Source organism: Acanthochromis polyacanthus, chromosome 5 (assembly GCF_021347895.1).
Source record: "Acanthochromis polyacanthus isolate Apoly-LR-REF ecotype Palm Island chromosome 5, KAUST_Apoly_ChrSc, whole genome shotgun sequence".
Classification (NCBI taxonomy): domain Eukaryota; kingdom Metazoa; phylum Chordata; class Actinopteri; family Pomacentridae; genus Acanthochromis; species Acanthochromis polyacanthus.
The window spans coordinates 35,153,100-35,224,784 of NC_067117.1; the positions used below are offsets into that span (position 1 = coordinate 35,153,100).

Below are 71,685 nucleotides of genomic sequence, written 5' to 3' on the forward strand. Positions count from 1 at the left end.
GCAAGTGGTGCTTCTCAGGCGGTGCAGTCTGCTAAATGTGAAGGTTACCTAACTAGACAGACACTACTGTTCAGAAATTTGGGGTCACTTAGAAATGTCCTTATTTTTGAAAGAAAATCAGTTTATTTTCAATGAAGATAACATTAAATGAATCAGAAGTACAGTCTAGACATTGTTCATGTGGTAAATGACTATTCTAGCTGAAAACGGCTGATTTTAATGGAATATCTCCATAGGGGTACAGAGGAACATTTCCAGCAACCATCACTCCTGTGTTCTAATGCTACATTGTGTTAGCTAATGGTGTTGAAAGGTTAACTGATGATTAGAAAACCCTTGTGCAATTATGTTAGCACAAGAATAAAAGTGTGAGTTTTCATGGAAAAACATGTATGTATCTAGAGACTGTAGATAAAATATTAGGCTACATTTGTTCTTCTTTTACGTGTGCTAAAAAAATAAAATGCAGTTACAGAAGAAGACACACTGAATTAGCTGTAATGTTTTAGTGTGTTCACATTAGTGTCAAAATTACATAAATTCTTATGTATTTGTTTATTAAAGGCAAAAAATACATTGCACCGTTGGACCAAATTGTAGTGCACACCTGCTTGAAAAAATAATAAAAATTTCAATGCATTGACACAGCACCAACAATCTTAACATATTAATAGGAAACCGTAGAAGTGATTGTAAAAGTTTAGTGTCATTTAGGAATGCAGCTATCAATGAGCCTATGTTTTGATCCAGTAAGTACTAGAAATGTGTTGTTTACAGCACCATTATGGTAAAATAGTTCTATTGTCCACTACACTGGACATGCTGTAAAATTTAAAATAAAAATATTTTCATCAAATTTTGAATTGTAAGTTGTTGTTTTTGCTCCAAAAGGCAGGAAATCCTCAAAAAATAAAAATATTAACTAAATTGAAAGATACTTTTTTCCTCGGATCTCAGGATAGAGCATTGAAACTGACACCCCTGCATGCAATGCAAGTTTTGTTTTGGTTACTTGTCACATCTTTTCTTTTTTTAAGCAATAACATAATAAAATATAAGCCATGAAAATGATCTATTAGGAAGAAAACACACAAAAACAACTGTGGTGATGCACATGGAAGGTCCGTAAAAGTTGTTTAAAAATAGTTTTCAATCTTGCCAAAACATTTTCCTTCATCAAATATTAAAACTATCATCCATGTATTCATCATCTATACACCACTTAATCCTCATTAGGGTCACAGGGGGCTGGAGTCTATCCCAGCTGACTCAGGGTGAAGGCAGGAGACACCTGGACAGGTCACCAGTCTATCACAGGACTACACATAGAGACAAACAGTCACATTCACATTAACCCCTACAGACAATTTAGAGTTACCAATTAACCTCAGCATGTTTTTGGACTGTGGGAAGAAGCTGGAGTACCCGGTGTGAATCCACACGCTAACCTAACCCTAAGACAGAGAGATTCTAGGTCCAGGGATGCAAACCGGGGATCTTCTAGCTGTGAGGGGACAGTGCTAACAACTGAACCACTATTCAGTCCTAAAAATATTATATAAGGGTCATTCCATGTCAAATCAACCAATATCCAAAAAAGTTCCAGCACCACCACCTTTGATTTCCACCATATTCAGTCTGTGTGTGCCATTAGGTCCCAAAGGAAGGTAGGAAACAGGTTCTCTGTAATATGTGTATGCATTTTGCTTTTACACCCCATTATATAGGGGTAGGTTTAGGCCTACAATTGATAGCCATCATTCTGGTAGGTACTTCACATTGCCATAATTCTTGAAATATATCAGCTAAAGGCCTGAAATTCACAGGATCATCTCATTTTTCACTACTGATTACAAAACAATCAGACTTTTAGCCCTAGCCTGAGTGTGAAAATTTTTTGGAGAGTTGATTTCTTGAAAAAAACTGAAAATCTTAATTTCGCCCATGTCTTTATAGCTCTCTGTATGCCATTTAAATCAATAAATTATGACTCATAGTATTTAATCATTGAGTATGGGTCTTGACTGACATTTTAGAACCACTGTTGAAGTACTCAGCTGTTTAGTTTGTCTGCAGGACCTATTTTAATTAGGGACGAATCTGGAATTTTGTGAAATTCAACCATATTTTTCACCATGTGTGATAAATAGCACCACTCTGAAACTTTTAGCAGTGAATCTTCATATTCCAGGAATAAAAATTTCAAAATATTGAATTGGTGTTCTGGCTCCTTCATATAGAAAATCTATGTCAAATAGGGGCCTGAAAGTGCCCTCAAGCAGCATTTTTGCCATATAACATATATTATTTTGAAGTATCAAATGTGTCATATTGCACCTCAGGTATATCAGCAGATGTTATTAAACCACACTTATTACCTGTTGAGGCCAACACACCCAGTCTAGGGACACCACAACTATTTATACTGATGATGTACTTTAAGGGGAGGGTTTGGTACAAGTTCTGAAAATCTCTACCTCAGTCTAATAACTCTCTGCTCTTCTGTGGGCAATTGGAACTTAAATTACTTTGGTACCTTGAACTGTACTTCAAACCAGTATTTGTGAATTATACCTTTCTGATCTAAAGAAAAGGCAGCAAGATGGCTACAGCCATGCAACCCTGCTCGGTGGGGCAGCACATGAAATCCAGTGATTGCCATAAAAAAAAAAAAAAAAACCCAAAAAAAACCCTGGAACAACTAGCCGGCCTTGTCGTGGCTCCAGGGCTTCATGGGAATGTTTCCAAAACTAACAGGCTAGAGTCAGTGAGTGCAGTATTTCAAACTATCTCCATATAGGCTTAGATGGAGTGTTGCAACCACCTTATCACATATAAACAACAAAGAAACCTGTATCCTCTAAGGGCCTATGACACTTTCTTTGCCCTAAATCTGGCAAAAATGATGGCCGAGGGCATTTTAGGCCTCCTTTTGGCCTAGATTTTCAATATGAAGGTGACAGAACACCAATTCAATATTTTGAAGTTTTGACAACTAGTACACAAAGATTCTTTGCAAAAAGTTTCAGAGTGGTGCTATTTATCACACATGGTGAAAAATGTGGTTGTATTTCATGAAATTTCAGATTCGCCTATAATTAAAGTAGGTCCTGCAGCCACACTAAACAGCTGAGTACTTCAACAGTGGTTTTAGCATGTCAGTAAAGACCTATACTAAAGAAAGAAATGCTGTTTTGATATTTTTTAGATTAAAATGGCATACAGAGGCCTTTCAAACATGGGCAAAATTAAGATTTTCGTTTTTTTTTTTTTCAGGAATTCCACCCTCTATAAAATTTTTCACACTCAGACTAGGGCTAAAAACATGATTGTTTTGCAACTAGCAGTGAAAAATGAAATGTTCCTGTGAATTTCATGCTTCTAGCTTGCACATTCCAAGAATTATGGACCTCTGAAGTATGTACCTGAATGACGGCTATCAGATTTAGGCCGAAACCTACCCCCTTATAATTGGGTGTAAAAGCAAAATGTGTACACATATGACCAAAAACCTGTTTGCTATCTTCTTTTGGGACCTAATGGCACACTGAAACTGAATATAATGCAAATCAGAAATGGTGCTGCTGGAGCCATTTGTTGACTTGAGATGGAATGACCCATAATTACAACATAGTTTATACCCAAAAGAAAACTGTAAGTATTACATGTAAGTGAGACTCTTATCATGGCTTCTGCATTGCAGAGTAACCTGCTTCAGTTGGCCCAACAGTGGGTGGACAAATCTCAAATCCTATTAGGAACGGGTAAATGTTCCTTAAAATAACAAAGATAGTGTAATCCCACAATCTTGGCCGAGGATCAGGGTTGTTTGCCAAGTGGGGTTTATTTACAGTGGCAAAGTATCGTCAGTAAAGGTTGCAGAAATGTGTGATGTGGACACAATTAGTATCACGATCGAAAGAGTTATCAAAGGACTATGAGTTTATATGTTACTTTCTATTAGTATCTACACTGTAAAAGCAAACTTTGTTGTCAGAATAATACGACAAACAAGATTCAAATGTACTGTAATGTTCAAACAGTGCAAAAATGGTAAAATTATAGGCACACATCTGTAAAATAACAGTTAACTGATTTAAATACATTAAACTGTGTAATTTTATGGTCAACAACTGTAACAGAACAAAGTACCATTAGACATTATGTACACTTTTGGTGTTTTTTCCTTAGAGTCAACATGTACATTTTTACTTCTCTCTGGGACTTTTCTGGATATTATATGCAAGTAACAAAACAGGCAAAATCTGTAAAACAAGTCAATTAAGAAAAAAAATCATTTTTTTTTTTTACAGTGCGTTGGAACAAAAATATGTAAAACTACCTAAACATTCACATTAATGACTGTTCCCATGCCTCACATTTCGTCTGTTTTCTGAGATGATACTAATAGAGCAGAGTGATTAATCAGAAGCTCCAGCTGCGTCCCATCCTGGATACTGGGAGGAAATGCATTCCAGCAGGAAAGACTCAGCAAGCATGCGAAGATCAGTCTTGGCCTTGGGGGCAGCAGAACGGCCTGAAATAAGGCCCCTCTGTCTTAGAGATGCAGGCTTGTGGTGCAGTAGACACAATGGCAGAAGGAGGCAGAAACATCAACAAAGGCTTTTGCTCCATCAAGAAAGACATCCTGTAAAGAGCTGTGAATGACGGAGCCTTTCAGTGGAAGCTTTGCCATTAGGGTTGTCTATGATGTCCTGATGTCTCCCAAGAATCTCAGCCAGTGGTACAGAGAAGACCTCGCATGCTCCCTCTGCCTGATTTCAGCACTATTAAAACACGACTAGGGGCTACAATGATGTGCAGTAGTGTTGGATGCTCATCCCTTAGCTTACTTTTGGCCAGCAACAGCACTTGTCCAGTAAGATGAGGGCCAATTCAGACTAGACAGTGGGCAGCTAGAAAATGGTGAATTCAGAGGCTCCGTTTCCTCACTGAAATGATGCCAGCATACCTTGTGTCCTGGGAGGATGCAGCGGAGGAGGCCTGCAAAATCAAGAAGCTGAGGTACGCTGAGATCGCAGTCGATGCACAACTTAAACAACAACATGGCTGGAAGGAGAAGGTCTGACAAATTGAGGCAGGCTGCTGAGTGTTTGTAGCCAATATCAAGACTGCTGCAGGACATGGGAGAATGAGGGAAGACCCCTCCAACAAACATTCAAAAACCTGAAGAACAACAACAACCTGGGGTCTGTCAGCGAAAAACTGAGCAAAGAAGATGCCAGCACTCATGTTCATCCTGCAGAATGTCTGAGGAGTGTAACTGAGATCACCTAACAACTAGTCTAACAATACAGACCAACTGCAAACCTTGAGCAATCCAATTCTCTTGCAGGACTGAAAAGTAGGAGTACAAAATGACTCATACACATCACTGTTGGCTATAACTTTTATTTGTGACAACACTGAAAAAAATCAAGTAAATCCAGTTTTTCTGTAGTGCTTTGTGTGCAACATTCATTGTTATTGTTAGTCATGAGAACTTAGTAATTACAAAATACAACAAAGCCATTTCATAGTTTCACCTTTATGCAAGCGGATTAATCCATGAGCACTGTTAAAATCATATAAACTACCTACGGTAACAGATGAAGAAAAAAAATCATAGCAATTCACATTCCAAAAATTAAAAAAAAAGAAAAGAAAAGAAAATTCGACATTTTTGCTTTGCCTGTCATTTAGTCCCACCACTTATCTGAATCTGAAACGGAGAAATTCTGAAAGAAGCTCCAATCAATCTTTCCAATGTCAAGCGTATTGTTTTTGGCAACAACTCAGGACAAATATTGCCAATAAAAATGTAAAAGAATTCCTGCTCCTGCACAATGCAAGGCAACAATAAAAAGAGCTTTGATTTAAAAACCTACAACCGCTCCAAGTAAGCATTATTTGACCTGATATTTAACATAGATAAGTGCATGCTTCATCCTTGTAGGCGGTGTGCATCAAAGGAATTAGCGCAGAGATGATGCCTGAATTTACCTTAAAATATGAGAACATGCTCCAGTTGTGCAAAACATACAGTGGAACAGAGTGACAGCGTTCGGACAACATGCACTACATACTAACCCAAAATGTGTCTACTTAAAGTTCAAACACCCAACTTAGAGCGACAAATCTGAAATGATGCGGAAAATGGTTAACACTGATTAGCTAAGGACATGATCTGTATCTAGACCGTACCTGAACAGTAAATGCATTAAGTGGGCAGACCGGATCCCTCTCTGTGCGCCTCACATTCATTGCAGAGTTCTAGTCAATACACCAGTCACCTCGATTCATTACACTCAGACAAACAGTATCACACTTGAAAGGATTTTCAAAATATGCAGCAATTTAAATGGAAAAAGGATTTTAAAAAGACGAGTTCTTACAGCATGGAACATTTGAAAGTTGTGAGCGAGACTTAAAAATTACACACCTGAAAACCTGTCGTACCCATGACAAAAAAAGAATGCAGCTACAGAGTTTAATGTGTCGTTTGCAGCACCATTACTCCAATTTTTTTTGTCAAAGTTCAAACAAACTCACTATAAATGATGTTGCAACATCAAAAAATAAAAAATAGTAAGGTCCACTTACACCATTAGGCTAATTTTGGACCACAATTTTCTATATGACATTGTACTTCCAGATGCATAACGTCAATCTTAACGGCCACAGCTAAATGAATTGAGAGGGATGTCTAGGGGTGGGCGATCTGATGACCTTATATCGTGGATGATTTTAATTAGGCAATGTTCAGTTTTTCACAGGAATCGTACAAATCACGACATTAATGGTGCTACATTGAAGTATTCTATTTTTAAAGTCTGTCACTGCTAACCAGCTAGCCTCAGCCTGTCCCACCTCATGCTACTTCATGTTGGTCAGGTCACTGTAGTGGTGGTACTTGAAATCATTCAGTCGCCTCTCCAATAAGTTTGTTATTCTGCAGATGTGCTGCTCCTGCACCATCTTGGACTGACAGTACTCATTGTTCTCCTGCAAACTGGAGGGCCACTCCAACCAGAATCTGCAGCAGGTGGAGAACTGGTTCACATGCCACTACGCCAAGCTCACCGAGGCTGCAGAGCAAAACAAGGACGCCACAAAATTTACCCATGATCAAACAGCTGACAACGGTCCGTGACAAAGGAGGTCGAGTCTGTCTGCAGCTGAACACGACAGCGATCCAGCAGCCTACAGGTAGGGGAACACAAGGCAGCATGGACTGGGCTCGGTGGTTAGCAGAGACTTCACTTTCTGAATAAAATACTTACACATGGCAGCCTGAATGACGTGACCTGTATAACACCTGTGAAAAGCAGATCTTATGCAAAAATAAGACCATTTGCAAAGCTGATGATGTTATCGCATGACTTCTACTAATTCAGCGGAGAGAATTGTGACTCAGATCGTGAATTGAGAGTCTACCTGAAAACATCATCATATTATCTTCTGGCCCAACCTGGAGAGGTCATAACTAGCAGAAATCTATATCGATTAACCAAATTATCGAAATATTGGAAGAATCTCCGAAATCTGTTCACAAGAGAAATAGAAAAAACGTGCTACATAACCAACAGGATGAATAACAGTCAGACTTGGTGTGTTGCATTTAAGACAACAGTGAACAGGATCACATCACAGCACAAATAATTCTTAGTGGTTGTTTTAAACTCCATTTAGAGCCATATAGTAGCATTTTATCACACATAACTTCAATCAAACACAGGTTCAATCATGGAAAAATGGTGCCCTTTCTAACAGACCACACATCAGTCACCATTTGGTTGATGTCAGTGCAACCCAGCTGATGAGAAATCAAAACAAATCCTAAGAATTGCTTGCATATTTTACTTGATCCAGTAAAACAGATTTGAAACCATCCCTAAATAGACCTACATGATGGTTTAATGACATCAGAGCACTGCAGTAGTGTTTCGGACTTTAAGAACTGACAGCAGTTCAAAAGTAATACTGAACAGGTTAGAGGCTGAACACCGTGTCTGCAGATTCTCCAAAGATGTCGCTGGATAATAATGTGAGGTAGAGGATCACACAAGCAGACAGACCAACAGAGTTGCCAGACGAGGGGCACGGGGTTGGTGGTGGTTGTATTTGTGAGAGAGAGAAAACACAAGACAACTTTCACACTTCACCAAAATTGGTGTGGCCTGTCTCCTTGGCATGCTCACGAGCTTCCTTTTGTCCCACCAGGCCCGTCTGGCACACCATGCAGCGCAACGCAAAGCGGTTAACGTCTGTGAACTGCCGCTTGCGGCGAGCCTCGTCTGCCAGCTCGAGGGCCTGGGCCAGGATTACGTCGTCTGTGGTAGAGAAGATAGTCTGGGGTGGGGCGTCAGAGCCGGGGATCTCTCTCTGCAGCGGGTCATAGTGGATGCCGTCATAGATGAGCAGCACACGTTTGTGGTAGCCGGCATCCTCCCCAAATCTATCTACTCTGACTGTCTGAGTGTCCACCACACAGATCTCGCATTGGTAAAACTTGGACAGGATGGACACCTCAATGGCTCCTCCCCAGGTATCATCGCGCCTTATCCAGGAGCAGTAGTCCTCATTGGTTTTTCCCAGCACCGCTTCAGAGTAAGCTGCCGGATCACTCGACACTATCTGGGCAATAAGGCCTCGCATCTCAGGGGCACAAGCAGGGTCATACATACCACCTTCCACCACATAATAAACACTAGTGAAGAGGCAGGAGTTGTCAGCTGGGACCACTCGACGTGCCAGCACAGGTGAGGCTTCCAGGCGTGGTGCTTTAGTCACTATGGGATGATCCTGAGGCTTTGGCTTGTTTTTTTCCTCTTCCACGATGAGGGTGTCTCCTGTGATGATGACACACCAATGACACAACACTGTTCATCCTGGCCAGACTTGGGTTTGACAAGGGAAGAGGACAAACATTACCTTGTTTATAGCTATCTGTTTTTGTGTGATTTCTTTCAGCACATATTTGAAATATCAATCTAAATGCAAATGCAGGTAAAGAGTAAGTTCATCTAATTATAATAAAAGCAGGTTTCCATGGTTTTGATATTCCATTATTTCTATGCCTACCCCAATGCAATGAAGGTGATGTAAGTTCAGTTTGGGTCTCAACAGTACTGAAGGACAAAAAAATAAACACAGAAATTTTTTCAGCTTTGTTGAATAATCAAGAAATAACTTTTCACGGTGTAATTCAGGATATTTACTCCAAACGCAGTCATTATATTCAAATTACATCCAGTGGAGGAAGAAGCATTAGAATCCTTTACTTAAGTAAAACAGTAACTTTATTTTACTGTTCAATAATTTTAGTAGTTTATTCATCATAAGAAGTAGAAGCATGTTGTCAACCCAATTTGGAGATGTGTGGTTTTGACTAGATGGGAAAGGTATGAATAATTGTAACCTAAAAAAGTAACCAATAAGAAATGCTGCCAGACAAATGTAGTGGAGTAATGGCATATAGTAGCTTAAAATGAAAAATATTCAAGGAAAGTACAAGTAGCTTTAATTTGTAATAAGTACAGTACATGAGTAAAAGCACTTTGTTGTATTCCGCCACTGGATACATCCTAAGGAAACATTTGGGAATGTTCTTAAAAATAGTCATTTAAATAATAAATGGAGGGAATTTGGTCCAAGTCATCTGCACATGGTGGATGTCTGACGTCATACCTGATTTGATGGGGTAGTCCTTGAGGTGAGCATCTCCGTTTCGAAGATCAAGGCTCGAGGGTGGATAACCAACCATAATTTTCTGCACGTCACAGGGGATACCAGTCAGCTCCTCCACCTTACTCTTCAGCTCCTGCACACAGGACTGATGGGTCAAGCCCTGCATGATGTGGCTTCCATTTTTGGTCTTACAGCGAAGCCGCAACATCCTGCCTGCAAAAAAAACATACAATATCAAATTTGTGTAACTGCAAGCATTTGGTAAGAACTTGACTCATCCATAAGGTCGGTTCAGTTGTTAACAAGAAACTGTATTAGGTAGCTATCTGATTATATATGACTTTAAAACCGTAACTGTAATATATCCGATCCCATTCATATGCAGCCGTATTCTTGTATCTACTGCCATAATAGGGTCCCCATTAATGGTTTGAAACACACTGAAAAATGTGGTAGCTTGTGCACACTAATGTGATGTTGTTTGTTGACTCAAGACATTTAAAATTTTAAAAATATAATCCTAAAAACAAAAAGTGTGCTGTAGTACAAAAGTAGACAGGGATGGCATGAAAGGCTTATTGACAAATTGTTGACTCAATAGATGGATTTTTGTCCAGCTGCTAGTACAGCTGTCTCACTTCTTAAAGTCTGAGCTTTCCAAACATAACTGTTTATAATAATGGTTACATAGTGTCTGACAACTCTCTATTTTAAGGACAATAGTTAAGAGCATACAGTGCATTAGGACTGCTTAAGATTACTGCTGATTCTGAAATATTAACCTTCATTAAAACATGGCCTAAAATTGACAAAAGTGTTAAACATTTTCTTTTCTGTAGATGCAGGATTGCTGACATCTATATCTAATGGATCATTAAAATATCTAAAATGCAGCAAGCTGCATTAAACAACAAGCTACATTTTCTAAAGCTCTCAATTTAGTTTACCTTGAACTAAAATTATAAGTGAATTCATCAATCCAAATTTGTAAATGTAAAAAATGTGAATACGTATGAGGGACAAAGTGAGGCTAGAGGAGGTGAGGTCAAACAGATTAGCAATGAACAACAGAAACAATTATTTGCAGTTGTTTTAATAATTAATTGTTTCAGCTGCTAAATATTGTCTGACAAACAAACGTTATCTGTTAGTTTTGTCCACCTGAGACTAAACTGTGATAGTTTTTTCCACTGTTGTGTCTGTACTATAACTGATTAACAGATGAATCAATAATGGCAATCCATAGTTAATGGCAGTCTTTGGGTGCAGTAGCCCCTTAGCCCAGGTCTGTGTCTCTTATCATAATAACTGCAAAACAGATTGTCCATTTGAAAACACCACTGTGACAAAGAGCATGACTTCAGATCAACCCAAGTGTCGCTAAACAACCTGGTGGGTTTTCAAACCACCACCACCGGATGATTTACTTCTGAAAACACTATGACCCAAAAACTTCAGCTATCTGAAACACACATAGGCTCATCTCCAAACGATTTAACGAACTTTGAACATTTAGGCATCAGTTTATTCTTACAGCAATCTGCACGCTGCTCAGTCAAAGCAAAAACTGGTGGAGGACTTGTCTTGCTGTAATAGTTATTTACGTTAGCCGCTGCTTCACCATGTACACTGGCTATGAACGGCTAATGGTATTTGTTAGCCACTGCTACACATGAAGCAAAGAGATGTCGAGTACTCTACACTGTGCTGGTACATATATCATAATACCATTATCTAAACAGGCCTGGCGTTACAATTAAACTGCTGATGAATAGCAGTAGAGTGGAAACTCCTGACAGCGACATTGCTTTGTTTTAGTTTCTTTGTTCTGTCAGTTGACGTTGACGACTTAACTCAGCCAGACAGCGGGCTAAACAAGCAGCTCCCTGTTAAGAAACATAATTCAGCAGTGTACAGAGCAAGCGGTCACTATAACTACATAAATATTCAGTGTGTTAGAGACTGTTTTCCTGGAAATGTGTGAAACAAACACAGTCGCCCGGTGTCAGACAAATTTACGTTGACGGGAGCAGCTAACCATATCGTTAGCAAGCTAACCTGCACATTAACTTGGCGCTCATCGGACAGATTTGTTTCAGGGTCTTCGCATCAGTTTAACCCTGGATAAGATCCATTACTTGTCTACTGGCAAAACTACACACAGCAAGGGATATAAAGTGACACGACAGCGAGCTAGGCGATTTTGTTGTCTTACCTGCCGTTGACTGCAGCCTTGCCTCCTGCCTCAAACAATAAACGCCCAGTGAGAGACACTGATATTCACCTTATTCAGCTCCGCCCATTTTCCGGGACTTCCTGTTTTGAGTAGCACTTCCGGTAACTCGATCATGCCTGTGTTTACAACTGAGAGAGTGATGTGGGAAGAAACGGAAACCTCTTTAAAAACAGAAATGGATCAAGTCTGCCGCATCCGCGACTTATTACAGAGTGGGAGGATGACATGAAAAAGTGGCCACAAGTCATGTATGGCGATATTTTTTTTAACTATTTCGTGTTGTCTCTTGGCGTTGAACGCTCAGCTATGAGGAATTATAAGAGCACTGAAGCCTATCAATATTTGCACAGGCTTTTATTTATGGAAAGAACAGGTTTAAGAGAGAGGGTTTAAGGGCTGCTGGGGCCTTCCTGCCCCACACTCCATTCCAGAAGGTGGCGGTAATGCACCTAAAGTTGCGTGCCAACTGCCATTAAACAAAAAGAAGAAGAAGAAGAATATTTGCACAGTGGTAAAGTCGGCGCTGTTCTATTAGATCAAGAACGGGAATATACGTTTCTTAAAGCTAATGTCAGCCCGAGTCAGGCTAGTACCTCCACACACATGGCGTGGGTGTTGGTGACAGCTGATGGAGTGGTGGAGACCACAGGATGCTCCTGTATCGCTGGGTTGGGACGGTCCTGCAGTCACGCTGCTGCGATATTATGGAAGGTATGTTGATTTGAATAAAACTTTATTTGATTCATGTATATATGATGTGGTTGTCCAAACGGAGGTTGTTATTGTCATTTCTAAAACAGCTCCTGCAGTTTACTGGGTTATTAGCCCTGTCACAAGCTAATGCTAATTCCCTGGAGCAACAAAAACTGATTCTGACCAAACCGCAGTCATAACAACGTTTCAAAATAGCAGAGAGTATCTTTTTACCTCACTGATGGCATAGCTAGGTCTTTAGTGGAAACTGAACTTTGGTAGAATCGCTGTTGCTGCGCTGACAGTGACCGATGCAAGCTGTGTGTTTACATAGCCATGAGCTGGTCCGCAGCATTCAGATCGAACCTTTCCGTGCTCTAAACAATTCTGAGAGAGAGAAAGCTTCATCTTTCCCCAGTTGTTGTGGTACCCACGGACAGCGCAATTGATGCCAAACATGTTAAAATCGCTTAAAAGAACAGTTAAAAGTAGCTACAGTAGCGAGAGGACTCGATGTTGTTGTAGTGTAAAGACGGTCAACCGGAAGTTAATCTCAAAAATGGCGCCGCCCTGCCTCACTTCCTGAATAAGGTGAATAGAGTACGTCACCGTACGTCCGTATTACGTCATTACGCTCTCTGCTGAGAAAGCCGCGCTTGTACCGTCGATTCTCTAATAGATGGAACTTAGTGTTTGAGATAGATTGATGTTTGCAGTGTACATTGTACACAACATACAATACCAGTCAAAACTTTGGGCACCCCTTCTCATTTAGTTTTTTTTTAAAATTTTAATGACTATTAACATTGTAGATTCTCACTGAAGACATCAAAACTATGAATGAACACATAAGCAATTATGTAGTTAACAAAAAGGGTGAAATAAGTCAAAACATGTTTTACATTTTAGATTCTTCAAAATAGCCACCCTTTCCTTTGATTACTGCTTTGCACACTCTTGGCATTCTCTCGATGAGCTTCATGAGATAGAACCTGAAATGGTTTTCCAGTAGTCTAGTCTTGAAGGAGCTCCCAGAGATGCTGAGTATTTGTTGGCCATTTTGCCTTCACTCTTGAGTTTATTTCAGGTAATTGTGGAGGCCAGGTCATCTGACGCATCACTCCATCACTCTCCTTCTTGGTCAAATAACCCTAATCTTAACACAAGTGATGGGCCCAACCCCAATAAGAAGGCAAGAAATTCTACAAATTAACCTTGACAAGGCACACCTGTGAAGTGAAAACCATTTCAGATGATGACCTCATGAAGCTCATTTAGAGAAACTATTTTTGAGGAAAAATTTAGTCATGTTAGCTCATCTGTCTTTATGTTACTGCAAACAAAATGCAACTACTTTACACTGTTTAGTCACCAGGGCTCAGAATATGTTTGTGTATTTCCTCTGCATCACTTAATTTTCTGTTAAGATGTTCTCTCTATGTGTCCCCATAGCTATGAACCTTAAAGCTTGCAATTTAATCACACTCAGTTCTGGTATGATTCAATTTTGCATAAATAAAAAACTACTAAATGAAGATCACAAATAACTTGTAAAAGTGTTCAACTAATCCTTGTGGAAGATGAGACAAGCAGCAATATTGTATGTGTATTTCTTCCATTGTCAGAAAGTGTAAACAAAAAACAAACAAAAAAGCTCATGTTCCTTCAAAATTCATGTTTATTGTCTGCTTAAAAGGCACAGTAGGCTGCTTTGAGCAGGCCAATAACTTATCAACAGTCAAACATTACAGAGTCATAGACTTAATCTTGGACCACTCTCTGTTATTACATGAAATGCAAAGATTCTGTTTGTTGGAAGAAAAAATACATTAAAACACATTCATTGCCAGTATGATCAAATGAACACGAATGACAAAAAATAGCTAACATATCAAACATATAGTTGTGTTGCACAACATCTCTTCCCAGAATACACAGGCAAGAGGAACAATAGATGAACATTTAGGGTTTAGTGTTCATTGTGACAATTAACACTGGAGTAACACATTAGGATTTCAAATTTCTCTACCTGCTGCTAGTGTATAGTATATCCAGCAATGTGATGCATTTTCTAACAACACAGAAACATAGAACGCTTCCAAAGCAGATGGAGAAATTTCAGCAAATTTCTGACAGAACTTGACTAACATACTCTCAAATTAAGACATAACAGATGATGGGTGAGGAATACATTTCACAAGAATCACATCTACAGATCGTTTGTATATACGGTATAATATATGCTTGGATTTGTATTATAAAAAAATATTTTTACAGCATCTACTTTATAGCATGTTCCATTTGCAATTGTGGAAGTTGATTTTCATCATAATGCATAACTTCAGTAAGGCATTGCAGTATTTACACAGAGAAATAGTTGCCAGTTCTGTAATACAATATCTTCTGTTGGTTGACTGATTTTGTTTGGCGCACATGCAGAAGTATTTATGATACTAATGATAAGGTTTCCAGTTCAAAGCCTCAGCATGCAGAGAAGAGACAGAGAGTTTGAGATAAATAAGAACGTGTTATCTCATGCATAAGTGACCTCATTTGAAAAGAAACTGTCCTTTGTTTGAGCAAGACGTGTACTTCTAACTTTTGATTCATGGTTGAACCCAGACGTTTTCCACATTGTGCCATGAGGATCTCATCTTCACTCAGAAGCGGACACAGCCACTAGTTTCGTCTGGGCTGTCAAAGTCGATTCCTTCACACAGGGACTCCTTCAAGAAAAAAGAAAATGTCACTGACATTCACAAGTCAATTCCCTGCAGCACCAAATCCTGTTTGACAAAACTAATAGCTTCCCTGGCAGCCCAGGAGTCTCAAGTTTAAACTAGGAAAATTAGGCCTTTGTCTGAAGTGAAGGTAAAAACACTCACATTGGCATGTCTTCAGTAAGTGATTCACTATAAATCACATTCTGACCTTCTATATGATTTCCTCCAAATCATAATCTTGTACAATGGCCTAACCAGCCTTAGATCTGCACAATTTATTATTCATACAACATATGTTTAATGAATGTAAACTAAGTAGCACATTTTGTTTTTGTTGTAACTTCACTTTAAAATATATTTAAGTGTCTGCAGTACTATCCTCATAGAGTTTTATTGAAATCATTTTCATTATTGAGGTCATTTAATTAAGTCCGAAATATTCAATAAATGATAGTGCTCCTGATAAGGTGGCTAAGATAAAACAAAGTTCATAAGAAGTTTCAATGTGCAAAGGTAGTTAACGGTTAGAGAAACCGAAAGACTGAAAACCATAAAAAAGACGCACCACTGTGACAACATATATTGACATGAGTTACAGTGACATGAGTTGAAATGTGGGAAAGAAAATGAAAGATTGGCTACATGTACTAAGTCTCCCAAATACTCACAGACAACCGCTTCCTATCCGAGTCTGTAAGACAAGTTTGGAGAAAGTGGAGAAAGAGAGAGATAGATAGAAATGTGGAGTAGGACTGAGGCACTGTACAAACAATGCAAGGCCAACAAATACACAACACAAATATGAATATGCATATTAAAATTTTCACATTTTCTCTCTCTGAAGTGGTTAATATGTCTTTCACCACCTTAACAATGGGAATTGCTGTATTATGTTACACTGAGACAAAGTTTCATCTAGTGTTTTCTGGTTTATTATGTGTACATGATCATTTGTAATAAAGTACTGTATATATACATCTCTGATGTTTGTGTGTCTTTTGTGTCCAATTAACTCCAAAAGGAGCTTCCCTCAGCAAAGAGTAGGCATGCTGTTCTGCATATTCAAGCTGGACACAGCCCGGTAGTGAAGCAGAGCTCATGCGAGACAACGCATAGAGAACAAAGAAACTTATTCAAGTCTCAAAATATGCCCTGAAAGAAAGAGATAGATGGAAGGGTGGATTTCATGTACGTCAGTTGCAACACAGACACTAAATCATCGAGAGGATCCAGAAATGAGGCAAAGGAATACCAAACACAGGGCTACAGCTACGGTGGGAGGTGACTGATTACAGCTGACGGTGACAGATTTAGAGGGAAAGCCTGTGAGTCTATCACTAACTTGGCTTTGCCGTCCCTCTGGCATCAGAGCCGATGGGGTGGGGGCAAGCGGTAGCCAGGGCTGGTTGCCTGCACTGTAGAGCCTGGGACGCTTGACCTGGTCGTGACTGGACAAGGGGGTGTAACTATTCCGGCGATGTATGATAGCAGAGTCCTTCGGGATTTTACCCTGGTAGAAGATGAAATACCGCAGGTGTTAAGGAAAAAGGTCTGGAACACTCAACATCAGGGGACACCTGATGAGAGACAGCCAAACAAAGCAGCTGTCCTCTCCACACTGATCCACAGCAACAAGTTAGAAATCTGAAGCCATTTTAGCGAGGGAAAAAAGCTGTTTCCATTCGTATTATTCTACCACACAATATAAAACATCAACGAACAGTGACAGTACAGCCCTGATGGCACAGGACAGACAGACACCTGCTTCCATTAAGAGAGCAGACTGTGGTAGAAAGAAGACAGATTTCAAATGGGACTTACAGCTCAAATACACAGTATTATAATCTGACTATCAGGATACAACCAGAGTAATGGCAATGATTGGTTCAGCCAAGCAAGGTAGCATGCTCAGCCATGGCTTCAATCAAGGTGAAATATAACAAAAATAATGTCTCACTTAACATTCAGAGCCTCACAGCTCAAGCCAGGCTAATTAATTAAGGTTAAACATACAGAGGGGAATAACAGAAAGGAGTTAAGGAAGCAAAGCCTCACAGATAGGGGATAAAGTGTGATTGCACTGCAATTCTACTGAACCAAGACACAACAAACAACAGTCTGTTTGACTTTGAATTTGATGTTGACCTTCACTGACTAATTTAGTGAAAGTAAATAATAAGACATATTCTGCACATAAGATCATAATAAAAGTTCTAATTCAACAATGCTGAATGCACATTTATGCAGAAATGTGATATATTCAGCTTTGTTTGGTGCAACTTACAAGAGGCCGGTCTCGATGTGTGTTTACTGCCTCCACGTTAAGATAAAACATCTCCACTTTACAACCTAGGAGATAAAAGATGAAGTAACTTTAACTTCTGTTCTTCTGTTGCGTGGTAACAGTCTTATGTTTAGGTAAAGACCTACCATACGCAACAGGGGTGAGCTTGAGCACTGTGTGGAGCGGACATTTCATATACGGAAGATCATCTGTGGATTGAAAAAGAGAGTCTATAATATATCCTTCTCTTCCTGAGTGAACTGCTGCATGTATCTGTGTGTAGGTTTGTGCTTGTCTGACCTGCACCCTTGTCTAAGAAGTAAGCAAGGAGACAGCGCATCACAGCCTGGTGGCAGACAACCAACACGTTGCCCTGTCTCTCCAACTCCATGATGACCGGCTCCAAACGCTGGACAAGATCTTGGTAGGACTAATGAGCGAGAAGAGATCATTTCAGCCTAACATGTTCATAATAATAGCACTAGATGCTGAGAGGAGCGGCAACAACAACGCTGTTAGAGAAAGAGAGCTGATGATCTGATGGAACGACACCAACCATAGAGGCCTGACTTATCAACCATCTAGACAAATTTAGTTTGTAAAAATACACGTAATTATGTGGAGTAGTTCAGATCACCTCTCCTCCTGGGTAGCGATAGTGGTACTTGTCCTGGTCCCTCAAAGCAAACTCCTCTGGGAATGTCTCCTGGATCATCTCATAGGTCATCTCCTCACACACACCCTGGGAAAGGAAAACAAAATATTTGTTCTCATATCATACAACAAATAAAAAGCAGCTGTCCTCTCCACACTGATCCACTGTGGAGAGAGTAGTATCCATTACTCTCTCTTGATTGTGTGCAGTGAAGCTCTTTCACTGCACACAATCAAGGTGAAGAGAAATATTTCAAGTTTAGTGCCTAAGAAAACATGAATACAGAAATCAACTAAAGGAAGACTATACAATTAACCAAGGATGTAAACAAAATGCTTCATACAATTGAAGTTTTAACAAAACCTGTGCTTAGCTGAGCATATTAGTTAAAATGCAGACTGACTACATAGCTGATGATGCACTCTGACTACTGAATAAGTGCTTTAATTATAGCATATCCCTAACTGTGACCAGGATCTTTTCAAAGAGGTTTTCATCAGGCTTTTGTTTTTCCTTAGGACAATTCTTTGTGCTTGGAAAGGATCAAAAGAGCTGAAATGTTTTGTGGTTTTGTAATTCCTATTTCTGCACTGACACATTTTCTACTGATTGTCTGAGAAGCGCATGGAACGTATAGTTCCTGTCTAAACCGGAGCTCCATGAAACTGTAATGACTGTTTATAACGGTGTGGTTGGAGAGGTTAGATGACAGCGTACTGACAGCATCAATCTCGTTGAGGATCTTCCACTGCTCATAAGGCACACCGAGCTCCTCCGCTGTCTGGATGGTCCTCCTCAGCTGGCTCGTCCACACCTTCAGATCCGACAGCTTGTATTCATCAATGAATTCATGCAAAGCGTGGGCGAACTGGGATGTGAGAGACAGACAGAAGTTTTAGTCTGTTCATTATTAATGGTATTTCTGCTTCATTAGATTTTTGTTCCGTGGATAGAGGCAGGAAAGCGAGAGGATTAAAGGAAAGAAAGGTCATAACTCAGGTGTTCAAATTATTCCTCCTCTTTGATTCCCGTTCAGACGTCCCTGGCTTTGCAGTTAATAAAATCAGGATTATAATACAAACCTGTTTCCCTCGAGGAGAGAGCTCAGAGTCTCCTCCAATGCGCCCTTCAACGTTATGGTTGCTCTCTCCATGCCGACACAGGTAGATGGAGTGAGAGTGCACATGGATGTTCATGAGGTAGTAGACAATCTTGCTCTGGATGTAGTCCTGCACCCGGTTCACCAGGAAACGCCGACCCACATTTATAACCTTGATAAATGAGAGGTCCCTGCAGGTACCAGTGAATCATGTAGGTGAATTAAATGTTACTGTCACCATCTAGTGTTTCTTTTCTGAACTACAAATCTAATCTCCCAAAATTCCAATATACTGGTAATCATTTGCTTAAAAGAAAAAAACTTTAGAAGAGTGGTACGGTAGTATTTGTTTCCTGTTGATTTGGATAAATCAAAGAAATATAAGAGTATCTGCTTAAAGAAAAGCACTGAGATTTGAAAAATTCTTACTTGTCATAGTCATCAGGATCTAATGGTTGATAAGTGACCTTGTAGCACTCAATTCGTTTCAGGAAGTCATCCATTACTCTCTCTCTGTGCCTCTCTGGGTAGTCTGGACTGGACACTTTCACTTCCTGTTCCAGGTATGCAACACATTCATATAATGTGAGCAGGCAGAGCAGACAGTGTGAATATTAATAGATTATGGGTTTGACCCAGATGAAAGGCTGCAGTCAAAGCTTAAAGCTAGGAAGGTGACCTGAGATCATACCAGAATATTAGCAGCAATGACTTCTGGGTCGTCGCACACTGACTCCACAAAGAACACCTGTTGGAAAAGGGGCAACTCAGAGGATCAGCTTACACTAAACCTTCCTGAAACTGACAATTAAATCTACGTTACATAAGTTTCCTAGTCAGACATTAAAGGAAAGGGTGGGCATTTTGGGAAATGCATTTCTTTGCTTGCTTGTGACAGATGAGCAGGGACATTACTACATGTACTTCATCAGAAATCTGCTTGGGTCTGACATTGTCCTTTTATTGCCTGTTTGCAAAACTACTGGGAGCCACTGACCTCAGCAAAAAAATGCACCTTGTTAACCTATATTGCACCTCAGGAAATGGCACACGATTATGATGTAATAGATGAATCGGTGAGCTGTAGAGGTGCTCCTAGGCAGATTCCATTACCCTCAGACAGAGACAGTTTCTACTTGGTCCCAGTCTTAAGTGCTGACCTAGACTAAGCAAAGCTGTAGTTTTATATGGAACAGACGGATATGAGAATGATAATTGATCTTGGCAACTAACACAGCAATAAAGCCAGTAAGTGTATTTCTCAAAATATTAAACTATTTTCTAAAGCTAGCCTCGTTATGCTGCCCATCACTGTATGATATCTTGTATGATCTTGCTGTCATCTAACATATATGGTGAATTTTCTTTCCACTTGAAAAGCTGAAGTTTTGGAATATTTCTTCATTATCCCTGCACATTTACTTTCATGTGTTGAAAACATTTACCAGACAGTAAATGTCAATAACCCTAACCCTAATAATAGTATGTACATGTACAGTATGTACAACATGTCCAAATGTGCACTTGTTCACAGCACGATGACGGGTCAGAGCAGGTTTCCTTTCCTCCTTCTGCACTACGTCTATAAGAGTTAAAGAAACAACCTTCCTCTGACAGCAAAAGTTTGATTTAACATGGCTACAGTTGATGCTGTTCAGCAAATGCTGCGTAGGCTGCGTTCCAAATCACATACTGTTTTCTTTCATTGTGTTCTACAGCTGGATAGCTCAGTGACTAGCACCAAGGACTGTGGCAAGGGAGATTGGTGGTTCAAATCCCAGTCGTAGTGCAATTGTCCAGTGAGACAAGGCTTATAGTGCTACCCTGCCTACCTACCATATGTTGGATGTACTCTCAGATGTACGTCGCGTTGGATAAAAGCATCGGCTGAATATAAACTGTGATGTATGCATACAACTGGGAAATACGACTTCTTCAAAATATTAAGCTCTAGCCATCTTCCTGATATGTCTGTTGTGCAAAATCAGTTGTTATCTACCTGTGTGCTCGTGGCGGATCAAACTTCTTCATACTTTAATGAGACACAGTGAAATATGTGATGCACCTTCTGCTACGCCGAGGATTATGAGCCAAAATGAACAAAGAAAGTTTTACAATTAGACACATGACATGCCATTTTACCTTGAAAGCATTCTCCTTCACAAAAGCTTGAATGAGGTCTCGTCGTTCTCTTGTTGTGTTTGTTGCATCGAAAACCTGACAAAAGAGGAAAAAGAAAGAAAAGATTTCTCTGTGGTAAAATGCTTGTGGGACAGTTCAGGATTATGACTATCCTAATGTTTGATGGGTCTCTGATCTAGACATTGTTTTTAAGAAGGAGTGGAAATGAGCCAGCATCAACACTGAGGCCAACAGAGAAACAGCGGCACATAAAGGCAAAGAGACGACTCACTGCTATCTGACCTCCCTCCTCCGTCAGGTACGCCTTCACATCCTGCAGAGCTACCAGAGCACACTGCCTGCAGGAGAGACAGCAAACCTCATTCACTGAAAGCCACACTCACTGCAATTTACATTCCAGTGTCAAATGTTATGTTTTTTATTTGCTCTCCAAGTTTACCGGTGATCTAAAATAGATTTGTATCTCTGTGTAAGGGCTTTACATGGCATTTGGATTACAAAAAAAACAGTTTTCTCATCTTAAGCTTGTGGTGTTTGTTATGCCAAGGAAATGGGGTAGCCACTTCTAAGATTTCTGCTGTCAGCTCAATAGGTCAGAGGTATATAGAATTTCAACTGAGCTGCTAAAAAATGCATTTAAACCACCTGCAGCAATTTGGTTACAGGTTTGACAATCCAAAGATCGTAATGTGCAGTTTTGCTTGGAACTAAACTTGTGGAGTCATAGTCATGTTTTTTTACTGGTTGATTAAATCTACCGGGATGGAAGATGGCTGGGATTTGCAGAGCAGACATACTATTCTCATGTCCACCCATCCATCCATCGCTTAATTGTCGGCTGGAGTCTGGGGCTACATACACAGACAAACAATCACACTCACATTCACACCTATGGACAAACATGCAATTAACCTGAGCATGTTTTAGGATTGTGGGAGGAAGCCGTAGTACCCAGCGAGAACCCAAGTACGCACAGGGACCACATGCAAACTCCATGCAGAAAGATCCCAGGAAGACTGGGACATGCCTTCCCGGCCTGCAAAGCAAAGGTGGTAACCACTAATCCACTGTGCAGCCTATTCTCATGTGTGTAGGGTGAATTTAAAGCTACAATAACTTAAAATATATCCAGACTAGAGACTGGAGTTGCCAAAAGGTGGATTTTATTACTTTGGACAGAGCAAAGCTAACTGTTTCCCCTTGTCTGTTGTCTTCATGCTTATCTAAGCTAAGCGGTTGCTGATAGTAAACCTATACAATACTGGACAAACATCAGGGCAGCGTCAATCTTATCATTTAAATACCCCATATGTTGAACAATTTCTTGATCTCAGTGAAATAATTTAGATTTGAGACAATAATGGGCTCTTCAGTGCAGTAACCTCAAAAATCTGATCTCCGAATCTCATCCAACTCCAAAGAAACATTTTAACAAAATATCAAACTACTCTTCTAAGCCATACCAGTTGAAAATTTCCACACAAAAAAAAAAACTCAGCAAACTCTCAGAATTATTTACAGCTACAGTTTGACCCAGGATCGGTGCCCATGCAACACCCTTGAGAGCTTCTGTCAGCTTCAGAGTGACAGCAGCAGCTTGTTTAATATCTAGGTCACAATTCAGCACTGGGATGCTGTCAGGAGCCTGTCACATTTTCATGATAGCCGTGAACGGCAAACCCCATTTCAATTACTACCAGAAAATACCACGAGGGAGAGAGGCCTTTATATTCTTTGTTAATCTTCTTTGAGACCTCGGCACTGCTTCAGAGTGGATAACCACAAGAATTTGGTGGACAGACTTTATCATGCATGTTGTGTTTGCGTGTGTGTGTGTGTTTTAGGTTGTGTGAACACTGGGCTGACCCTGGCTGGATATTGAGTGCTGGCCAAAAAACAGCTTAGTCACTGATGCAGCAGTGGAGGCTGCAGAATACCAACTGAATGGAAGAAATGTGATACTCCGACAGTGGAGATATTATAGCTGCTCATACTATTAGATAATATGTGAATATCCCTTGTAAGGACTGACTTACTTCCTTATTTTCATGGCTTCCTCATTGTCGTGACGGAAGAAATCATAGGACTTATAAGCTCTGACAGCCTCTCTGCGGTACACGCCCAAGTTAAACACTGCAAAATGAAGACATGACATTAACCTTTGCCCTGCTCATGCTGCTGGTTTTTATATCTGAAGGCATCTGAGTTCTTATATGTAATTAAAATAGTAACAGTTCAACTGAATTCAATAGGTTATCTATTGTGGGATACACTAATGTACAGTGCAAATATTTTAATCATCTTGTAGTTGGAGGTTGTCAATCTTTCCCCTCACAAGTGTTTCTGCTACTCTTTTATTTGCTCTGTATGCAATATTGATGGTATGTGCCTCTGTCTTGTAGGGGGATAACTCTTGTGTTGCTTTTTAAGAGATTAAACCTTTTTCCCAAGAGCCTCGGGTCTGAGAGTTTTTATTAGAAAAATAAAATAAAATTACAGCAATACAAAGAAGGATTGAAAGCAAATAAAGTTTAATGAATATATACTGGCTTGATAAACGTCATCAATCTGATTAAAATATCATGTTTAACTGCACTAAGAATTATGGGTACGATCCAGTTTGATCTGTGCCAGGTTGGCCTAAATTAGGATCAAAATCTAAATTTAAAATACTACACTATATTATACTATATATAGCTACAATGCACTGTGCTGTATAGGAACAGTTAAATATAGAACACACGTAGCAAAGAACATTCAGACATTCATAGCTAGACGTTCCGATTGTTTGAAATTTTAAATTTTAAATTTACAGCTGGGGTGAGTTGAAATGTAATGAAACAGAAATGCCACGTTTCATGTACTACCTTTGGTCGGGACTCCGATCCAGTTGAGGTAACGTGTGAGTTTCTTTGACATGTAGGTCTTTCCTCTTGCAGGCAGTCCGATCATTACAATCACAGTTGGAGAATTTGTCATATAAGAAGCCCACGCTGCACAGGAGAAATATGCACCTTAATCAACTGTCATACAAAAGATAACAAGTAACAGGCAGAGAAAGAAGGTCAAATAGACATGAATTTACTGGATTTCATCACAACTAATGAATATCCTCATTAAACAAAATCAAAAATGCATTTTGTTGCTATAATAATAACTAGGCCATGTGTGCACTGGACAAAAATAATGTGTCTCTTTGGACACAAATATCATCTGTGGACTGGGTTCAAAGAAGTTATCAGAAGAAATTAAAAGAGGAAACATCCTGGGAGAGGAAAGCAATCTTCTAAAGAAATGTGCCCAGAAGGTGTCACATATAGTATTTTTATAGCACTGGTCATAATTTACGTTCTTTATCTTTTTTTTTTTTTTTTGGCCAACAGGGAGAGATTCTAGTCTCTTGAAAAGTGTCTTCTGTCGGTTGGAGCCTAAATGAAGAGGCTTCCCTGTAACAGAGGTGATTTAGAAGCTCTTTGTAAGCCAAATTCAGTCAAATAATACAAGGTGTTATGTTACTGGTGCACCTGGAGATTTAGAGCTTGTGCAAATCTAATTGTGGAGAAATCTCAAGTCTACTTACAGCATTTCTTCTCATGCATTCTCAGGTCTGTTTTCTTGGCCTCTGTTGAGTTTGCAGGGCCATTGTCTCTCTGAGTGCCTGACATGTTGAAATCCTGCTGGAGCTCAATTCAAAATCTCTCACAGGATCATCATCAAGCTGGTCTGAAACACAGAAATCAAGTAGTTTGTGATCTGCATGTCTGAGACGGGAGAGAATTCTGCACACACAGATGGATGTGGCTTCATGAATCCCTGGCAACATGGGCTGCAAAGTGAGGATGTAAGGATGAGGAGAAAAGGCATTGCCACATCATCTATTCTTAAAAAAAAAAAAAAAAAAAGGAAAAAGGGTTGGCTTCAAGCATTGTATTTACAAAACCGACCATGAGAGAGAAAAGCAGTGATGTCCTTTAATCTCAGCGGGGTGACCGAGTTCACTCCGGAATGATTTATAGCATAATCCGCATCACATAGAGCTCACACTGAACACATTTTATATTCAGTGTTGTATTTTTGTTACCTTATCGGAAGGCGAATATAAAGAGTCGTGTCTGTCTGGGACACCTCTCTCTGCGGATGCAACGTCGGTTCTCCGGACCGGGAGTCTGCGTCTGCCGCCGCGGAGTGAGGAGCCAGTCTGCTCGGCCTGTCCTTCCTTGGTGCTGATGTGCCTGATCGGCCGGCTGGTGTCTTTCCAAGCTGGAGGTGTGCCTGTACGTCAGATTTCTTTTTTCCCCTTCTACCGTAACGTTGATAATAGATCTACAGCAGGACACTCCACTGCACAGAGTCGTGTTACTAATTCATAAGAGCTCTAAAGGCTCTGCAGACCATCAGCTGCTGCTCAAGCGTTTAGAGATTCACGACAAGATCCGCAGATGAAAAAACATTTTATTCACCTCCATCTGTACAACCAGCTTATTTGCATAGTTTTGTATTTCAAGAATGTTCCTCAATACAAAAGGCAGACAGTGGTCAAAGAGTCATGACTTACAGGTACCAGAACAAGTAAGCGCTAAACCAGAACCCCAAATAAATAAAGCACAAAACAATCACAATGTTCCTCCTTAAATACTAGAAAAGGCTGAATGAGTTGAGCCCTGTAAAAAGTTATTTAATACATCTGGCCACCACTTTGATTTACTGGCTTTACACTGCTTGATTTCTACTATACTGATGAGCAACTAAAACTGAGCTAACTATGTACATCATCTCCATATGACGTTTACACTTGGCGTCCACACATCTGTACAAGACAAAATTGTAAATCTTGATGCCACAGAAGCCTGGAATTATGTCAGACCTCATCTTGCTGCTATATTTAACCACTTACAGAGGAACATTCAGGGGTCAGAGAGGTGAGGCACTGGGTTAGTGGCATGGCTGATGGAAAGCGTGCGATGCCAGGTCAGCTGAGCAGCCAGTAATGCTGTGTGAGTGATTGTCGGAGCATCTCAGGACTGTGAATGACTGCTGAAACTCAGATAGAAGCTTCGGTTGGAAGGCATTATACTGTCAGTAGGTTTGCGCACTTTTTATAGAAGAGAGGCTGTCTGCAGCGGACAGAGTTCCTGGTCTCCAGTGTCCCGACTGTTAGTAGTTTGATGTTTTCACATTTAAGGCTTGATTTTCCACAGCTGGAAATTAAGCAAAGGACAGAAAACTTTTGTCATACATGTTCATAGACATCTCACAGAAGAAAACTAGAAAAGCACTCGGAGAGCGCATACCTCCGCCAGGCCATCTGTCTGTCTGTCTGTTAACAGCATAACTCAAAAAGTCATGGACGGATTGTGTGGGAGACGCCAGTGTTTACAAACAGTGACGTCACGGAGTCACGTGATTACCGCGCTGGTTGGCAAGAGGAACCAGAGGAACAATGGCTGATAACTATCCTTCCGTGAAATTGTCCGATTATGCTCAATCCTTATCACCTGAGGCCCGACAAATATACGTGAGTAAGCTGAGATATCAGGGAAACAGTAAAACCTTGCCAGATCCCTACAATTTGAAGACTGGGTGGGTTGACGATCCTTCATTGTGGCCGGACATTTCCTTCACCGACATTTATTTTTAATTGATTGACACCGCTGGGCAGTTCACCCACCCAAAAATATAAAATTCTGAATTAAAAATAATATATCTTCTGTTAATCTTCAACAAGATGTCAAAGAAACTTCAAGAAGTTGCCGTATTTTTCGTCTGCAGTATGGCTTTTATGTAACAGTTACAGACCCACAGCATTGGTGATCGAAAATAGGACAATTCTAAAAAAACGATCGCTAGACGCATGCAGAAACAAATATGGTTACAAATAGGAGGCTGCTGGCTTAAGGAGATGTTATTGAATGTGCTTCATTCGACTTTAGTATACTTTCATCGCCTAAAAAGCGATCGGTAACACATGACAACACTGAACCAAACCGAAAGTGTAGAGATCGCTTCACGCGAAGGATGCGACACTAAATCAATATCTTTTGGTAAATAAGCTCAAAGTTGGACATACTAAACATGCTAAACTGTTGAATAGTTTACCTGAAGAAAAGTGGGAGCCACAGACACGATCTCTGCTGCTTACTGGGGTACAATTTTTCCTGTTGATGGCTGAAGCCACCGCCATCTTCCCTCTCCTGACATCAGTATTCGGTGAAATTTCAAGCCTGATCCCTTCTCAAAACGCTTCGTACAACCAACAACTACACACGCTATTACCATTGTGGTAAATACATGTGCAATTTCATTCATGAAAAGCGATAACTTTACGTATTTGTTTCAAACCCGATACCGTTCTCGTAGCAAGCCGTTATGTTACTGCCGGTTCTTGCCAACCAGTAGCAGTCTTGTACCACGTGACCACAGCAAATGACGACACGCTGGCGTCTCCCATTGAGTTTCAACAGTTTGTGCAGAAAGCATAACATGCATGTACAGTGTAACAGCACAGTGTTTTGCACGCGGCGCCGCCGCACGCACGTACCGTTGCGCGCGTGTGTGACGGTACCGTACGCGTCGCCGCCGCTTCGTTTCGATTCGCCCGGGAAGCCCGAACCTGCCGCGGGGGATTCGGCCGTCGGCCGGGATCGTTGCAGCGACCTCTGTCTGTCCAATTGAGAGATGGCCTGGCGGCCATCTCTCAATTGTCCTTCGACCTTCAAAAAAAATCCTGGATCCAGACGGTGATCCGGATCACCTCCAAAATCTAATCGATTGTTACTTTTGCTCTTCCGGACATCCTGTAAACATTTGGTGAAAATCCGTCCATGCCTTTTTGAGTTATGCTGTTAACAGACAAACAGACACACACACACATATACACACACACAGGGACAGACAGACAGACAAACAAACTCCGGTGATTACATAACCTCGTGGCAGAGGTAATAACAGGCATGAGAAACAATCCAACATTTGTGGAAACAGCTTATTTACAAGTAAACCTTTTGTACGTTCCAGTGTTCAAAAGCACAGATGCATACAGATCTGAAGAAAACAGATGAACAGAATACACTGCCTGTCCAGAAAAAAAATAAGTCACCACCTGGATTTAACTGAACAAGTAGGTAAGAGCCTTCCATTGGACAATTACGGCAGTGATGAATATGCTTCAGATGCATCAACTGATTTAACCCTAGCTGATGCAGTGAGGAGCCTCTCATTTCTTAAACAACCATGCTGGAAGACATATCCTGTGGTCATAGAAAGAACGTTAATCTGTCTCAGAAGGGTCAAATTATTGCTAGAAAGTGGAAAATTGCATTTATCCTGATGCTGAACTATTTCTCTAAGTATTTAGTGTCTTTTTGAGGGATTGCCATTGTGCAGTATTCAGCAGCTGCTTTAAAACATTTTGAGGTCCTTTTCTCCACACGTTGAAATTTTTTTTTTTAAAGTTTCAATATGCATGTTTCCAGCTTGTCTACCAGATGGCCTCAACTAAGGCAAAAAGGTTTTTAAGTAAACGCTGTAGGCTACTAACAAGCACAACAACTAGAGGGTAATGTGCTGCTATAATTCACATTTAAGTGCCAGTTGGTTAATTCACAACACAGAGAGATTCTTTAACCCTTAGATGCATAAGCAGGTCAAAAATGACCTGGTGAGGTCGTTTTCCTGCAATATCTTTGTAATGAAATGTTGTTATCATTTCATAATCCAGGTATTCCTCAAAAACATGTTTCTGATATCATTCCATTTCAATTTTTAAGGTCCCTTTTATACTTTTATAGAAATTATAATATCTGTAGTACTACCCCAAGCTCTTTATCACCGACAATAATCATACAAGAGGTGATGAGGGACACAAACTTGGAGGGAGGGAAAGTACTAACAGTTACAGGAAAGGAGTGTAAAAATGTCAACAAAATGGTTGCCGACATTCTTCTTTTGCTGTTCTGTGTAATATTCTTTTTCAATTATCAACATGTTCAAAACCTGCTATGAAGTGAAAAACATATTTCAAAGATGAAATCTTTCTTGTGCAGACAAAAATATAACACAAACACAAATGACTATTTTTGACCTAAATGACAAAAATGGCATAAAAACACACTGATTCTTATACGGGCCATTTTTGACTCACTTATGGAAAAATGTAGGCTTCAATTACTTCTGCATCTAAGGGCTGAAAAGGACCCAAAGTGGATCATTTAAGGCCAACATGAGTTGTTGCCCCTGGTAAAGCACCAAAAATCCCTGGATCATGATGTTTCCATGATGCAGCTTGATATTTTGTTTTGTTAAACCCACAAAGAGAAAAATATTGTCTCCCATCTGGGTCGCTTCCATCTATTGTGTTCTGTCTGTCTGTCTGCACCATCTTCACAGAAATCAAATCTGACCATTTTTCATTATTTAGTATGACTCTACTCACTCTGATGTTGAAGCCCAGCAGGTCGCTGACCACAGCAGACACAGCAGACAGGATGACAACTCTGGTGATGTTATAGATCAGAGGGTTCACTGTCAGACCGAGCAGTCTGAATGGTGTATCCAGCTCCTGAAGGAGGTAAGAGCCAATTCAGTGCAATTCATGGAAGCATCAACATATCCTGAGAAAGTGCAAAAACCTGAATTTAATGTGGACAAAAAGATGAGTGGCAAAAGAAGCTCCACTGGGGCATCATGAGAAATTAAAGAATGACATATCACAATACAGTCAAATTTATCTGCACAAAATTATGAAAGGAGGTCTAGAGATCAGAAACTATGCATAATAGGTGACTGAACTGATTAACATTAGATAGTGCCAGCAGAGAGAAGACAGGAAATTAAAGAACAAAGGTCCCAGAGTCACACTCAAACGGAAAACTTTGTGGCTGCTGTTGGAACTTCAAAGCCAATGTGAGCGCTGTTCCTGCATAACTTTAAAGAGCTATTCTCCACACGGCCAGAATAAGGGCGTGCGTCAATACAGCATCTATCTGTGGCAGGTTGCTTCTTCAAAAAAGTGCCGGTGGGAATGACATGAGTTTTGTTTCTATGACAACAATATATCACCACTCTAACTGCTGCTGTTTGATTGACTGACTTGGCCCCTAGCTGTGATTTCTGTCTGACATATCATACAGCTGGAGGCAGACAGACACAGCCAGAACAAGCTTCTCCAACATTTTCTTCATTACCACGGCGACAAGTCCTGCCCATATGATTGGTCATCTGAAAAGCAGCTACAGTGACGACACCAGAGCCTTTCTAGAAAAAACTTAGAGCAGTGATTTTTCTCTGGACAGCTGCATTTAATTCAGCCTTTATTCCAACTCAGAGAAAATGAAATGTTGGCACATATTTAGGAAACTTGGACAATAAAAACATTCAAATCATAAAAATAACATTTAAATTAGAGCATTAAAGTCTTAAAAAATAATGAATTAACTCAAACAAGAACAGTTGGAAGTAAACGACTGTAAAATTAAACACCTGAATTGTCCTGAGGATAAAAATGAGTCAGGCTTTAGATTTTGTTCTCTTCTCAGTGGGAACAATTAAACGCTATGTGGTCACTCTTTCAAAGTCATCATTCATTGTTTTAAGGAGCTTAATGTTATTTAATAAAGTTTTTATTTTCTTAAAATTACATTAAAAACATTCAAGAAGAGGTCTTATATCTTCGACTGAACTAAAATACTTAAAATATAGTGAATATATTTGATTTTACATTTGGAAACACAATAATATGATCGAATACGGCGAGACATTTTCAGATTCAGGTGGAAATCCATGATGTAAATCGTGAGTCAAAATTCATGCTTACCTTCATCAGTTTTGTAGCTAGTTTCAAAACGTTGTTCACAATACTGAGTTCCTCTTTCTTATTGGGCTTTTTCTCCATTTTGAGATACAAATTTATCTGCAACCAAGAACAGTTTTAAACACTGTTAACAGTACAGTGAAGGCCTACTGGCAGCAGCGGATCCACAGGGGGCAAAGGAGGGAGGCAGCTGATGCAGTTCAGCCGACCGAGTATCGTAATGTGAGGTCAGTTTCCTCAGGTGAAGTTTAAACAGCAGCTTCACTCAAAAGTAACATTTGTAATGAATCTAATGTTTGCTAAAGGTGATGATTAAGCAATAAGAATTCATCTAAAGAGTCAAAAGTTTGCTTGTCGCTCGCTTTGATTCTAGTTAACACAAGAACTTGATACACAGTGGTAAAAACGGTCTGTTTGAATCCACAACGTTTAACAGATCGATGTTTCAGGACCGTAAAGTTACATCGATTATTTTTATTTTATTAGCTTAGCAGTATTATAAAATCCAGTTACTCTCACACAGGGCAGATCTCACTCTCAGGCCTTTTCTCATGCTAAATTTTCCTCTTTGAGAATTTTGAAAATTGAACACAACAACCTCTCTTTAAAGAGGAATGGTCATATCATTTGTGGACTGTAAAGGACTTTTAATGTACTCAAGGTTTTGTTTAAGCTAATCAAGTTTTACCTGCTGTTTCATATTTTGTTTTACTTTTGCTTTTTAAGAGCTGTAGTTTTGTTTTGTTTGAACACTGGTGTTGTTTATGCTTTCTGCATTTCCTGCATTTAGAACACCTGGGTCGTGTGTTGAAACATTGCATTTTTTTTTTATTTTTTGTGGATTTTTGTTGAATCTAATTACATTTACACTATCATTCAAAAGTTTGGGGTCACCCAGGCAATTTCATGCTCTCCATGAAAACACACTTTTATTGATGTGTAAACATAATTGCACAAGGGTTTTCTAATCATCAGTGAGCCTTTCAACACCATTAGCTAACACAATGTAGCGTTAGAACACAGGAGTGATGGTTGCTGGAAATGTTCCTCTGTACCCCTATGGAGATATTCCATTAAAAACCAGCTGTTTCCAACTGGAATAGTCATTTACCACATTAACAATGTCTAGACTGGATTTCTGATTCATTTAATGTTATCTTCATTGAAAAAAAACAACTTTTTTTTCCAAAACTAACGACATTTCTAAGTGACCCCAAACTTCTGAATGGCAGTTTATGGGGCTTACCACATACCATCCTCCCATGCCACCCTGCCAAGGCCTCTTGCTACCCCTTTGCCACCCCATGTAAAGATTTCTGGATCCGCCACTGCCTACTGGTACATTTAAACCTGCCTTAAATGATATTAACAATGAGTCAGCTGAAGGTGATCCTCACAAGGCTGAACCCACTGAGAAATAACTTGCATCCCTGTATGTTTTGCAGACAAGGGGCCTTACCTGCTCAGTGAGCAGCACTGACGAGTTGCTGTATTTGCAGTTGGTCTCTGAGCCCAGCGTTGCCAGCCGCAACAGAAAGAGCATGAGGGAGGAGCACCACACCATGAGCTCCCAGTTTGTCATAGACTCTAGGAATGTCTCGTGGCTGTGCAGGAGCTGAGTTAAAGCAGAAGCAATAGTGCTTACATTAGCAGTTTCCAGCACTTTGTTGTTGTGGAAATGAGATTTTCTTAGCATCCAACAGATCATATCAAATACTGTCTATCTGAGCTTTATGGCTCATCTTCCATCAGGTAATATGATTACATGCTTATATGCTTTGTAGCTGTCTGCTTGTTTGTTTTCCTTGCCAGACTTGCACTATTTGCAAAACACTATCAAATCAATGATCTCTAAACAAAGCAGATGTGCTGCTGCACATATGACTGACCTGGGCACAAATGCTGAACGAAATGGAAAGTGCTAAAAGGAAGATAGTGGAGACGATGACATCAACGGAGCGCTGCGGCCCTCGTCTCTGCAATAAAACAAGCGAGTCATGACACACCACTACAAACAAAGGTGAGTCCATGAGAACCCTCTAGTGGTGAAGCAATGTACAAGAATAATATAAAACAACAAGGGAGTGTTAAAGCAGGAAAATACAGACCCTGAGAAAAGAGCGCAGTGAAAGCCACATCTTTATGTTCTGCACTTTTTTCAGCCTGAAATGAGGGACCTCAGATTTCTTGGCCTTGCGAGCAGAAGTGAGGTGGCTGAAGTACTTGGCAAATAAGAGTCTCTGTTGTGGAAAGATGGATACACACCGTAAGTAGCGACAAGTACTTTAGCTGAACTGAAGGTGACAGACAGGCGAGTAATGCTTAGTAAGCAGACATCACAACTGCACACTGCTAGTAGGCAGCACAACAACAACCAGCCATGGGTGAATGGATGGATGAGTGCCAGAGAACTGCACATTATTGGGATTAATGTATTTGAAGCCGACAATAATGATGAATAAACAATCATTAGTGAAAGCTGTTTAGATACACAGCTGTATAATGCATCCTACGTATAGTATTTTCCTTTTGTTCCTGATGCAGCTAATGATATTTTAAAAGCAAATTAATGTACCAATTATTGTTTTTTTCTATAAAATTACTTCTTGTGTCTGACCAATTGTTCAAAACAAGGTATTCAGTTTAAAATAAATGTAAAACAGAAAAAAACATCACATCCTTCCACTGTTTGCCAGCTTGTCTGCAAAGCATTAGATAGATAATCAAAACAGCTGAAGATCAGTTGTCTAATTGACTGAGTTATCACTTCAACTTAACACTCACCTGTTTGTAGGTTCTCTCGGCCACACACATCATGAAGAAGAACAGTCCTGTGAGGCAGACCCTTTGCACCGTTGTGATGAGGAAGAAGGCGTATGTCTGGGCATCACATGGCCCCACCGCCATCTCTGCCAGCTCTGAAAGCGACAGAGAGCCCAGGCTCGACATGTCCAGACGCTGAGCCAAACGGAAGGCAAAAGGAAGCAGCGCCAGGGTGGCAGTCATGAGCCCACCGAGCACAAGGTAGCCCATACCCTGCTCCACTAACTTTACCTGGGAAAAACAAGCAACACCAGAACGAGAGGCATCAAGAGGGTCGTCTGTCGTACTGCCACATATTTATATTGATGAAAACTACACACTTTCACATCTTTGCATTAAATGAAGACAGACTGAGTGCCCAGGTAGCTCAACTGGTTGAGTGGGTGAACCATTAACAGGAGCTATAGTCCCCGATACAGCGGCCCGGGTTCGATTCCAGCTCATGGCCCTTTGCTGTGGATGTTCTCCCTATTACCCTGCCTGTCTCTCAATTAATCTGGCTAATAAAGCCAAAAAAAACTGGGACAGACTGTGAATGTTTCTGTAAACGATTAGTTATGCTCAGCACCTACATTGTTGACAGACTAAGAATAATACATTTTGGCATCATAATCACGCAAATTTTGACCTGTAATGTTTGTCTGTCACTTTATTTCTTCCAGTAGCTGGAAAACACTCTACAGCAGCGGTCTCCAACTTTTCTTTGCACCACAGACCGGATTCAAGCAAGAAAATTTTCTATGGACTGGCCATTATGCACATAACAAACAAGAAAGGCACTTGCATAAGACAGAGTAGTACTCCGCCAAGGCTGCTCAGTAGTCGTATCATTTCCCACGGATGAAATCTTTAATAAAAAAATTACCTTGCACTGAGCACAGGCGTGTGTTATGCATGTGTACGTTATGTACGGATACTGAATCGTGTGACCTAAATATGTGGCGGGTAGCGGGAACTGATGGGTCTTGGAAACACCCCCATAATTTAATCAATTGTTCCTTGTACAATTTCCAATGGATAAGTCCTGATAAATCCACAATGATCGATTTGTAGTTGGATGGCAATAATGTGATCGTCAGAAGGCAGCTGACGTATTGCTCACTTGTAGTCATAGTTGCAGTGACACTGGCTGCTATCTTGCAATACATAAATCTTGAACAAATCCGTGGATCCAGACTATAAGCCGCATCACTGCCAAAATCTAATTACTTGGTCAGTGTGTCATTTCTGATCTTCCCTGCAAATTTCATCCAAATCCGTTAGTCTGTTTTTGAGTAATGTTGCTAACAGACAGACAGACAGACAGACAGACAGACAGACAGACTACGATCGTTACATAACTCTGCCGTGTTCCTTGGTGGTGTAACAATGATGTTTTTTTATGTTTTGTTTAGTTTTTTTTTTACAAGAGCCCTAAATAAATATTATTGCAAAAATTTTTTTAATTAATTTTGGCAGATTGATGGCTTCATTAAACATCAAGTGCGGGAAACAAGCATAGAGGGAAGCGACAGGAAGACGATCTAATCATTTTTCAAAATAAAACACTCTGCAGATTCCGCCAGAAATAATAATATAAAATAAACCTTTTTCATTCTCTCTGTGTGGCCCGGTACCGGTCAACTGCCCGGTGGTTGGGGACAGCTGTTCTACAGCACTGCACAGCTACAGTTGCAACTATGCGCAGACCCTTCCCTTTTCAAATGTCTACCATGCTAGACAAGCTGTTTAGGATTCACGATTTGTTTTTATCCAGTTTATTGACACCGATATAAAGAAGTAAATGTGTACCCGTGTGAGGATGATGCCGCTGATCTCTAACACTGACATGTCAGCTTTCTTACACTCGCCCTGCTCCCATATGATGGCACTGACACGGTCCTTGGATGGGTGACAAGCTTGTAGCCAAGACAGCTGGTTCTAAAATGACACACAGCAGATAAACATCCTGTTTACAATGCGTGCAAATGTGGTGTGTAATTCTGCTATGGCCTCTTACAGAAAAGTGATGTAAATGTCACAGCGTACATGAAGCACTACACTCAACAAAAATATAAACGCAATACTTGTTTTTGCTCCCATTTTTATGAGATGAACTCAAAGATCTAAAACTTTTTCCACATACACAATATCACCATTTCTCTCAAGTATTGTTCACAAATCTGTCTAAATCTGTGATAGTGAGCACTTCTCCTTTGCTGAGATAATCCATCCCACCTCACAGGTGTGCCATATCAAGATGCTGATTAGACACCATGATTGGGCAGTCTAAGGCACACCTGTGCACTAATCATGGTGTCTAATCAGAATCTTGATATGGCCCACCTGTGAGGTGGGATGGATTATCTCAGCAAAGGAGAAGTGCTCACTATCACAGATTTAGACAGATTTGTGAACAATATTTGAGAGAAATGGTGATATTGTGTCTGTGGAAAAAATTTTAGATATTTGAGTTCATCTCATAAAAAATGGGAGCAAAAACAAAAGTGTTGCGTTTATATTTTTGAGTGTACATGGGTTCTCTGACTTACAGAGACTGCTGATAACTTTATAGATTAAATACTGCAACATTTAACATGAATGAGATGCACCAACATGCACTACCGTTCAAAAGGTTGGGGTCAATTAGAAATGTCCTTATTTTCGAAAGAAAAGCATTTTTTTCAATGAAGATAACATTAAATTAATCAGAAATACAGTCTAGACATTGTTCATGTGGTAAATGACTATTCTAGCTGGAAACGGCTGATTTTTAATGGAATATCTCCATAGGGGTACAGAGGAACATTTCCAGCAACCATCACTTGTGTTCTAATGCTACATTGTGTTAACTAATGGTGTTGAAAGGCTGATTGATGATTAGAAAACCCTTGTGCAATTATGTTTACACATCAATAAAAGTGTGAGTTTTCATGGAAAACATGAAATTGCCTGGGTGACCCCAAACTTCTGAACGGTAGTGTATAAACTAGAAGCTACAAAACTAGTTGAAGAACATTTTTTGTGCGTCTTACTCCAGTGATTCCTTGCTGTAGGCTTTCATCATCACTGCTCAGAGTGGCGTTTTGAGGGAGGCCCATGCCAGCGTACCTCCCATTCCCCTCACTGTCACTGCTTCCAGTGGAGCCAGAATCAGAACCCTGGAGAAGCTCCTCCCACATCGTATCATCGGTGTCAGAGGCAGGACGAGAGCCAACATTTGGCCGGAGTCGCTCCAGCTCACGTGGCTTCACCTTCAAGGAAGCTCCACTCCCTTCCTGCCCTCAAAACAAACAGAATATAATGTTTTGTATAACATGATAAACTAACAATTTCTCTCTATATAGGAAACATAATTTATGGGTTATTCCAGAATTGGAGGACATTTAGGCTTCAAAATTTTTGAAAATAAACCTTCTCTTCTACAATTTTCTGCTACATATTCATCAGTAATAAGTAATAGACTATCAAAAGCTCAGCTTACACATCAGTAGTACCATTTTTACTCCATATTGTATTTGTTGTTTGCTAACCCTACTCTAATCACACTAACAGGGTTGCTAATCCATGCTAATGTTAGCTTTTTCTCAGCAGCAGAAGCTAGATATTTAGCTAGCTGTTACTGCTGATCAAGAGGACACACTTACTGATGGAAAACAGTAAAGAAAAAGTAAAAGGAATTTATGTTATCCTGATAATATGCATGACAGGGTTGTATGAGATAGAGGGAGACATTCAATCAATGCTGATAATGTGATCAAAATATGAAAAACAGAAGAGAGAACATAGCTTTACTCTACCCATTCTTTTGGAAAACTGGTTGACGATGTTTATTCCAGCGTATTGTGTGATTCACTGTTTTCTTCTTCTACCAGGGTTGTTGTGGGACACACGTTAGGGAGACTTATTTGATATTGTAAAAATACTTTCGACCATTCTTTTCTCCTACTTTTTAAGATTTGGTCTTTGTGTAAATAAATTTACACAAAAACTGCATGCTTTAGTATTTTGTATATGGATTATTTGAAATTTAATGGGTGCGATGTAAAATGTCTGCCAATTCTGGAATGACCCTTAAACAAGTACATATCAAATCACCTTTCTTTATGAAAGAAAAACTCAATGTTTAAAAAGTGTCTGTCTGTACCTAAACTTTCATCTTTACAACATCTTTCACTGGATGCTTGTTGGGCATTAAAAATCTGTCTTGCCTCTGTAATAATGAGGTTTACCTGAGGTCTCAGTGTAGGTTTGGGGCTATTCTTTAGATGTCTCTTCCTAAGAGAAGACACCGGTGGTGTGGCTGTTGGCAAATCTGTATCAGAGTGTCTCTCCTGATTGGGTGGCGGTCGAATTACTTCCACTGGTTGAACCCCTTCCTCTTCTTCACTGGAGAGCTCATCAGATGCCCCAAATCCTGATTTTCTTTTGTTCTGTGAGAGAATCTAAAGAAACACGCACATCTTAAAAGTCTGTTCCTGAAACATAAATAACATTGACAAAATTGGATTACTCTAGCTTAACTCTCTGAGCCCTAAAAAAATACTAAATTCAACCATAAAATGTAAAAAACAATCATCTTATTTTCAACTTTCCAACAGTAATTAAACTATTCATGAGTGGCCCAACATTCCAGCAGAAACTGGAACCAAACCTAAGTTTGAAATAGTCAAATTTCAATAAAACCACTTTACTCTACATGTCATTTAGAAACGAACCTACAATAACTTGTTTGCACCAGATTATGTAAAAACAAAACAAAGAACATGTAGTCATGAGTGACTCAGCTGCAACCTCCCATCATGACAAAAATTCTGGGATTTTTTAGGTGAACTGGGCTAAAGTGCAGACTGTGTTTAGCAAATTATCTGTTTGTAGAGTCACTATGTTTTCCAGTATTTTTTAAGTTTAAATGAAACATTGTGATTCATGATTTACTATAACTGTTATACTGCACAAAAGACATTTGTAATTTCTCTGTACTTCTGCCTATAGATGTGTTACTTTAATAGAGGTGCAGGACTTCATCTTGCAGTAAAAAATGAACACACTGTGTATAAAAGTGCGGCTGGTGCAAAAATCCGACCAGACTGCTTTAGGTTGAGAGGGATGAAAAACGCTTCCTTCACAAATTGCATTTTAATTTTAGCTACTGAAGGTTGATGCATTTTTTAAATTACTAATCAATTTAATGACATGGTTTGCGAACCTTTTTCCAAAAGTTGAATGAAAATGTAAATATTTTTCAAAAATACAAAGTAATGAATTACAAATTTACACAAATGCATGACGACAGAAGCATTAGCGATAAACAAAATAAGGGCCACATTTAAAGTTATATAGAAAAGTACCTTATTAAAAAGACCATCTGGAAGTCTAACTCCAATGCAACATAGCTGGCGTAAATACTACATTAACAAAAGCTCTTAAACTTACTATGTTAGTGTCAACTATCTGGCAGCAATAGACAAATTCAGGTAAAAAATAAAGCCATTACTACAGACAGAGCACATAAAACGCTTGTGAAGGAAATAAAGATCAGTTTGGCAGCTACACAAGTCAGTTCACAGATTTTTTTGTATTCTGAAAATTGCTTGTAGAGCGGAGAATGAGATTTTGACTCTTCCATTCACCACATCTCACTGACACATTTGTTGACTGCAAGGATTGACAACGGAGATGAGTGACAGTACCCTCCTCTCCTCATTTCTGTATAATCGCTGGCTTTCTTCAAACTGCCAGGGCCCATGCAGCTCCGTGTCCCCGCTGTCATTCTTTTCTTCTGATTTTTTCAGCCCTCTGCCCTTCCTTGGCCTGAAGGAGACAAAATGAAAATAAGAGTTAAAGAAAAAAAAAAGATTATAGATTCAGCAGACATTGCCTCTAAACAGTGTTCCCAATACATCCAAATATATATGTATGTATGTATAAACACACACAGATATATACACACACACACATACATTATACTACATGACAATATACTATATTACATTATATTATGCATTGTGTAAAATATGCCGATGGCCTAGGCTAATTGTTTACAGTGAAACTCAACAGGTGCTCTGCAGATTTACACATAACTGCTTAAAATAAACAATGAATAGATATAAATTACATATATTTATATCTATCATTTATAAGTGGCTGTCTGGATTGATGACTCCCTCACGTTCAAGCCACGTGTGGAGAATATTGTGAAGAAGCTAAGGCTAAAACCAGGATTTTATTTTTGAAACAAGTTGTTTTTTTCCTTTGTCTTTTTATGTCAAAAAGTGTCTTATCACTGTGACTTTCTTGTCAGTGTTGGATTATGGCGACCTTTTGTACAAAAATGCTTCTGCTTAATGTCTTCTGATGGTTGACGCTGAGTACCATGCTTCTCTCTATGGGATTTCTTTTGGGTAAATAAAGGTTAATAATAAGAAAAATAAATTCATTGTCCTTAAAATGAAAACAAGCTTAGATTTAATGTTTGCAGTAACAAATGGGTTTTTAATGGATCAGGACATCAGGACCTACTTTTATTAACAGTAGTCAGAACCATATCATCCATATTGTATCGGATGTGTGATGAATTTGCAGGATCACAGTTAATACACGTGTTACACAAGCACCTAAATCCTGTCAGTTAAGCTATTGACATGTTGAGGCTGATTTCAGTTTTCCTGGTGATTTAAGGTGCAGTTGGTACAAACTGTGTTCAGGAAAGAAAAGCTTAAGAAAAGAAAAGTTCAATGTTTCCAGTCCTTTGTGACTCGAAACAAACTCATAAAAAAACTAATTTGCAAAGTACTTTGTGTTTTTATGACCAGTGGCAATCAGGTATTACCATGCCATAAGCTGCATTTAAGTAGTTTTTAGATGGTGATTCTGATATAGACTTCTTATTTCAATTATGAATGTATTTAATATAAATGTTGCACATACACTACCGTTCAAAAGTTTGGGGTCACTCAGAAACGTCCTTATTTTCAAAAGAAAAGCAGCTTTTTCAATGAAGGTTAAATTAATCAGAAATACAGTCTAGACATTGTTAATGTGGTAAATGACTATTCTCGCTGGAAATAGATGAATTTTAATAGAATATCTCATACAGGTACAGAGGAACATTTCCAGCACTCCTGTGTTCTAATGCTACATTGTGTTAGCTAATGGTGTTGAAAGACTAATTGATGATTAGAAAACCTATTTCTGTTTGCACATGAATAAAAGTGTGAGTTTTCATGGAAAGTCATGAAACTGTCTGTGTGACCCCAAACATTTGAACAGCAGTGTATATACACCTACTTTGTAAATCAGTGGATTAAAATGAGTGACAGCCTCTGAGAGTCTGAACTGCCGGGCATAGGTAGGAGTCCATGAGAAGTCTTTGGATCTATCTATGTCCTTTAGGCGCTTTATGCATGAGCCAAGAGGTGAGAGTGTGTTAGTGTAAGCAAATAAGTATGCAGTGCCTAACAATGAGAAAACCACCTCCTTCTGCGCGCTGGGCTGGCGGTGCTGCTGGCAGCTGGACTGCCTGAGGGCCACCGGCTGGACTCGGTCGACACAATCTGGCAGTGCACGGTGCCCAGCAGCAGCATCAGACACATGGGTCCAAACACCTCGCTGGCACTCGCCCCAGGGACCTCCAAGTACAGCACCACCGCTGCCACTAAGGGCAGCAAAACATTTGGCAACAGCAAACAAAACAGTCTCTTAGGGGAGAAATTATAACAGAATTCATGCTTACTAATGAGGTCTCTTCTGTGCTGTTCAGGTGTGACGAGTAACAAGTTTATCGTTGCACATAAATGAATATAAGCTGTAATAAAGCTGCAGGAATGGATTTGAGTCTAATTGCAAGAAGTCATTGGAGCTTTAATGGTTTCTTCAGTAAAAGAAGAAAAATGAGCAGAGCTGAAATATTTTGTAACAATGAATGTCAAGACAACACAGCATATGAGTCAGGATAAAATGTGAAACATGTTACTTGAACTGTGGTTCACGGCGTTTAATTAGTTACAGTAAAATATTTAAATTTAAGTCAGTCCTGTGAAAGTGAAACCTTCAGCCACAGCATGAACGAAACCAGGATTAGAAATGGTGAGCTAACCTTGCATGAAGTAGAGCATGAGGATACATGAGGAGATGGACTTGGAGGTCACCTGGATCCACCACTGGAAGAAGAACGGAAACAGCAGCACTCGGACCAGGCCCTTTCGAGTCAGAGCTGTCCATGGACTCTCTGGTTTGGCTTTGCTAAATGTGGATCCTGACGGGACAAAAGACATTCAGCTTCACAGAAATCATCATGAATAGATCCCTGAAGATCGACTCCACTGCACACTAGTCATTCATTGTAAATGGTGGAGCAAGACAAAAATAAATGGGATTTAACAGAGGTATACACATTACAACACACTAAACTGGGAGACAAATAGAGAATTGCACCAATATTTATGTAGCAACTCTTTGGTATATTTGTTTAATGCATGATTTAACATGCACTTATTTGGTTGTTCTTGTATTGGAAGATGATAAATGCTGCAAATAAGCCTCTAAAAACTGAAATAGATGGATAACTACTCATAGTCATTCATTCTCACCTCTTACTAAGTCAACATCGATAAGGTCTGGCTTGATGTGACCTGTCTTCTTTGGTTTGCTGTCCAAACCCTAGATGAATGGCAGGGGATACATCAGTTTAGCGCTAATTTGCTAGATAAATGCACATTACAAATATTTATTTCTGAAGGGTGTTACATTTAGATCCGCCTTCTCCAGAGATTTCTCCCAGACTTGTTGATCGTAGGCCCCGATCTGCAACAAAAACAAAACTCTGCTAAAATTTCACGTTCAAACAAAACACTCCAGTGGATATAGACAATATGTATGTATCGATGTGTTCAAATGTGATTTTCCATTTGTAACATTCACTATAAGTACTCCCAACCATTCATCCATTATTTATACACCGCTTAAATCTTTGTAGGGTCATGGGCTGGAGTCTGTCCAAGCTGAGTTAGGGTGAAGGCAGGGGACACAGTGGCAGGTCACCAGTTTATAACAGGGCAACATAAAGAGACAGACAACCATGCACACTCACATTCACACCTACAGACAATTTAGAATGACCAATTAACCTCAGCATGTTTTTGGACTGTGGGAGGAAGTCAGAGAACCCGGAGAAAACCCACGCATGCACTGGAAGAACATGAAAATGCCATGCAGAAAGATCCCAGGACCTTGCAGCTGTGAGGCGACAGTACTAACCACTGTATCAACTGAAAATTTACCCAGTTAAATGTTAAAATGTTCTTCAGTAATATTTGCATGTTTGGGCTCATGCTTAATAAATTACTTGAATCAAAAACAGACTTTTTGATCTCTTTCTTTGTGGACTGAGGGTACAGAGAAGCAAAGGTGATGTCTTCATTAACACTGAGGTTTACCAATGCAAAACTGGGTAATTGGATACATTTATAAATGGATGTGAAACAATGACATTTTCAAATACTGTAACTTGAGAGTCTCATCTGTACCACAATCAGACATTTCAAAAACAAATCCACATCAACTATTGGAAGCAAAACTTGGGACTTGGTAGTGAAGCATTCAGCAGCAGAAAACACCTTCTTTTGAGCTCCACTGCTTTTCAAACATGCCAACACATGTCACATCAAATCTTATTGTCACACAATGCAAATGAGATTAACTGTGCCTGAACTCATACAACGAACTGGAAAATTACTGCAATGCTCCTGACAGTAATTTGCGGCAGGCTTAGAAAATATTTCACAAATGTTTCGACGGATGGTAGTCTGTTGACGAGGTGTTTTCTAACTTTAATTTGTCCAAACAAACTTAAATAGTACCACAAAAAAAATAAGATAATTATCATAATAATATCTATATTTGGCTGCACGGTGGCTTGGTGGTTAAAACAGTCGCCTTGCAGCTAGAAAGTCCCCGGAAGGCATCCCTGACTTCCCGGGATCTTTCTGCAAGGAGTTTGCATGATTTCCCTGAGCATGTGTGGGTTTTCTCCGGGTATTCCAGCTTCTTCCCACAGTTCAAAAACATGCAGACATTAATTGGTAACTCTAAATTGTCCGTAGGTGTGTATACGAGTGTGATTGTTTGTCTGTAGATGTAGCCCTGTGACAGACTGGTGACCTGCCTTCACCCTAAGTCAGCTGGAATAGGCTCCAGCCCCTCCGACGACTCTAATGAGGATGAAGTGATGTATAGATGATGGATGGATGGATGTATATCTATATCTTAACATTTTAGATTATATTTGATGGCTTTCAAAGTAAACCAATCATAAGTTATGGTTTCTATTTTGTAATATGTGTATCCAAGGATAACAGGTGAAAATTACTCTAACTCTGCTCTGGCTTTTCCACGAGCAGAAAATTGTCAAATAAAATAAAGGAATAAATATGAAGTGGTGTGTGCTGAATTTTATGGATATAAAAATGTGTTGAAAATAAGAGCACCTATTATTCATGTCATTTTCTCATAACGTCCTTCAGTTTTAACCTCAAATCCCTTAACAAATAAATCTCACACATAAAGTTCACAAATATACATCTATATTTTCTGTGCCAGCCCAACAAACACACACGATTACTGAGCACATATAGCTAATTGTCTGGTTTAATTCTTACCTTTTCTTGATACCAGGCTATTCTAGCCATTATCATTAGATACTGGAACCAGTGGACTTGGATCAGGTCATTTCACAGGTCAGAGAGGAGGACTGGGCACAAATCCAGATTTGTTCACTAAACAAAAGAGGAATCACACATGTTGAGACTGTTTCTAAAAGGCAGAACTAAGAGGAATGATCAACAAAACAAACATAGTGTAAAGTTAGCTGTAAATGCTCTGTAGATTAGTTATGAAGCAATCACCTGTTAACATTAAACAAAGTCCATGAGCTAAAGCTTAACTAACTAGCTACTCGACGAAAGACAGTCAAAGTAACTTACCTGGTTTAAACAGCACGGCGGGCTTGGCACAGATTGGAAGAAACATTTAGTGACCATCACAAACTGTTCGTTAAACACTTGGTCATGAATTTCAGGGCGTCACAGCGTCTCGTTGCCAAGTGAAGCTAACTGCTAGCTACGCATGCTGCTAGCTTTACCTCTTTTGCTACGTTTGGACGCAAATAAAAACCTGTAAATGTTACATTTTAACTAAAGTTCTCCTTCTGAACCTATGGCTTTTCACAGATAGGTTTATCTGAGCCTTTCTGTACTTTTTTGCTCATTCTTCCGCTTTCCTTTTCCGGGGTTTGTTATGTTTGGGTAGTGGAGAGATATATCCTGAGTTTTGTCTCTCAGGCGAAATTTGTCGCCTTTTAGGCTGCCTTCAAATCTCTTTCACCCAGGTGTTGTTTTCAGACAGCCAACCACCAGCATCTTCTGAAATTTATAATGAACATTTTTTGATAGAAATGTTAATATACACATTTAACTGACGAAACTTGCGCACAGGCAGAATAAAGTTCTGTCTGACAAACGATACTGAGGACAAAAAATACCCGAAATTAGTAACCACATTTCAGCCAATCGGAGAGCAGAGATTGAGCAAGTACATCAGACATAATAATAATGGTTAGGGATTTAATTTCAGCATTGATTAGAGATTTCTTTGTCTATTTATCATTTTTCAAATAAAAAGGAGTAGCCAGGATTTCAGAAGGACTGAGGTCAATCTGTAAAATCTTATTTTTCCACATATTAATCATTTAATTTATTAAATATATATCCAGGTATTATCAGTGCTTTTCAAAGCCTTTCTCACAATGCCAGCAATATAATTCTAATATAGTTTTGATATTCATTTCTGATCAAATGACAATCCGATTTAAGGATTTTGACTTGGCTCAAACAATAATTGAGCCTAAAACATTTTCCTGATCATAACTCTGAATGTTACAGGGTACAAAGAGCTAACCAGTGAACAGATGCTTATGTTAAATTGTATAATATAAACTCAAATCCTGCACATTAAAATCTCTAAATTCCTAGAAACAACGCTGGGAACTTTGCTGTCCTTAATGCCATCTCCAGCCCTGTTCAAATTGCTTTTGTATGAGCTCCAATCCCAAAACCCATTGATAATGAGTTTAAAGCAGCAAATCCTCTCAATTTATAAGCTGGGTCAATAGGATGTTGCGAGAATACATTATCTTAAAAAAGACTTTAAAAAAAGATAAAAATTGATTCTCTTTTTTTTAAATAATTGACAAGCACAAACCACATTGTAGGTACATACAGCAATCAGAATCAGAATCAGAATCACTTTTATTTGCCAAGTATGTGAGCAAATACAAGGAATTTGACTCCGGTATTTTACAGTACCCTCTTGTACAAGACAAATAGAAAATTAAATGAATAAACATAAATTATCTAACAACAAATGCAAAAATACTGACATAACTTAACCTTACGTAATAAAAAAAATAGCATAACATAACTTAGTTTAAAGTGAACAGTGGGAATGGTGCCTTTCTGGAGCTTATGTACAAGATATACAGATGTGCAGAATGTGATTGGTTATAATTTTATTGTTTATAGGACTGTTTGTTGAGGTTATGGATGTTTATGTTCATGATTCAGACTGTGACTGGTTTCGAATGTTTATCAGAGCAACAGCCTGTTGAAAGAAACTGTTCATGTGTCTGGTGGTTTTGGCGTACAGAGCTCTGTAGCGCCTGCCGGAGGGGAGGAGGTGAAACAGGTTATGTCCAGGGTGTGACGGATCTGCAGTGATGTTGCCTGCCCTTTTCCTGACTCTGGACATGCAAGTCCTGAATGGAGGGCAGGCTGGCACCGATATATTTATAAATACAATTTTTAATGAAAATATACAGTATATTTAAACAAGAGAAATCCCCGTAGCACCACTGCAAGGCTGTACTCTCTACTGCTCCTTTCTATTCCACTTCTTAGCTAAATAACAGTGATCTGTGCACAAATGCTTAAAATGATAAGGTCTGAGAGAACAACTGTGCTGTCTTGCAGGCGAGTCAGCAAGCTGTCAAGATAGAGACAGAGTCATTTGTCATTTGACTCTTGAGTGTCCACTGATGGTTGGTCTTGCTCGGCTGCACACACGATCTTCGCCTTGACCTTCTTGTTGGAGGAAATGATAAAGTAGGGACTGAGAGAGGCGTAGCAGGATGAAAAGAACACCCTCATATCTGCCACCACTGGTGACACTTTTGGCACTGTCAGCATGTAGATCCAGATCACATTATCAATCCCAAAGAAGACCACATAGAGAACCACCAGGGTCACCACTGTTTTGGCAGCCCTGGTCTCAGCCCCACCCTGAGAGCGACGGATCCCCCTCACCTGGTGACTGTGGCGGTGAAGGAGCAACAGGATGTAACCGCTGGAGCCCACCATCAAGGCAACAAACGCAAAATCCCTCCCAGAGACAGCCACTCCATTAATCACATAGGACAGACTGTCTCTGAAGTCCACATGACAGAAGCCCAGGTTGAGGGTAAAGGCGGGGACAGTGCCATTACGTGGAGCCATGGAGAAGAAAGGGGCTGCAATGCATACGGCCATATTGAGGAGCCACAGCCCTGCAAAGGTGGGCAGGACAAGGGAGGGAAGTGCAGGCTTCAGCCTCGACAAATGGGGCCCAGCAGGGGCAATGGTCACTGCCTGAAACACGCTGAGCATGCAGGTGATACAGACCGACAAAGCCCGGCCGATGCGATAGGCATAGATCACAACCTTACAGCCGGGATCATTCAGTAGGTCCTTCAGTCCAAACACAGTCATGGTCTGGGGGATGCAGCGGGTCAGCAGCAGCATCAGGTTGGCAAAAGCCAGGTGGCACAAGATCATGTCCACAGGAAGGAGCTTAGGTTCAGTGTAAATGATGTGGGCATATGCCAGCAGGACCACAGTGTTCCCCAAGATGCCCAAGCCTGTTTGCAAGAGGAAAGAGACTCCTTTGATGGTCAAACACAGATCCATATCACCAAGACCTGCAGTGGTCAGGATTTGCAAAGCAGACAGAGAAATACATCAGTTATGAACACACTGCAAATAACATTGATGTTGAGTTATATAAAAGCACATCATCTTAGATGTTCTGTGAAAATGATGCTCACCTGAATTTGCGGATGAAAACGTGCTGTGAAGTGTTGTAATTACAATATATATAGTCCTTGATGCCCCACAAGATTATTGGCCACGATTTCACTGTTCAGCCCACATTACAGCAAATTAATACAACAAACTAAATGTGACTCAGGTTGTCTCAGGGGACGAGCACTGCAAGAGAAACAATAATCAAAAAGTAGTTTCCATTATGGATGTTGAAAACAAATTTTTGTTTGCTGTGACATTCCTCCTGGTCGTTATGACAACTGACAGATCCTTGATCAACATGCTTCCAGGACAGACGATGAGGGATAAAAGAATTCAGGGATTTAAAGGCTTTATTGTCACATGCAGCAATAAACAAGTTATTAGTGCAACGAAATTCTTATAGTTTGCTGTGTCTCTGCTTAGTGTGAACCTATTTACAGCGTGCACTCTTTAAAATGCACTCATCACTCACACATACTCAAACATACTGAGGTAGACGAATATCGAATATATAAGAAACCACAAGAGACCATTCCCTAAATTCAAATTCAATTTCTTTGCAAAAATGTATTTCAACATTTTAAATGGTACTGAGGCTTCCACAGACTGAGCCAAAATTAGTTTCTTCTCACTGTATTTCCAAACAGAGTTTCCCTGCTTACTGCAACAAAGGAACAGTAAAATACAGAAAGGATTTCATACCAAAATGGGCTTACCATTGAAAAATCGCAACTTAAATTGTCTAATTCACTTGGTTGAACCATCGTATACCTTCAGATAAATGTTAGTTTTGTCCCCCACCATTTACATTGGAAGCATGTTAGGAAAGGATGGTGAGCATCAACAGGAGAAATGATCGCAATGGGCAAATCTGCTTAAATGAACGTATGGAGATGTGTTTCATTTTAAGAAAGACTTTCTAGTCGTCCTAGTATTTTCTGTCAAGGACGAAAACAAGGAAGAAACATATTTGTCGCAGTGAGTCCCAGCTCAAGGGAATAATTCAAGTATTCGAGAATTAATTATTGCAAAACGTTTTTGAAAAAGAGCTGCTTTATGTGATATAAATAATGTGAATTTTTATGTCAATACTTAATTTGAATTTTATTTTTTTGCACTTAAACTCCACACATCACCTCCCAGTTTCTATCGACAAAAAGACCACAGTCTTTTGAAATATCATAGTGTAATTTCCCTGTGGAGTCAAAAAATAGAGTTAAACAACCCCCGAGGAGACAAAAGTGTGTGGTTATTGTTGATGCAAAAGAAGCCTGATGATGCCTTGAATGAGCCATCAAGAGGCCTTTACATGCACAGCTGGTGCTTCGATGTGCACTCCTTTCCTTGCTCATGTCCTGGGAGCATGTAAAAAGACACAGAGGAGCAAGACAATTAGCCATATAACAATGCATGCCTGTACTAATTGGGAGCGTAGGGACAACCAGCCATTATTCATTTACGCTGAAACTCTCAGCACTGACATGTGCTACAAGAGAAGTTTTGAATATGTGCCCAGGTTTTATAACCCCGTAAATGGCAAATGTAAAAAAAAAAAAAATCCCTCTAACCTGTTGGTCAGTTCTATATCACTCACATCTGAAATTCAGATTGTGAAACAGTATTGTTTGAGAGGCTTATTTTCTCCTGGGAAGCAGCCTTGGAATAAATCATAAGATGTGTTATTTCCCTCAGTGTTTCTAACATGTTTACATGTTCAGAGAGCTAATTAAAATGGCAAGTTCAAGCATGTCCTTCTCAGGGGATTGCAACATGTACAACAAGTTTAGAAATCCTGGCTTTTTTCCGCTTCCTGACATGATAGTGGATTTTTTTGTTTATGACTGATGTAAGTTGTTTGTCCTCATTACACTAATTCAATTTTAACTTTACATTACCTACATGCATATAATTTACAGGCCATGTAAGAAACTATAGACAGTATCGAATAAATATTGTATATAAAGTAATATAATGAAATTGTGTGCATAATAAAATTTTGAACACTACACTGTTTGAGATACTTGTCAAATGAAAGCAACCATTGTCAATGCACCATTTGCTTAGTGACTGGCTTCTTTTACAGAATAGCATGCTCAAAATCATGCCTTTTTCTCACGTGTTGAAGTTAGTTTCTTCCAACAACTCTAATCAGTTGAGAAAAATTTCACTCTTTAACCTTTTGCTCCATTAAGTATGCTTTTGAGGGCAACAGCTTTGGAGGGCAAAGAAGGAATATTCATTGCACTTCACACTGCGCCTGTTAATCTGTCCCACAGCAAAAAAATGTAGTTTAAGAGGCTTTTGGCTGAGCACACTCTTACTCTGATATTGATGGCCTTATTTGCATCCAAAGAGAGGTGTACAAGTGACCTCCCAAGGCTTTAGATTTAATTTGTCTTTAAAAATAAAATATGTTCACCTTAAATTCTGAGACAACTTACTTTGCATCATCATTCAAACTTACAAGCACGATAACAGATTCATGCCAGTGCACAGAGAACTTTAAAACGATTATTTATTTCTTTGCCTTTTCACATTAAGACCACAGAGGCAGTGTTTTTCTGTTTTTTTCCTTAACTAAAATGTTATTGATATGGGCAACAGAAGGCAAATAGCAATCAAATCAATCAGACTGTCTGTCCAAAGAGCTCAGTTTTGATGAGACAAACAAGAATAAACATGGGAGAAATCCCAGAAAGAGCTGCATGTCTGCACTAAATGTCACATATGCAAAGTAGGCATGAATAACGATGGGGAAGCTGCGACAGGGGAAAACAGCATTAACAGCAATAATATGCAAATAAAATGCATGTTTACAATATGTATGAACACTAGGAGTTGGGGAAGAAAATCACACAGGTAGACATCTGACCACAACAGAATTCACTAAAATAAACTAAAATGAACAGATATCTTCATATAATATATGTGTTACTTTAACTTAATAAGTTTTATGTTCCTACATATATATGTGTGTTCTCAAAGTAGTTAAATTCCTTTTTAAAAAAAAAAAAAAAAAAAGAAGTCTAACATGTAAATGTACTGGATAAGTGGTACTTCAACAAGACGGGTACCTGCGTTGTGTTTTCATGGTGTTCTGAATATAAATTACATGAGGAAATGTGACCAGTTTCATTAACAGTCATATTGTACCATAAGAGTACTCTCTTAATTTCAGTGGAGGACATGTCTCATTAGATTCTGAGGAGAAATTAACTTAATATTCATTATAAATTCCCTGCTGTGGGACATGCTACTGTTAAATCATGCAGCCTACCCACACTGATTTGTCCTTAAAACATCCTCGCAATTTAGGTTTAATTCCATTTTTAGAACATTTATTGCTTTGGATGAATAACACAATCATAAATTGGATACTAAGTCACACTCTACCAATGAAAAATGCAGGTGATCTATCATGCAGGCTGAGAGGAACGTCCTCTGGCTTTTTGCTTTATGTTTCTCCACTGGAGGACACTGTGGTGTTGGTGTCTGACTAAACAGCACAAGGAAGGGCTCTTTAATAGGTAGTGGCTTTTAAAATTGATTGTAGAAATGAGAAATACAAAAGTAACATGAAGGGTTTATAAGGAAATCTATATATAGGATCAGTAAAAAAGAAAAAAAAGCATTTAATAGTCTCTACTTAGTGAAACTGTGACACTGAGACATAATTTTAATTGTTTTTTGGGGCAGTAAACATAAGGCTTAACATCATTTTTCTGTTCACTGGTTAGCTCTTTGTACCCTGTAAATGAATACAAACATGGCTTTCTTGGTGTTATCCTGTCTGAAACCCAGTAAAGGGACAGAAGCAGTCATCTGAATTGATCTCAAGTAATTGGGGCTGAAGGGAGAGAAGTCAATGGACCGTGCAAAACAGATCCAACAGTCATTACCTGTTTGCAAGTATAAGACACAAACAACCTGACTGCTTCTGGAGAGAGAGATCAGAGTGTGTCAGACACCCGTTCCCCTTCACATCTCTTTAGCTTTGACTCTTCTCAGGTAGATTTATCTGATACCATTTTAAATGCTAGATAGTATTTGAACATTCAGGAGTACAAACAATAGATTGATATGTGATTTTATTGATTTATTTCCTTTCATCTCTGCAGGAATGCCATCAGAGGAGTTTGTTCGTGGGATGCTGTATCTGTCCCTCACAGCTGTGGGTGTTCCAGGAAACACTGCTGTAATTGTGGCTTTCCTGCTCTTGCTTTACCAGGAGAGCCGCCTCCTTGCAGCCGATGCCATCGTCCTGCACCTCGCCTGCGCCAACTTGCTGGTGGTGGGCACACGATGTCTTCTAGAGACCCTGGCCTCCCTCCATGTGGCCAGCATCTTTGGAGACATGAGCTGTAAAGCTGTGATTTTCATCTACAGAACGTGCCGTGCCCTCTCCATTTGGCTCACCTTTCTCCTGAGTGCCTACCAGTGTCTGAGCATCGCACCTCCTGGGTCACACTGGGCCTCTATTCGCACCTTGGTGGCCCAATATCTGCTCTCTGTGTTCCTCTTCCTCTGGGTTCTCAACACCTCCATGACCACGGCAGCCATACTCTTCTCCTTTGGTAGCAAGAATGACTCCAGCCTGACTAACAACGGCATTAATGTACAGTTCTGCTACGTAAACTTTCCTTCAAAGCAATCCAAAGAGGCCAATGGGGCAGCTCAGGTGTGCAGAGACGTGGTGCCCATGGCCCTCATGACACTAGCCAGTCTGATAATCCTAATCTTCCTTTACAAGCACAGCCGACAAGTGAAGGGCCTTCGCAGCAGCAGCAGTGGTGGTGGTGGAAGCAGTGGGGCTGAGCAACGAGCTGCCAAAGTCGTGGTGGTGCTTGTGACCTTGTATGTGGTTCTGTATGGGGTAGATAATGGACTTTGGGTGTATACCCTCACTGTGAGGAAGACCATGAGTTCCTCACTGATCTCTGACCTGCGTATATTCTTCTCCTCATTGTATGCAGCACTAAGCCCTCTAGTTATTATTGCGTCTAACAGGAAGGTGAATAGCAGGCTCAGATGTGCAGCACATGAAAAGCCTGTAATGGAGAAAGCCACAAGTCCTTCTTCTGTGTAAGGCCTGCTGAGATTGTTCACAGGGCTGCAGGGGAAGCTGTGACTGAATTGTCTGAAGTCTGGGTCATGCTTGGGTCGTTCTGTCTTTGCAACATACTGGGTAAATTATCTTTTGTGACAGGCTTGGCACAGGCTCTTCTTACCTCTGTTGTGGCTTTGTCGTTGTGAATTTATAATAAGGTGTTCTTTTCTTAAATGTACTGGACTATGTTGTTTATGAGAGTTTTCAGATGTTCTAATGCATGAGTTATTGGACTTATTGTGTCACTGTCCATAATTAAGGATGAAACCTGTCATAACAACCCTGTTACTCAGTGCAAGTCTGTACGAATCTCTGCTGATCTGGCACTATGTTGTTTTGTTAGTCTATTCGTTATTTTCCCTCCATTTTAACTGGGTAGATTATATGTGGGCTCAGTGTAGCTGTCAAATGATGTCCAGCTGCCCATTTAGCTATAATTAAGGCTTTGAATAGAATCTGGGAAATGTCCCATGCTAATGAGGCAGGTTAATTGTCCCACGGAGGATTGGATAAAAAACCTGATGGGAAAACCATATTCTTTAGAGAAAAAAAAGATGATGAAGATATTCATTATTCAATAGAGAATTACTTAATACAATGTTGATGTGTGTTTGAGTCCTGTGGCTACTGTTGTGAGATAAGGAGACTTTAGGGACACGAAAATACATCTTTGCACCAGCTCTGAAGGGTTTGCTGTGGATGTGGCAATGTGGGAATTTAAGAGTCATTATGTAATTGCCATATCTTGGAGAAGCAAGGGCAGAGAGACAGGGTGAGGACATAACAACCTCCATGAGTGACAGTTCAAAAGACATAAAGTGGGGCTGGTAGCACTCCTGCAATAACTCTAAAGTGCAATCAGTGCAACGTTATTCAACCGCTGCCGCAATGCAGGTAAGGAGGAAGAGAAGTCCTCCTTTGGTGCTTGTGCCGAACTGTTGCATTCACCACTAGGTTGACATCAAAGGACATTAAAGGCCGTACTGTTTGTCACACAGCAAAGTTCACCTTTATTGTAAAAATTTCAACCATTAAAATCCTTCTTAATGTAGTTATACTTTCTGCAGCTCTCTCCAGATGACAAGTTCCATGTGTCTTACTCTCCAAACCACTGAAATCTGATTGGGACTTTATACAGACTCCGGTGGAATGAAGGATAGAATACATGGATGGTTTCGTAAGAGCAGCGAGTGTGCTGACACCTCTGCTGAGGAGTTACTGGGAGCACTGACACCGATGATTCCCTTCAGCATTTTCAATGATGCCAATCTCTCTTTATCTGTCAGGAAAACAAGTGGCAGATTAGTTAAAACGAACAAATACACGAAACACAGGTTTCATTGGAGTGTATGCTCTAGTCTTTCTTTACGTGTGAGTGTGTGTGAGAGAGTGTGGGAAGGGTGTGCCAGGCAGGCCTCTCCCTGCACAAGACCGGACCTGTTTTCACTGTTTTCCATCCTTCTGGAGTCTTTTGAGCTTGATGAATGCAGCGTGCTGTTTAACATGTAGAGACCAAACCCACACAAATGCAACCCTCTATTATCTAACACCCATCATCTCGTAGATTTCCCTCCAAGACGCAATTCTGCAGAAAACAGAACTTATAATTGCAAATATACATGCATTTTTGTCATTTGTTCAACCTCTAACTTACCTGCTAAACAATGCAAGAGCCATGAAATCCCCAAGCAGCCTGAAAAAGTACGACAACAAAGCACCAGACATTTAGCACAGAAATAAACCTACGAATGCTCACTCTTCTGCTTCTTTTCCTGTTTTTACACAAGGTATACAGCACAAACCTGCACAAGAGTCAAACACAAAAAGCTGTCAAGTTGTCCAGTGTGGCTGGATAAACAAAATCGATGCGCTGCACTAAATCCTGGCAGGCCATCCACTTCTGCAGTGCTTGATGTCAGTCTGTTTACCTGCTCCAGGTACAGGCATTTTTGTCCCCGTGTCCACCAATGGCAGAGCAGCAACCTCCCCCTTTTCTGTCTTGAAGCTAGTCCACACCCTAATATAGCCCTTTTTACTCAGGAACAGAATGTTAAACCAAAACCATCTCCTCCCCCACAGAAAGCTTTTACGAATGACAAATATCAGAATTTGAATCACAAGCAAACGCAATGCACAGCAGCACAAAGAATGACTGAACAGCAACCTCTAAATATCAGTAATTTGATAGTGATAAATTAAATCATTTTGAAAGCACAATAAACCTATTTCCTCCTAAATGAAACAAAAACAAACAGAAAATAAAGTTATTAATTTTATAAAAGAGTTCAGGCTGAATATCACAACTGGAAACTTTGGGACTTATTACTGTGGTGAAAATGTATCAGTAATAAACACATCCTGAGGTACTTTAAAAACCCCAATTTTATGGAAATGACAGACGTAATAAGCCCTTTTAAAGTTGACTGATACCGTCTTTGCCTTTCCTTCAAAGGGATGTTTCTTTAGGCGTGTTGTTTAGAGGATTTATTCCTGGTTTGAGTGAAGTTACTGATAGAGAATGCCAAAGAAAAACTGTACTTTTGTGTAAATCTACTCATTTAATGTTTTTTTCAAGTACCGGGCTGATTGTAGTGAAGAAACTGTATCTTAAAAGTGGCTTTAGTTCAGTGCACCGCCCATTTGGTGTTCTTATTTGGATTATATGAAAACAACAAACTCTAAGCTTTACCTCAGAATACCTGCCAGCAGGTGACCTAAATGTTACACATTTTTTATTTTATTTTTTACACTCTAAAGTTACAGAGTTGGATGTGTGTGACCCATTTCCTTGCATCCACCCAGTTTAACTGATTCCCTCAGACAGAGAACACACACGTTCGTGTTTTGACTTGCCTGGAATGCAGCCCTGCACCTCAGCAAGGCAGTCTGTATTCAAGATGGTGAGAATAAAATTTACACTGCTGCGGCAAAAGTTAGGCCTGTTCTGTCCCGACAAACACAGCAATACTTGTTGATTTACCCTAATTAACACTCGTGTTGTAGAACAAGCTGAGATGGAGATTTATTATGCATGTAAAATTGCAGATCGTGAGGTTTATTAGTGGACATTGTAGCGCTGACAGCCTTTTTAAATATACAGTAGAGCAGAAACATGTTAAAGAAATGATTTGAAATTTGGGAAACAAATGTTATTTGTTTTCTTGTTGAGAGTTAGATAAGAATATTGATACCTCTCTCATGTTTGAGCACAGTAACTACGTAGCTACAGCCAGCAGCTGGTTATTAGCATTGTACAAAGAAAGAGAGAAGCAGTGAGTCTGGCTTTGCCAATAATAACCATAAATCCCTACCAACACTTCTAAAGCTCACTAATTAAAATGCTATAGTTTGTTTGCGCTGTACAAAAAACAAAGTGTAAAAACACTTTGTGGTTTTACAGGTCAGTTTGGACTGAGCCAAGCAAGCTGTTTCCTGTTTTCAGACTGCACTAAGCTCGGTAAAGCAAGCTTCTTATTTGCTGTGCAGACATGAGAATCAGTCCCTGTAGCACAGCTTTCTTCTTTTTACACAACCAAGCCTGTTTGAATAGACTCAAAATATACAAAAATACTTCATTCACATGCATGAAAGAATTGAATTTGCTTGACTGTTCAAATTAGCATGAGCAGTAAAACGACCAGCATTACCATGACACTATCTGTAGGATCCATGTGCCTGTATAGCAGATCATATCTGTTTCAGATCATATCAATGCACCACTGAGGACACAGACCACACTGAGGGCTGGGTGGGGGTTGAATGTGGATCAGAGGCCCGGGGGCAGCAGCCTGCTGCAACTCCACCACTCTCAGGTAAGATATGCACTGCTATGCTGAGACTTGAAAGACATTCAAGATGCACTGCACCTTATCCAGCAGCGTATCATATTGCAAGGAGAAGAAGAAGAAGAAGAGGATAAGGAGTGAAACAAAAAAAATTGAACTGCTGAGTTGTAGAAAAAAAATAGACAAACATTCATGGAAATGCTGTCATGTGAAGTTCTGAGAAATACCTGAATATTAATAATGTTTCTCTGAAAAGATGGGCTTAGCCTGCAGCTTGAATTAGTTGAACTGAAAGCTGAAACCTGCCCTGACATGAACTGACGTATCGGTCTGTGCTGCGGCAATATTCTCTCAATATAAGGCTCATAATTTATTACTCAAGGGTGAATTAGTTTTTGTTTTATCTTTATACAGGTATTCACACTGAGATCAAGATATCTTTTTAAAGTGAAAGGGAGAAATAAATGTATATCAGGCAGGAACGGGCTTCATTGACATGTCAGTTTGCAGAGATTTATCCTTTGATGAGCCAATCCAGTGTCCCCGAGGGACGCTGATTCATGCTGAATGCTGTGTGAAAGCATAAACCCAGCGCCCAGATTTTAATCTCTTTAAATGATTGCAGTTAAAAGGCAGATAACGCAGTGGGGATCAAACTGGGGGTTTGAATGTTGAATTAAACTCCAGGAATAACCATGGAGCTGTTTCTGAAACAACCTGCTCTGTACACTATTTCTATATTCAAATAAAATGCCTGCATACTGAATCACATGCAAAAAGTAACAATCTGACTTCACTAGAAAGAAAAAAAAATACATGACATGCAACACTCTGACAGTCTGACACCAATGGTTCTACTTGTAGCAGCTACTCATCCCCAAAAGAGCTCAGACAAAGGATTTTAAATATTGCATAAGAATTCTCTAATGTTGATTTTGAATCACATATACAGTACTGTTCACTTTGGGAGTTAAATAGAATCTTATCCATCATGAAGATCCATAAGGGAGGAACACGATCAGTCCCAGAGTCATTCTCCAGCAGGAGTTCAACGCCAAACATACAGAAGAGTCTTCAGTGACTAGAAGAACAAGGAATCCTGCAGCAGATGGCTCCTGTAGAGTCTGGATCTCAACAAATGCAGTCAGTCTGAATCAATAGAATAACTTTGGCAAGTTCCCCAAGATGCTTAACCAAGTTAGAGAACTGGATTTTTTTCCCCCCTGTTTGATGTGTTTTATATAAAGTTGGTTATTCAATGTAGAAAACAACCGACGCATCTGGATTAGGGCTGGACCCGAATATCTGAATATTCGGTCATGACGGTTGTATCCGGATATTCCACCCCCCTTCGGACGTTATGGACCGGACCGAATATTCGGATATTTGTCATTAATAGGGGCCGAATATCCGGAGCCCAGAAACTGCTATTCAGGCCAGCACTAATCTGGATAGACATTATTTTAACATGAAAAAGTGTACATGTGCCCTTAATCATTTGGGAGACATAGCATGCACCAACAAAGTCCAGAAAAGTGCCAATCTGTTAAAAGAGAAACATAAAAAAGTCACTGAGAACCAGAGCAAAAGAAATAGATACATCAAGTACAGAAAGCATAGAAAGTTCAGAAAGAAAATAATGCAGGGCAGGTTTCTGAGAGAAAACAAGTGTAGCTGCTGACAGGAAAATCCTTAAAGCTGTGAAGAAGAACCCCAAAACAATGGTCAGTGACATTACTGCCAGTCTGGAGACAGCAGGTGTGAAAGTAGCACAGCCCACAGTTTGTAGAAGGCAGCAGAAAAACAGATGCTACACAGCAAAAATCAATCCTTCTTATCAGCAGCAAGAATCGAAAGGATAGGAATTTGCCAAAAAAAATGCAAAGACAAGCAAGAAAAGTCCTGGAGCTAGGTTTAATGAAAAGGTGAGACCAAACGTAACCTATTGCCAAAGTGACAGAAAGCCTAATGTGTTGAGCAAAACAGGAACCGCCCACGATCCAAACCATTCACCTCATCAGTGAAACATGAAGGAGGTAATGTCATGGCTCGCCATGTATGGCTGCTGCTGGAACTGACTCACTTGTCTTTAGTGAGATTGTAATGGATAATTGCAGCAGTGTACAGGCATGTTCTGTCTGACTGTCACAAGCTGTTCCTCCAGTCTCAATGGTCGAACCCTCACTCTGCAGCAATGACCCCAAACACACTGGCAAAGCTCTTGAAGGTGACAAAAACTAGCCAGTCAAAACATTTGAACTCTATTGAACATGTTACCAACTTAAAAGGAGACAAACATCAACCCAAGACAGCTTCTTTGAAGGCTCAGAAAAGCATTTCCAAAGAACATATTAAATATTTAGCTGTCAGGAGGTCATACACTTGAAGTTGCCATTGTGTCGAACACCTAAGCAGCAAAATATTAGATTTTATTACTTTTACTGCCTTTGAAATTCATCTGCAAGCTTACTTTGGCACATCTGAAGAAATGGCGCTCAACATTAACTGGGCTCTTCTTTTTATAGAAATGACAAAATGAATGTGCATGTCTGGTAAATAGCGTAAACTATAGCTATGACTCTTTTGTTATCATTTTAGTATTTTAATCTCAGATGCAAATGTCCACAGCAACAATACCATCAAATTGCATACCACTTTTTAACCTATTTACTTTAAATTTTGAAGGAATTCCTCAGAGTTGAAGAAACACATGCGCACACAACCTTACTCCTGCCTGTAACTATGAGCCGGCCTATTCCTCTAATCTCAAAACGCACATCAAGACTAACACACACGGAGAATAAGACCCACCATTGTCCCCACTGTGATAACAAAAGTTCCAACTCCAGCCACTTAAAACACCATATCATATCTGTTCACACCAAAGACTATCCACACAAATGTGGTGTCTGTTGGGAAGGCTTTCACACCGTCTGAACCAAAGAACTCTTCACGTTGCAAAAGGTACTTTTGAGAAATAAGGGGACCAGTTAAAAGAAGATTTATGGCATTTCAGGATACACCTCGGTTCGCCTTCTTGCTGAGAGTCAAATGAAAAGATTAACATAAGTCTCACTTCTGCCATGTAAATATTAAAGCCAACAGCCAGCTAGAGGGCATAAGCACATTTTAGCACCAGTTATCACTTTATATCTGTATACCAATCCAATTTATAGTGTAAAAACTACATGTTGTGATTTTATGGCAGGTTATGTGCTGGACGGATGTAGTGACTTTTTGGAATCTTGTCCAGAAAGCTTACACTTCAGTTTCTGTTCAGATTGTACAAATCACATATAACATGTTAATTAGTAATTTTCAGGTGTGCTGTTAGGTGGATTTTCTTACCAGTGGACAAGAGGCAGGCTAACCTTTTCACTTGTTTCCAGTCTTTGTGCATTGCAAAGCTAATTAGGTGCTGCTGATGACTTCATATTTATTGAACATATATTAGGAGTGGTGCTGCTCTTTCTCATCTATCTATGGGTAAGAAAATATTCCTTTGATAGATATTTTAGGTGTTAATATCCAAATTGCAGTATACCTGTCAGTATTTTCATAATTCACTGATTTAAAATTGGTAGTAAATCAAGCAGCAGAGCCAAAGAAAACATTTAATCCAAAAGAAGCACAACCTTTATGTGTTAAATTTACACCCTTGCAGGAACTAGGATCTTTGCCCTTTATCTTTCTCATCTTACCCCCTAAATGCCACAAAGGTGGAATTTTCCACGAGCCACTTCCCTGAGTTTGCTGTGGAATGCAGACAAGATGGAGCAAGCCTGCAGAGCGCGGCATCTCATCAGTAACACTGTTGAGGAGCTGAGCTGTTGCACATCACGCTCACCTCCTTAATTCTCCCTTCGAGGGGTTTGTTGAGCTATTACTCAAAGTGCAGCTCTGTCCTGTAAAGCTGGCAGTTGCCACTGTTGCTGCTGATTGTTATGACAATCTTACAGAGGACTGTTTTAGGACCAGTAATTCCAGCAATCTGCTGATTTTGCCCACAAACCAATTCTTAACATCTAAATGTTGTCATTATTTATTTTATGTAAGTAGATTGATACGTAAAGTAATCCGAATGCATCATTTAGCACGTTCATCTGTCTCTCACAAGCCCTAAAAGCAGCAGGCTGTTTTAACACAACTCTAAATTCAAAGCTGTTGGAGACATTTACGATTGCTCTATTAAACAGCCGTAGATTGCTATCTGTGCCTCAGAGCAAAAGAACCTTGTAAAGTTATACAACACGGGGCATGTGCTGACATAACAGCTGCACGTATCTCATCTAGCCACTGCCACCCCTCACAAAGGTGAAGGAAGTGCAGAATAATGTGTGGAGAAAACGACGAGCACATTGTGCGTGTTTAACAAGCAGAGATTCAAAACACCTTCCTCCATATAGCATATGTGCATTTACAGACTGCTTACATGTCTCACACAGTCCTACATTATTAATAGGATGTATATAACGTGACAGAGAAGGGAGTTGTTCGCATGTGATGAGAAAGAGTGTTACTCCAACTCACTATGGAAAACTGAGTCTCCTTGTGCTTTTTTGGGACAAGTGGTGTCACTCCACCCACTGAAAGCTGAATAATAGATCTGATGGATCCTCTGTGTATCATACAGCTGCTGTCAGAGTAATTACAAAAGACACGAGTGGAACACTCATACAGCTGTGTCAGAGTTGGTGCGGGTTGAACGTATCACAGTATCAGTCTAACCAGAAGGCTGAGATAATCTACTTTCCACAGCCGGTTGAGGTGCACAATCTCCTCAATTACAGATGTCCTCTCTAGCTTTTGTTGTAGCTGCCCCACTATGCTCCTAAATATTGAAAAGTCCAACCTGCTAAGTTCTGACTTTTGCGTGGACATTTTAAACTCAAGTCGTGAGCTCACTATACATTTCGGGAGTTTGGGCTGCAGTTGGGTGCAATAACAAAATCAACTTTGTTAGTGTTACTTTTGAACACCTGGAAATGAGGGAGGGCAGGGTGCCACCTGTTGATTCTTTGAAGGTATTACAAATAAAGGGGCAAAATTTTCGATGTGGCTGAAGCGACATATTGCACAAAACAAGTTCATATAGTTGAATCAATATTAATTGATATTAAGTCATTTAAATGTTTAACACATTTAAGCATTTTGTGAGTGTTAAACATAGCTTGTATGAGTTCATTAACTAGTACAGCAAATTTTCAGCAGAATCCTGCATATACTGTGAATCACTGCTCCTCACTTCATGTACAAAGCTCAATCAGTTATAAGTTTATATGAACAGAAGTGGAAGAATATTCCTATGATAGCCAGGGGACATAAAGACCTTATTGACCTCAGTAACCTTAATTTGTATGAATGCCAGAGAAGATCTGCTGCCACCCACCTACTGGTATTTTTTCTAAGGCTATGTATAATACATACACACACGCTGTGCATTTTATTGTGGTTCGACAGCGAGAGGAATATTGAGCCGACGCAACAGAATGTGAGTCCAACCGACTGCAATAAACAATTATCTTTGTGCTTTACTCTGGTTTTAAAGTGCACAGCCGGATTAACTTGTTTGGTGGAAAAAATTGCTGCTGGGCCCTTGTTTCCTCCAAGAGCAATTCACACAACACACCAGACCACAGTTTCATTATATTGTGGACCCAGACCCAGAAACCAACCAGCACAGGATCACTGAACCACTGCCTGGATGAACACAGCCTGAAAAATTCACTAGCAAACCACAATATTAACTGAAACAATTAAGGTTTTGTAATTTAATTTTTGGCAGCGGCTGCAGCTTTACATAATAATGCAGGACTGAGTTGATAGTCTTCAGACAATTTTGCAAGAAATAAGGTTACTAAAAAACAGTTAACATTTAGTATGTTTGGTAACCTTTGGGTGTCTGGGCTGCTGGGACAGTTACCTACTTTGCCCAATTTACATATTTACTGATCTAGCCTTATTAAGTTTCCATGGTCAAGTTCTGCTGTATTTTCAGATGGAAATGCTCATACTAGCACCTCTATGAAAAGACATTTCTTCACAGTGATGGCCAGCAGCACGACGCAGCTCTAAATTTACTAATAGCTTCATATCTTGCATTTGTGTCATTTAGAAGGGTGGCAAACTTTCACACATTTTCACAGATTGGTCAAAAGTGGACGCTCAGAATGTGACCTTCTTCCATGAAGGCATAATGAAGCTGAAACGTCAGTGGACCAAGTGCATTAAGGTTAAAGGAGACTATGATGAAAAATAAAGCAAGAACAATGTTTCTCCTGTGATGTTTTCTGATGAAGCCAAGGACCTTTTGAAGTGCCTTCATACACAGCTTTTTGTTCTCCTTAATGTATTGCTTAAAAATTTTACAATTCTACAATTTCATTGAGAATTAAAAGCAGACACTTTTATCCAAAGTGACGTTTGTCTGAGAGTAGATACAGCACAAGCAAGGATCTAGCCAGGAGAAAACAACCTTGATAAGTGCCATAAAACAAGTTCAAGTTGTTACAATTTTGTAAGAATTCTTACATATTAAGCTGTAGTGCTGTCAAAATTGCACACATTTTGATGAGCAATTGCAGACCAATTCTGGTCACGACTGGACTCATGTATTCCTAATGGTTCTACCTCGCCAAACAAATGCTAAGACATTTCCAGTCAAGCCTTTTTCTTCAACCTTGTCGCTGTCATACTTCAGTAACAAATGAGTAAAAACATTGTTCAGGCAAAAAAAAAGAAAAAAGAAAAAGATCACACTGGCAAAATAAGAAGCTTGTAATAATAAGACTGGAGAATCTGAGGGCTGTTTGAGCCTTTTTACTTTCAAACTCAACAACTGATAAATGTGACAACTAATGATTCTCACATGTTTATGTCATTATATATGTGTCTCCTAAACAAGGGAACTGGGAATGCAACATAACACTTCTACACATCTGAAAGCCAGTGCCATTTTAAAAGCAAAAAAAACCACACAAACATGCAAATTTGTTGCTCCACTAATGAACATAAAGATATTTTTAGGTAAACATGTCACCAAGGCCACTCGTTTTCACCTGTGTTACAGGTTTTGCAGGAGTCTCAATGCACTGAATAATGTATTGACTCATTTGTCTGGAAGAGCGCCACAGTAAGCCAGAAGATCAATGTCAGAGCAGCAGTGCCAGATTAGCCTTTATAGAACTGCCAGCTTTTTTTTTAGCCTTCAGCACAGTGTTGTTCGTTCTAACATTAGAAAACTATTCTGATGATAATCTGTGAGTTTGTGTCCTGGAAGAGAGTTGACAGACAGGAGGCAGGCAGGATGTGGTCAGAGATGGTGTCTGAATTGAAATCTGGGAACGATTCTCGACAAATTGCAAACAGATTTTTTTGATTCTTCACCTATATATGTATATACCGGGCTTTGCAAAAGTTCTGTTTCACTTGCAAAATGCAAGCAAAATGAACACAAAGATTTTTTGGTGCAATAAGATAATTTTTTTATTTTTCAAATATTTCAATATATGTGTTAATGATGATATTAATCAGAAATGTGGCCACCCAAAAGTTTTATCTTATTGCACCAAAAACTCTTTGTGCTAATTTTCGTGAATGTCTCAACAAGTGTAACAGAACTTTTGCAAAGCCCGATATATATGTATATGTACACACATGTATATATATGTATATACACACACACACACACACACACACACACACACACACACACACACACACACACACACACACACACACACACACACAGTGTCACAATAGGTAGATAGTTTTAGCTGTGTTTACTGCTGTTCAGTTATTGCTTCAGCAAAATGGAAATACTTCCTCACCTTCCTGTTTGTTACCAACAAACCAATGTAGCCTTTTGTTAATCTGCTTGGTTCAATGAAATATTTACTTAAACGCCAAAAAGACTGCGAACTAGTACGTCAGAAAAATGCAAATATTGGTACTCTTGGTACTCTTTGCATAATTTGTTGCATGGAATTTTTTTTTTAAGAGATGTAATTTAAATAGTAGGTTCTAAGGATATACTGGTCAACCTTTTAAAAAATATATACATATTTAACATCCCTGGACAAAGATAAATCTATTGGTTCCTCAGGAACAGACATCTAGAGTTTATCGGTTTGAAGACTGATTTCTGAAGTAGCAGCACAGCAGAGGAGGATTCTTCCTCCCTCAAAGCATTCTTTGTTCTTGTCTTGGAGTGCTTGATCAATGAACGCCTAGTAATCATTAAAAGACCTACTGGTCGATTTCACATTAGACTCCATCTTCCTTATTAATGGACTTTTCTGCCCCGGCCCACTCAGTTTCAAGAAAGCCCGATTGTATTTTTGGATGAAAGTGTTAGTGAACGGTGGTCTTGCTTTATGATGTGAATGTTGCTCAGATGTCTGCTTCAGCTGCTGGATAGAGTTTCAAAGGTCCAGTCATCTGTAAGGATTTTCGCAGCATTACGAGGGAAACACAACAGCTCAATGTCACATTACATTTCTAATGATGTCTCATTTCCATCCATCAATTATGAACGTGAGCTGTCAACAAAGCCTGAGCAGCGCTCTGAACATGTGAAAACAAAAAGTTTGACCAATTAGAGCATCCAAATGTTTTACACTTGGAGGTTACTCTCTCCATGAAGGGTAGAAAATAAAAACCATGAAAACTCCCTGTGTCTCTAAAGCACTCTTCAGCATGCAACAAGACTGCAGTACACTGACCTTCATCATGTAACCTGAACCTCTCTCCCCTCCTGAGGCCTGATTGCTGCTGGCTTGGATGTTTTCCAAGGTCAGGTAGAGGGCCTCGGTCCTGCCGGAAGGTGATGAGGTGATGTGTCCAGTGCCCTCTGCTGTTAATGAGTGTATCTTGAAGGACCACAGGGGGCTGGAGGTAAGGCAGCGAGGCTCAGGTGGAAGGGTCTCACACCATCCACCTAAATGAGCCAGATGTATGTGTTTTGAACTTGTTGGTTGAAGGTGTTTGAGGAGAGAGGTGATGAAGGGTTAGTTGTTTTTTTTAAATCTTGCTACTGATGCTGCTAGAAGCACGACTGTTTAAATTAAAATAAGAGGTAAAGATCACTGCTTGATCTGAGGGCCAAGCTGTAAGTTGCAGGTTAATAGATTACCATGGATGGACAGGTTATCTTTTTGTAATCTTCTTCTCAGAAAAACAAACATCATGCTACATTTAGATGTTCACACAATTCAAGTCAAATGTTTAAAGCTCTGTGCATAGCCTTGAATTGAATAAAAATCTTTTGTATGTGATCAATTTATGTTTAATCGTATGTAATGCCCCGCTACTTTTCCATTCCACTGCAATAAATGTTGCATTTCCTCACATTAAATTTTGCGTTCTCCTAAAAAACTTTGGTTTGTCTTACAGTTACTCTTACATTTGCTCCAATACATAGAGAAAGGCAGAGCTGTAATATATTACAGCATTATGGAAAATGTAGTAGCCCATGTCGGTGCACACATAGCTATGGCTGCTCTGTTTCACTGCAGATAAATAGCGAGAGGTGTTCGCAAAACTTGACTGAGTCTGGCACAAACCAAGTCATAATCCAAACAGTAACTCCATCCACAGCCTAAACCTGGCAGAGCAGGTGTTGCTGAATACCATCATAGTTAAATTTTCTGAAAGGAGTTACAGCTGCATTGCATTGGCTACCTTCTGTACTACATGAAAGATGTCCCCTAGACCGGCAGTGTACCATAACTGTACACACTAATTCACCAGCTGTTCATATAGATTAGGTGAAATGTAAAACTAACTTGTTGCAGCATTAAATACTAAGAGCTTGAGCGGAAGACAGCTGGACTTTTCACCTCTCATCCAGGTGACTTCTTCAGTTCAAACTGATTGGGGGTCCCAGATATACATCATCACCCCCAACTGTTTAGAGAGGAGTGAAGGAAGCTATCTGTGGTGAACTGGAACAACCCTCGTTCAACAGAGTGGTGAGTCCACAGCTCCAGTTAATAGGTACTTACACTATAGTCTTTAGATCTCGCCATAAAGATTGTTACATAAACACAAAAAACACTCAGAGAGCACAGTACTCTGCCAAGACTGCTCAGTCGTTGTATCATTTCAGATGGACAAATGGACAAACGTATGCTGATCATCTCTAACCTGACAGTTTCACAACAATTCACAGCGAACACAGTAACTTTTGTGATTGAATTAACTTAACTTTGCGTGTAATTCACGCACAATTCTGCATAAGTTCATTAAAACTAAATTTAAGTTGAGGTAACTTAGTAAAATTGGCCTGATAACCCAATTTTTCTTTGCCTTGAAGTAAGACTTCAAGCCCTCTCTCCTCAATATTGGAGCAGCTTAGTTTTTAAATTTGCCAACTTTAAAACTTATAATCACAACTAATAACAATAATTAAGTTTATAACAAACCAACATTCCTTTTAAATAATATGGAAATACCATTTGGAACAACTTTACGTTTATGAGCAATTATCTTTAAGACTTGTGTTTATGCTATTAGTTATTATAAATACCTTTGATTGTAAAGGAAACAATAAATCCTGTCATTTGAACATAATTTCAATAGAAGTTGTTTTAACTGAAAAAGACTGATGCCAAATGTATTATTTTTTTTGGTTGAGTTTGGTTAATCACAATATTTCATTAAACCTGAATAAGTCAAATAAAAAAATCACAACAAAATGTTTTTAAATGTATTGCTGCTGGGTTCAGCACAGGAATGACAGCTATTCATGGAAACACTGAGTTTCCTGGATTCTTCCACCGTCTGAATTCACATTCACGTGTTTGTCTGCCAGTGTGTCCTTATTATTGACCTCTGAATTTGTTGTTGTTTTTCTGCTGCAACATTATTTTTTGAAATGATGGTTCACAGTTCGAAAAGAAGGCACCCAGCAGAAAAATAACCAGGAAAATTGAAATAATTTTGTCATTTTTCTCCCTGGAGCGAGATCAAGGTAAAGACATGCCAGGAGAAACATACTTTTCGTATTTACAGACAATGGTGTATTCTGGCTGATTATTTGCACACATTTGAGGAGGCAGTGGGACATTTGGCAAATATTAGCATCATATTGATGATCCACTGTGAAAGAATGTAAAGATTTTATTAACACCAAAGGTAGGAGCTGATTTCATAATGCTGCTCTTTTTCCTGTATCAACATCCCATACATGGAAACAAAAGAAGGCTGAAATCTGCTAGCATAATGGATTGCAGAACAGCATAAAAGTGACACCTGACAAATTTGAATGTGTATTCTCTGTTCTATCTGCAATATGTCACGTTTGCAATACATTACATCGCATGGCGTCGGTCCTCTTGAAGAAAAACATGCTGTTCCTTGCTACAGTGCATTATGAAAGGTTGCAAATGGGCTAATTTGCAGCTTTGACAGCGCCAGCCTCAGCAAAGGCGGGCAGTAATAGGTTTTGAGGTGCCGCTTCAGCGACTGCTGTGATGGGAACGACGTGGCTGAAAGTAGGCATAGGTCAGGCTTCTCTGGAAACTCTGACAAATTAAAAACAGAAAACCTTTGACATTTATCATGCTAGGAGTCTGCAAAGGTCACTGCCTGTACTTGCTGCTTTCATTTTCCTTCCGTGTCCCCTCTGGACATGTTTTGCTGTGATTGCTTATAGCCTGCCGGAGCTGCAGCGGGGGGACTGAGGGGCTGTGATTTCAGAGAAATACTCTCACAATGACAACATTTCTCATACAAGCGGCAGATATATGGAGTAAACAGAAACGGTGGTCTCCTCGCTTCTGCTCCCCTGTTGTTTATTTACCACAGCAAATCAGTTGTTAATGGGCCTATCATGATGATTAGTGATCACATCAGTTTCATCAGGATGCTGTTAGAGGTAAACTATTGTTGTGTTAAGAACAACCACCGGCATGTAATAACAAACTAAAATTCATTTCTGATTTCCTCGCAATACATCATTCCGCACCATAAACACTCAAAACTTGTAATCCCGCTGGACCATGACTGTCTCATTTAAATGTTAATATAATTCCCATCATTCATAATTTAATGTGCTGCCTGGCATTTTCCCTTCATCTTGGTAACGCTATCTCATGTGACAAGCCAATTTATAGCTGAAGTTGACCAAATTGCTTTAGCATTGTAATGCTAACACCATAATAAATCCTTGACATACGGTTCCTTCTCAGGTAATAAAAGAAAATAATAGAAAGTTACACACGTTCACCGTGAAATCCATTTTCATTGATTTTCCCGGCGTCACACTCACCACGAGATTCTGCCTTTAAGCCGGATGCTGAAGGAGAAACATTACATCTGAGGAATGTGACAGAGATTGCCCTTTTTGCCCTCTCATTGTCAGAGGTGGCATTAGTGGAGCTGAACACAGTGTGAGTGATGACACAAGCAGTACTAGAAAGACGAATCAGACAGATTATAGCTCTGAAGAGAGAGTAAAGAGAGCAGGGCTGGACTTAATGCTGGTAGGTGTCATTTAGCGTGACCTTTTGGGGGAATTATCACTGTGTATGACCCAGAGCATGTCTGCTTGTCACAGAGACAGTCTGGATCTTCTTTCCCCTCATCCTCTCATCCTCCTCCGGCAGACATCATGGCCAAACTGGTCAGCTACCTTCCAGTTGACCTGATCATGGCCAATAACTCAGATAATCCCTCAGTTCTCATTAGCTCCTTCACACAACTTCAAGTGAGATTTGAATTCTACAGGCTTCCTGTGTCTGCGACCTAGCTTAGCCTTTGATAATATGTCGGGACGACTTAGCAGAGAAAACCAGGGATTAGTCGACTCGTGGAAGCTATTGTGGGAGAAAAGCAGCATCAGGAGTTGATCATCGTTGAGGTGGGGGAATACGAATGTAAATTCAGCCAACAAACAGGCAGTCGAAGCCTGAAATCCTATGACTAAGACATGTAATCCTATGTTAATTGTGGAACTGCTGCATATGTTTAAATGCTGACGGCTCACTGTGACATACCTGCTATTTCAAACCAGGCATATCAAATTTGCTTTATAGGATAAATCGGGTATTATTCTTTTTTTGTAAACAAATTCTATGAAAAGACTTAAGAATCATAACTGTGTCTGACCTCCCTACTGTGTTAAGACACTTTGTCACCAAATCTATTGGTTCCTACTGAGCAAATGTGGTTAAAACATGGTTGAACAAAAGAGTTAAAAAAAAAAACAGGGCACTGCAGCTTTTACCAAATATTATCATAATATTATGATTTGCTCTAAAGAGAGATAGAGAGAGAGAGAGAGATGTTAGAGTAACTTTAATGGGTTGCTTCAACTGTTGTAAGCAATTAAAATAAGTGTATTCAAATTAACCAAACAAGTAATATTAATTCCACTGGTACTGAAATTCTATTTAATTACTCTCAAATGAGCAATGCTGCACTTTATTTTTAAGGAAAATCAGCTCGAAGTTTCCAATTTTTCTACCTTAAGTACACCCAAACATAAAATGTCAAACATAGTTTGTTATTAAACTTATCTTTCTTTCCTTTTTTTGGCAAAGGAAATGGTGGTGTCACGGATCTAACGAGAACGGACCCGGGCAGAGAGCCACACTACCAAGGCTGGTGGAAAGAGAGTGATTTTATTGGCTAAGGAATGAGTAATGGTGGGGGGTGAGAGAGGAGCCAGGGAGCTGGGGAAGAGGCTAGTGGAGTGGGGGACGTAGGATTCTGACGATCCGGGGGGCCAGGGTGGTCGGAGGGCCAGACGACGGCTCACGTCCAGATGGGGTTCCGGGAGGGAAGCCGGTGAGGCTAGGGTGACCATATTCTGTTTCTCTGAAAAGAGAACACACTTTCAGCTCGCACGTGAAAAATTTTCAGTCCCCCCCCCATTTTTAGGGGTTTTCCGTGGGTCAGGGGGCTTTGTGCTTCAAACTCAGTTAAATAGATATTCTGAATTCCCCAGAAAAGAACACTTTACCTGGATATACAGAAAAATAGCCCAAAAGACTCACAAACAGTTGCTTTATAAATAATATATTTATTAATTTAAAGCAATTCTCCTAAACAATATAATCAGTCACATACAAATATGGCATGCTCTAGTCTTTAATAGTTATTGACTCAAGTTGTGTAGGAACACATGTATTCAGATGTTTAACAAAATAAGAAATAATCATCTCTCTTAAGTCTGACACTTACACCTTAGTTAGGAAAAGTGAGGTAGAGTACCATTCTTCAAAATAACCTCCCACTTATCAATTATGTAAAAATCGAAATAATGCCTCAAAATATTAAACAAAAAGAAAAAAAGAGAGGTAGCCTATTCTTCAAAATAATGTGTCTAATGGCAAATGAAAAAAAATATAGAAATAATGCCTCAAGTTAACAGTCCTTTTGTTCCTTTTCTTATTAGCCACAGAGACATAAGTCCCAGCTTTGCAGACTGTATATTCTGCCTCCCATTTGACACGACCCGGACGAAAACAGGGGTACTTTATTCGCATTTCATCGGTGAAATGACATTTGCATTTCGGCATTTTCTTTCGGTTCGAGTGTTCT

The 71,685-nt window shown here is 39.7% G+C and overlaps 5 protein-coding genes across 9 annotated transcripts; 1 reads left to right on the forward strand and 4 right to left on the reverse strand.

The window, feature by feature from the left end:
• Nucleotides 1-5,396: 5,396 nt before the first annotated feature.
• yod1 (YOD1 deubiquitinase) lies at nt 5,397-13,148 on the reverse strand. The gene is made up of 4 exons (XM_051947817.1): nt 12,854-13,148; nt 11,906-12,054; nt 9,691-9,903; nt 5,397-8,852 (listed from the first exon to the last, which is right to left on the reverse strand). The coding sequence occupies exons 3-4, from the start codon at nt 9,896-9,898 to the stop codon at nt 8,155-8,157; spliced, it is 906 nt and encodes a 301-aa protein (XP_051803777.1). The 5' UTR covers nt 9,899-9,903; nt 11,906-12,054; nt 12,854-13,148; the 3' UTR covers nt 5,397-8,154.
• Nucleotides 13,149-14,279: 1,131 nt separating this feature from the next.
• pfkfb2b (6-phosphofructo-2-kinase/fructose-2,6-biphosphatase 2b) lies at nt 14,280-25,777 on the reverse strand. 5 transcript variants are annotated; one of them, XM_022191191.2, is made up of 17 exons: nt 25,604-25,776; nt 25,103-25,245; nt 24,390-24,515; nt 23,559-23,655; nt 21,794-21,860; nt 21,523-21,597; nt 20,072-20,128; nt 19,810-19,934; nt 19,364-19,571; nt 19,003-19,149; nt 18,264-18,368; nt 17,927-18,056; nt 17,773-17,835; nt 17,627-17,691; nt 16,685-16,852; nt 16,011-16,033; nt 14,280-15,345 (listed from the first exon to the last, which is right to left on the reverse strand). In XM_022191191.2, the coding sequence occupies exons 2-17, from the start codon at nt 25,185-25,187 to the stop codon at nt 15,276-15,278; spliced, it is 1,611 nt and encodes a 536-aa protein (XP_022046883.1). In that variant the 5' UTR covers nt 25,188-25,245; nt 25,604-25,776; the 3' UTR covers nt 14,280-15,275. The 5 variants fall into 5 exon arrangements, 4 of the variants coding, with proteins under 4 accessions (XP_022046883.1, XP_022046886.1, XP_022046885.1 ...); XR_002595574.2 differs by having other exon boundaries at nt 16,011-16,852; nt 25,604-25,777; XM_022191194.2 differs by lacking the exon at nt 16,685-16,852 and having other exon boundaries at nt 25,604-25,777.
• Nucleotides 25,778-25,956: 179 nt separating this feature from the next.
• On the reverse strand, nt 25,957-45,444 carry phtf1 (putative homeodomain transcription factor 1). Its single transcript, XM_022191189.2, has 17 exons — nt 45,115-45,444; nt 44,791-44,907; nt 42,881-42,937; nt 42,724-42,793; nt 42,231-42,389; nt 41,609-41,789; nt 39,826-39,946; nt 38,365-38,577; nt 37,168-37,410; nt 35,945-36,073; nt 34,115-34,384; nt 33,439-33,570; nt 33,220-33,306; nt 32,790-32,945; nt 31,334-31,429; nt 29,954-30,079; nt 25,957-26,720 (listed from the first exon to the last, which is right to left on the reverse strand). The coding sequence occupies exons 2-17, from the start codon at nt 44,824-44,826 to the stop codon at nt 26,700-26,702; spliced, it is 2,097 nt and encodes a 698-aa protein (XP_022046881.1). The 5' UTR covers nt 44,827-44,907; nt 45,115-45,444; the 3' UTR covers nt 25,957-26,699.
• A 1,056-nt stretch (nt 45,445-46,500) lies between these two features.
• Nucleotides 46,501-48,150, reverse strand: LOC110949252 (olfactory receptor class A-like protein 1). The gene has a single exon (XM_022191173.2). The coding sequence runs from the start codon at nt 48,127-48,129 to the stop codon at nt 47,191-47,193; it is 939 nt and encodes a 312-aa protein (XP_022046865.2). The 5' UTR covers nt 48,130-48,150; the 3' UTR covers nt 46,501-47,190.
• A 4,216-nt stretch (nt 48,151-52,366) lies between these two features.
• LOC110949251 (olfactory receptor class A-like protein 1) lies at nt 52,367-53,332 on the forward strand. Its single transcript, XM_022191172.2, has one exon. It carries the CDS (start codon nt 52,367-52,369, stop codon nt 53,330-53,332), a length of 966 nt encoding a protein of 321 aa, XP_022046864.2.
• Nucleotides 53,333-71,685: the final 18,353 nt, after the last annotated feature.

What these genes read in the sequence shown, in the direction of transcription:
- yod1 (XM_051947817.1), bottom strand. Translation starts at nt 9,898, where the DNA reads ATGTTGCGGCTTCGCTGTAAGACCAAAAATGGAAGCCACATCATGCAG. An exon ending in GGACTACCCCATCAAATCAG is followed by an intron (nt 8,853 to 9,690) that starts GTATGACGTCAG and finishes TCATCATCACAG; the next exon opens with GAGACACCCTCATCGTGGAA.
- pfkfb2b (XM_022191190.2), bottom strand. Translation starts at nt 25,187, where the DNA reads ATGTCAGGCACTCAGAGAGACAATGGCCCTGCAAACTCAACAGAGGCC. An exon ending in TGAAGGAGAATGCTTTCAAG is followed by an intron (nt 20,129 to 21,522) that starts GTAAAATGGCAT and finishes CTTTTCCAACAG; the next exon opens with GTGTTCTTTGTGGAGTCAGT. An exon ending in CTTCTTAGACAAGGGTGCAG is followed by an intron (nt 17,836 to 17,926) that starts GTCAGACAAGCA and finishes TTCAATCCACAG; the next exon opens with ATGATCTTCCGTATATGAAA.
- phtf1 (XM_022191189.2), bottom strand. Translation starts at nt 44,826, where the DNA reads ATGATAATGGCTAGAATAGCCTGGTATCAAGAAAAG. An exon ending in CGATGTTGACTTAGTAAGAG is followed by an intron (nt 42,390 to 42,723) that starts GTGAGAATGAAT and finishes TTGTCCCGTCAG; the next exon opens with GATCCACATTTAGCAAAGCC. An exon ending in AACCTACACTGAGACCTCAG is followed by an intron (nt 37,411 to 38,364) that starts GTAAACCTCATT and finishes TTTTGAGGGCAG; the next exon opens with GAAGGGAGTGGAGCTTCCTT.
- LOC110949252 (XM_022191173.2), bottom strand. Translation starts at nt 48,129, where the DNA reads ATGGATCTGTGTTTGACCATCAAAGGAGTCTCTTTCCTCTTGCAAACA.
- LOC110949251 (XM_022191172.2), top strand. Translation starts at nt 52,367, where the DNA reads ATGCCATCAGAGGAGTTTGTTCGTGGGATGCTGTATCTGTCCCTCACA.